The following is a 72,089-nucleotide window of genomic DNA, read 5'->3' on the forward strand; positions in this document are numbered from 1 at the left end:
GGATCTTCAAGACCAAGCAAGATGCACATGGGATTGTCATCCGCGACAAGACAAGATTGCTGACTCAAGGTTACTCCCAAGTGGAAGGTGTTGACTATGGTGAAACCTTTGCCCCTGTTACTCGCCTTGAATCTATTCGCATGTTGCTTGCATATGCATCTCATCACGATTTCAAGTTGCAACAAATGGATGTGAAGAGTGCATTTCTTAATGGTCCTATTCATGAATTGGTGTATGTCAAACAACCCCCGGGGTTCGAGGACCGTACGCCATTGTAGAGGCGATCAAAGACATTTTTTCGCATCCATAAGCACCAACGAAAATTTTCTATGAATAGGGCATTGGGGGAAAAGTAGTCATCCATCAGCGTCAAAATTGAGCACTCGATGACCCTTCATCGAGTGAAATTGAGAACGTACTCTTCCGCATGCTTCATGTCTGCAAGGACCGCCTGCATCATCACCATGTCATCCGCATAGTCCTCGTCAGGCAACTCAACGTAGTGCTCATATATGTACTCCATGTCCGATCCATTGCTTCAAAGAAGGGACAGAAATTTTAGCACATGCATTTCACCAAACACTTGCCGGACGTGGTGGCCCTCGTAAGGGCGGATGGTACCTGCGCGGCGGACATACGAGAGGTGTGGACCGGCGGTGGAGGATAAGCGGCATGGAGGCCGGGTATAGTGGTGGAGGTCGCAGAGTTCTGGGAAGGGCTTGCCGGGTTGGCGAGGTGGTAGAGTGGTGGCAGTGGCAGCAGCGACGAGAGAGAAAGCGGATGAAAGAGAGAGAAGGATGAAAACGCGGGTCCGATGGTCGGAGTCCTATGTGGATGTTGTCCGGAAAACGGACGTCTGAACTGGTCCGCGGACCAATGCGGGACGACGTTGAATGGCACACTGCGCCCGAACAGCTTGATCCAGACACTTGCGGAAGATTTGATGACCCACTTTGGAGATGCCCTAAACAACTTGTTGACTCACTCTATATGCAAAGTAGCACTGGCCATGTAGGGTCCAAGTTGTGAATCTTGGCGTCTGCTACCTAATGTCAATGGAGACAGTATATTGATGTCTTGATCTCTCCATTTTCCTGTGAGGCCATTGTTTGACGAATTAATTTGTAATAAATGGTGTGATAAGTGAGGCCATATGCATCTATAAGAGGCAGGGGTAATAGAAGCTTTTATTATCTTAGAAAAATACAAGGTGTAAAAAACTTTTAAGAGCTTTTGGCCGACAGGAGATACTACCTGCTTTCTGGTTTAAAAGGCTCACATGTACCCCTAGGTCAACAATTTAATCAAGATAACACGAGTTATATGTCATAAAAAATATATCATGGAAAACCTCAAATGTTATATTCTCTAATGGTATAAATTAGGTTATATTGATCAAACTGATAATCCAGAGACACATTGGGTCTTTTAAACCAAAAATGAGGAAGTACGTGACTGAAACTCGTTGAGTTGATTAGGGTAAGCGGTCCACACATAGTGAGATATACAAGTGAGAATGTCCTCCAATAAAAAAAGTATATATGGTTGCAAAAACGATACAAACAAAACACATGCCTATTTTTTTCCTAACATTTGCCAAATTGTTTATTACACCCGGCATTCTCCTGAGCCCTTCTGTATTTCCGGCATATGAGCCCTTATGACTGCCCAGATGCATGTGATTTCTTGGAGTGTCAAGAAACTCCAGGGCAAGTTCCCTACACCTTACAACCTACACTAGGGGTTGGGGCGCCACCTGGTGGCGCCTCTTGAGAGGAAGTTTGTATGGTGCCAGATTGACGAGCAACCTTTTCATCTCTTTTTTTCCAAATTGATGAACATGCACATATAAGCAAGGAACTTGCAATAGAATCTACACCTGATAACCAAACAAACAACCTTTGAACAAACAACAATATTTTAGAGACCTTGATCCCATTGGGTGGTGGATTATTCCCAACCATATTAAACACTATATCGTATGAATAACTACAGAAAATTGTGAAACCAATCTGGCATATAACTAACTGTACGCATAAGTGGCTAGCAGGTTTAAGCTCGGCCAAGAGTGGAAGTTTATGATGACGGAGCAGTTGTTGTCTTTGCTCCTCCTGTTCACTGACTCAAGCTCTGATAGCAGCGGATGTTTACAGCGACGCAAGAGATGTTGTCTTTGCTCCTCCTATTCACCAGTTGCTCCATCAGATGCTCCGCAGCTGCCTGTCCGCCCCTCTAGTGTCATTGATCTCATCAACAGCCTCTTGATTGGTCGTCACCTGAATTTTCATCATACTATAACAAAGCTTAATCGCACCAGAGCCAAAGAAGGGAAATATGAAAGCACTTCTAGATGCAGATAATTTGGTACGAAAAAAGAGCGAGCTAAAAATCCTCACCAAATCCACAAAAATAATAAAATACACTGCTACCTACCGTAGAGGTATAACTGGTATAGCTACAACAAGCAAACATCTTTCAAAACGCCCTATTGTCAGACTACTACTTGTAGACTTTCAGGCACGCAACGCTAACTTCAGTGGCTTTTTCCTAGAGCTTACAGAATGGATAGTAACAGAAAGAGCTACACAGATGTACTGAAGAGGCAACATTGTACTGCAATAAATCAATAGTTCTCATCAGAACAGCGCGTACTTTTCAACGATCATCTGGTCCTTCACATTGTTGGCCGACCGGCATGACAGCTGAGACTTCTGGCAGGCTGACGATCAGGAGAATCAACACGAGGCATATGGTATGCGGCTGCTTCGGGCACTGGAAGAAGAGGCCATTGTTGAGTGTCGATGAGGAGAGTGACTGCAATTAAAATCTGAATTGTATGATGCATGATTACCCAAATCGACATGAAGTAAATACAATAAGAAATATAAAATTACCGGAAAGAAATAGTTTGTGGAAAATCAAAATGAGAATTAAAAGCAGAAGATTTACACATGACGATGACCCATTTTAATTAAGTTGTATAAACAGCAACATTAACATCAGAGTAGGCTAGAAATATAAATTTATCATACATTGGCACAACTTCTGTTGCTTGAAATCAGTGCTGGAGAAACAGTCGTATGTGTCATAGAAAGACGCATTATCAAGGGCAACTTGGCGATGTATTCATCTTCTGAACCACAGCAAGAAGGTTTTCTAAAAAAATCATAGTAAGAAGGCAAGTCACTGTCACTGATTCTAAGTGGTAGTGAGCAAGCGAGTTGCATGGAAGGTGAAATGTTCAAGGCCAATAACCACGGATGTGCTTGTGATATGACTTCCAAGAGCGAATGAAAACACTACAACCTAACTATTAGTTTACAGCAAAGGGAAAGCATACATGATATAAGGAAGCCAAACATTACATATGTACCATTCTAAAATAAGCTGTATTTGATGCCATGAATGAGATATCGCCTATTATGGCAATATAAATTGATAGATTTTGCCTACTCGAAAGACTTACTTAAGTGTCACAGTAAGTAATAATTAACCAAAATGTTTTTAGTATCTCAACAATAAGAATATTATATAAGTATACTTCCGTCAAAAAACTATATGTTTACTTTCTCACAAAAATAACTATATGTTAACGAATATAGTCTACTAACTGAGACAACTTCGTGCAACAATCCATTTCTACAGATGTATAAGGTGAATTGTGTTTTTGTAGGCTGCTACAAATAGTATGTGCCCTTGCAAATTAATTGGTGGTGAAAAATTCTGATGCGAAGACATATCCGAGCCAAAGCAAAGAGCCAAAGAAGAGAGATATCTGAACGGAGTAAGATTCAGCCAACATACTGTATCTGAATCGAGTAAGAGTCAGCGAACATATTGCAAGAAGTTAAAATAACTGGAAAATACCTGAGCAGGTATTTGTGCATTTTGATCTTGCCTACACACATTAGGGTGGCTGGTAAGCAATGTGTTCGAGCAATCACTAAGAAAATTTAACTCACTATCAGTAACTTCAAGGCAAGAAAATATAATGACTAGCTTTGTGAGGCCACCACTTCCATCCAAGCATCCTTAACGCCAGGATACTCCCCCCAAACAAATGTTCTGATAGTGAAATACAACAAGCAGTTATCTTGTGAGGACAAAACTCTGTCTCAAAAGTATACAATATATTTTGCAAGTAAGATTTAGGTCTGAGAAGTTTCCTAGTCATTTAAATGTAGGGTTTCAGTCACAACGAAAACAAAAGGGTGTCAACCAAGAAAACATATGACACCCAATATACTATGACCAAATTGCTGCTTTTTTCTTGTGATGAAGTTCACCCAATTGAAGAGATGGCAACTGATCAATGACCAATCCACCCACTTTCTCCCACCGCGGCTCAACGCATGGCAAGAAGGTGAAATCCCCTGCACCCGGCCAAGAACAAGAGTGATTAGCCCACAACCAGCCAATAGAGAAGGATGACAGGGTGGTCACCTTTGATACTTTGGGGCTTAAAGTATCTGCCGAGATCTTCCCATGTAGCTTTAAGACTTTATAACAACAACCTATAGTGATATAAATGATTAAAAGCACAATTAAATTATTACCCAAAGACAGCACAAATTGATATGATGCTTTAGACTTGAGTATACACTCCCTGGTTTAACTTTTTCATGAACATTGGGTGAGCATGCTTGTAACCAAAAAGGGATCAAAGCGACAGTACAAAGAACTTCTTGAGATAGTAATTAATTGCAAGAATGTGGTTAGCATTAAATACTCGCAAAAATGGCATTCAAATGGGTTTAACCCATATGTTAGGATAATTTGCTCATAATTTGATAACTTGAACAGTTAATTTAGTAAAATCATGGATTTGTGGAGGTTAGAGAGCCACATAAGATCATCTGTTAGATGTCTATGGATGCCATGAATATATGCCCCAAAAATAGTTTAGTCCACATATATCTTCTTGGATGTGTAGGCTGTGTTTATAGACAGTACAAAACAGAGTTTTGGATCAGGCAATGGCATGTCCTTTATGCTGTGATATTATCTTGGGGCTAACAAAAGGCATCAGCAAGCATGCATTATGCAGCCTTTTCAATTTGACTACACTTCTAACATGAAAACTTTGCAAACTAATCCAAAATGGAGCTTTTTCAGTTCAGAAAGGAATCAATGCAAATACAATCATGAAACATACTACTTGCCTCAGTAACCATGGACACAGATATGCAGACAACCATGTTGAAAACCTGAATTTGGACATAGCAAAATAAAAACAGTAGAAAACATGAACTTCCTACAAGTGAACCTAAATATACATGGTAGGATCAATATGCAAAAGAAAGCATTGCCAATTTGGCTCTTGAACAGATAATGAGGATTAACATTATTAAGGAAACACTGAAACAATACTTAAATGCTCAGCTAACCAATCCCGGCCAAGCAAAAAATAAAATGGCAGATCATGAATATATGAATTCGTTTAGAAGTGGATCAGTCCTATCAACTGATCTGTTGTCGGCGTTTTGTTTGCTTCTTCTGCACTGTTTTGTTAGATAGAGCACCAGATGGTTTACTGACACTCATAAATATGTGTGACTACCAGCCAAGATCTTATCCTTAGTTGCAGCATTTGATGCGTTGAATACACATGTTTTATCACAATATAGTTGGTAAGTTACTCCAGTGAAAATTACATAAGTATATTCCCATATAGAAATAGTATCACTGTATTAGAGGCTCATTGTGCACCTGTAGAGCTGCTCTCTGAGTTCTATTAAAGCGACTTGGTGATTCAAACCAGTGAGGATAGCCTAATTGTTGCATCCCCAAGACTATACGGCCTACGAATACAAAATATCAGCAAGTATGTTCTCTCAAGGATTTTTTTCGAAGATGTTCTCCCAAGAAAATTTCAGCAACTTCAACTTGAGAACTCTATCTAAGTAATTGCCGACTAAAATATTTGATAAAACAAAGTTAGAGCATACCGTATTTTCAACATCCCCAATCAGATCAGCTATCTGCTCAGATATGACATCCTTCCTGTTTTTATCCAACACAACAACCCAATCATGCGCACTACCATCAGAACTATTAGACTACTAGAATCTAATGGATGAGTGAGCTATTTATTAGGCAAAGACAGGTAAGCGTTCAAACATACGAAATCTTCAGCTTTGAGCTGCTGCATCATAGACGAATCTTCTGTTTCAATTTGCACCTTCACATATCTGAAAAGTAAAAGAATATCACATGACGACATCAACAATCAAATTTATCATGAACAAGTTATGGTTTATTAATTTCAAATTCCGTAAGGCGATAGTATAAATCAGAAGAAACAGAATTAAGTGTATGGCAAGTGAACTTGGCACCTGATAAATTCTACAGGCCAATATATGACCACGGGACACAAATTTACATAAATGAACTTCACCTCTTGTGCAGGAAACCATCCCCGACCCCTATCCAACACATGAATATCCAAACTTGGTCCTATCTGAGCCATCTTCAGTTGAACTGAGAAACAGTAATATGATCCATCAGAACCAAATGCTTTAACATCGGCATTTTCCTGCACCAGATAAGTGGCACTGAATCAACAAAGCGTAGTGTTCATGCCTTAACGCAAACAGATTGAGTGTTAACTTCGCAAGATTCTGCTGTGTCGGAGACATCACCTGGATGACGCAGACCGACAAGGAAATTACCAAAGAGCAAACCTCATTATAATACCCAAATTAGTTCACCCGCATCACCAATATAGGAAATAGACAATGAATTTTTTTTCCCAAGAACATGAACTTGCAACACTGGAAAAAACTACAGACATGACCCAATCAAACTGTACCTGTGAGATTGATAATAACAAAAATGGTTTTGCTAAAGGCCTAAAGCACATCTGGATAATAAGATAGCACACAAATCTTGTAATATCTACAACATGGCAAACACATGGTTTAATTGATTGACAAGCAGTCAAGGTAATTCCGCAGCAATATGTATAAACCAACCTGAATAGTTGAATTAGGGGGCTCGGTCAATAGCCATGCTTGAATGCGTTTCAGCTCAAGAGAAAAGGGCATGCAATCCTGACCTTAAGATTAAGTTCCGGTATAAACTGCAGGTACCACAAACTCAATCCGATATGCCAGAATCATGTGGAGATGACGAGAGACGAAATAAAAGGGAACTCACAGTGCAGACCAGGGTGAGAGAGAGAGGGAGACGAACCTGTAGGTCGAGCCAACGCCTCAGAATCAGCAAAACCAAAGAGGAGGACGACCTCGTGTGGGGCAACAGCGGCCTGCACTCCTTTCTGACAAGCGAGAAGAGGGAAAGGCAGGTCGGGATGGAGGTCGTGGGGCTCAATCCGCGGGCAGATGTGGAGAAGGCGATGCCGCGCGGCAAGTCGGGCCCCTCGCCGGACAGCACGCCATCCGGTTTTGGCGGCGGCTACCGCACGCTAGCCGGTCGCCGCAGCTGGCGGCGGAGGGAAGTGGCGTCCCCAAGCATCGCGTGATGGGCCGCTTCACCGACCTCAACCATGGGTGGTGGGTGGGAGCATCGCCAAGGTGGCTGTGGCGGCGCTGGAGAGGGAGGAGGGGGCGCTGGAGGCGAAGAGAGGTGGAGGGTTTCGCTCGACAGCTTTTCCTTTCTTTCTTTTTTCCCTCTTATTTCCTGCCCAACCCACGCATTCGACGTGGCACGCGCCAGCAACCCCCTTGATGCACACCTTATTGTTTTGGATTGCCATGTGCTGCCTTTTTTAACAGCATGTGCAACAATTTTCAGAGCAGCAGCGGCACATAGAAATACTATGCATAACTCACAAGAGAACTGAACGCGGTAAAATGATACGCATTAGATTTAGTCAAACACTGCCTAGTTGCATTGTTAGTAGCATGTTAATCAGTCCATCAGCTAATCCCATACAAAACTAGAGGGAACAAGATTCATAAACAACTAGAACAGTTCAGCAGTTAATATGATGCCATGTGACCATCTTTGTAGACCACATTGTTAGATTGCTACAAGCCCATTCGTCTACTATGACACTGGGTGATACTGATCAAGCTGGCTGCCACTGGGCTGGCTCATTACCTCCGCCATCTCGTCGAATTTGCGTTTCTTCTTGTTGCGCTTCATGACCAATTTCTGCCGATTCTCTTCAGCTCTTCTTATCTTGTTCTCCACTGTTTCCAGAACATTCTTCTCTGCGTTCATCTTTTTTACTTTGGTGAACACATCCTCAGGGTCTTCCAGAATGTCAGGAGCATCAGGCATGACGGGAAATATGATCTCCGGGTCACTGTGAAATGATCAGATGATAAGTATGGACCGCATAGATGATGTCACAAAACATCAATGACAAAAATTAAGAGCGGATAATTCATGTTTTGGTACAAGTACAACTCATGGTGAAATATATTTATGAATGCCAAATCCAAACCAACTAATGTCGAAACAGTCGATAGTCAACCAACGAACTGAGTCTCATTTGACAACCTGATTAATAAATGGGCAACTTGGGAGAAAATCACCAGTTCATTCTGCCTTTGTTCAAAAAACGTAAAAATAACTGACCTGTAACCAAGCAGCAGCATACCATCACCCTTTATAATCCCACCATCCAAAGATATAGCCCCATTCCTCAAATGAGGCATTGCTTGCCGCATGTCATTCCGTGTTTCATAAACTTGAAGCTCTCCAAAGAGCCTATAAAATAAGGTTTCACGGAGACCATGTCCACTACTTGTGATTATCTCCAAGTTCTCTGCAGAAAGATTGATCAAGTTGACTGCAAACCCACGAAATCCCTTGGGCGTCTCCGCATGTGGAAAAGGCAGATTTAGCTTTTTTTGCCTTATGTTCCAAAAGACGTCTCCATTATATGGCCTGTCAAATAAACATTTATTAAAAATGCTGAGTTATCTATCTTGTATGGCCTGCCAAACAATTGAATTTATGCGATAGAATTGAATAGACAAATAATCACCTCATAGAAGAAATTGCACAAGATTTCGTTTCTCAAAATTTTGACAGAAAAATGTTCTATCACTATTTTTAACTAGAAACATTTATCAAAAATGCTGAGTTATCTATCTTGTATGGCCTGCCTAACAATTGAATCTATGTGAGAATTGAATAGAACAAATTATCATCTCATAGTAGAAACTGCACATAAAATTTATTCTCAAAATTTCAACAGTTTTATATATTAGTACTTTGTGTTAGATAAGATAGGTAAATCCACATTTTGTTGATGATACGAGTAGGATTATCACCATATGGCAATCAGCAAACTACGTTTGCAACTTTTACACATACACTTTTTCATATTAGTCATACACAAGCAACGGGGGTTGAAGGGCTTCTGCTTATGGCTATGAACAGGTTCAGGGTTCAGAAGACTGTAAACCAGGAATTTTTTAGTTTACTGATGCATTAGCAGCACTCCGGTTTCAAATTTTCTAACACCCAGAAATGCATCTACAGACCTGCTAAAATTAAGTAAATATAGATATTACCTTATTTCATCCAGGCATATGATAGGAAATCTCCTGCTTATTGGGACTCCTAGTTTAGCTGCTTCCTGATGAATACCAAAGCGAATATCCACATTTCCTTCAGTGTCATATTTTTCAAAGTAATTAGCAGCGTCCTGAGTCTTGCAAACCACTGCAAGCATGTTGTCTTCACCAAGATACACAGAAAGCATCCTACCAAATGAGAAGACAGAGATTCAGATGAATAAAATTATGCATCATGTTAGAATAGGTCTGACATAAATAATGTAGGAGTCTGCAAATTTACCTACTGAGCTCTCTGTTAGCAACAGTTCCGAGAAGAGCAACAATACCAACAACTTCATCCTTGAAAGATCGCCCTGGTGCATATGCTTTACGGTTGGAGAGATTACATAGAACAGCAGCAGCAGTACCAACATTCTCTTCAATTTTATGACGAGTTATCTCTTTTGCGCCAACTCTGTGGCCAATCTCATCTGCATACATGAAAATTAAATTATATAAAGCGACGAGCAGGGAAGACAAGTGCAGGTATAAGAGTAATGTAACAGAGCCCATTATAATGAGACCATGCAGATTAAGTCCATACTCAGCGGAAGACAAAAGCAATAAAAATTTTGCACGAGCACAGAAAATAACCTTTCAGACTGGCAATACGATTCTCCACAGATTTCTTTTGAGAATCAAGAAATTTAATCATTTCTTCTTCAGAGCGTATATTGGAATCAATTGATTCAATCTCATCAGAAACTTTCTGAAAAAAGTGACAAATTAAGGCACGGACAAGCTAATAATAATATTCTGCAGGTCAAAAAAATTGTAACCTCTAATCAAGCTATAACAACCTTTATTTAATGGTGTAAGTATCATAGATTTTGAATCAAAATACACATAATATTTTCAACTACCAAATAGTTATTAATTTTATGAATAATTTAATGATTTATTCTGTCAGAAGGTTTGTATTTTTCTTGATATGCACAGGAGAAGGAACCCCTCTAGCGTTATAATAAGCAACAATTCAACTCAGCTCTACTTCATCAACAATTTAATGATTGGATGGTTTCCATCAACATTGTATTTTGAGTTTTGCACAATATACATTAGACTAACCAGGATAACAGAGGATGCTGAAAAAACAAATCACTGCACTAAATGGGTATTAAGTTTCCATACCAACATCATAAAGACATGTATTGACCCACGGTGCATCATATGCAAATAGCGATAACCTTGGCGCTATTTTGTTTAAATCTGAGTTTGTAGTTTTCTTGAAAAAAGTTTGAGTTCAGAAAACGTTCTAGTTTGAATAATGTATTCCTTAGTAGTTTTTTAAGATCTAAATAAGCCAGAGGACTTCAGCAACACTAGAAATGTTAAATCAAGGTATTGAAGGCTTTTACCCTCAGAGCATCCTCAATGTATCTAACAGATTGACAAGAAGCAAGTTGACTTGGAGATAAAAGATCTTGACTTGATAGAGATGAAGTTGGGTAGCTGCATATAGGTTCAAAGTCGTTCTCCGAGTTTACTCGCACTAAATCAAGAGCATAAACATGAATCTGCCAAAGGAAAATCCAGGACTTCAGTCTGAAATAATTATAAATTGTGCAACAAGAGCTACCTTGTAAGATCAACCTGAATTATTGTTTCCAGGTCAGCAAAATGTGTATGATATGCCACAAAACTGACTGTTCCTGGTTCATTAGGAACCTGTGCACGAGGAAGAACACATCTTCCATGTTCAAATGCATATTGTGCTCCTTGCACATCTTTTAATTGATTCGACCTGATGCTAAGTGTATGTTGGAGTCCATGTATTGACTCGTCAATCACTCCATCACAGTCAGAAACTTCAAATATTATGTTCTCCAAGAAGGTCCCAGCAGGACAACTTTCCGGAACCTGACAAATAATAATAATCACGAGGCTTCCACCTTTTGAACAAAATTAAGCACCACGATGTCACTAATAAGAAATCAAATGAACGAATCAGTATTACTACCTTAACAGCTTTCAAATTCCTGATAGCAATTTGAAATGTTCTATTGAAAATCTTTTTCTTGTGATCAAAAATCGTCAAACAAACTGCACAAATATGCACATAATTATTAGAATGAAAATGTACCAGCAATATTGGAACCACTATGTAACTGACCTTCTGAACCAAATCCGCTAACAACTTTAAGCATTCCACGTAGGTCAACAAATCCTTTGCTGTTTACCTGCAAAATTAACAATATAGTTTATATGCCGACAGACTACAACTGTAAAATTGTCAAACAATTTAAGGGCTCCCAAGATGGCTTCATATGATGGAACCATAGATTTGGAAAAGAATAAGAGTGCAGGATATAAAAGGGTGCTGCATCATCCAATCAATTAGAACCATGTAATTAACAAGCTACTCTTAGTCCCTCATCAGTCATCATAATGTCAAAACAACGGGGTTCAGGTGGCATAGCTCTGGGTTTCGCTAATGCTTCTAGTCCGGTTGAGGGTAGGCCAAGTCAAGCATAGGTAGGAATTGGACCAGACCAGGCTTAGCCTCGTTGAGCCAGTCCATTTGTCAAAAATCTAATAATTCTCCAACCGCTCCCAAATTCAGAAGCAGCAAATCCCAAAGCATCGAAACTAGAGGGGTAAAGTCTTTAGTTTCCTGTTTCCCTGCATACATTTTGCCCCTGTTAAAATGTACTTACTTACTCCCTCAGTTTCTTTTTAGTCTGCATATAAGATTTGGTCAAAGTCAAACTTTGTAAAGTTTGACCAACTTTATAGAAAAAATATTAACATCTACAATACTAAAGCTATATGGTATGAAAGTTTATTTCATGATGCATCTAACAATATTGATTTCATATTGTGAATCTTAATATTTTTTTTCTATAAACTTAGTCAAAGCTAAGAAAGTTTGACTTTGACCAAATCTTATATGCAGACTAAAAAGAAACGGAGGGAGTACTTACTGAGCCTTTTGTCCCAAACAAGTTGGGGTAGGCTAGATATGAAACCCTTTCACGAGGACTTCCCAGGAGGTCACCCATCCTAGTACTACTATCGCCCAAATGGGTTTCATACCCAAAGGACTGGCTAGTTTTTACGTTGGCTCGCCAAGCCTATCACAACCCTTAGATATGAAACCCTTTCACGAGGACTTCCCAGGAGGTCAGCCATCCTAGTACTACTCTCGCTCAAATGGGTTTCATACCCATGGGATAGTTTTTACATTGGCTCGCCAAGCCTATCACAACCCTCCTCCTTTACCCGGGCATGGGGCCGGCTATGCCTAGAAGACATAGGCGGAGTTGCCCCTGTTAAAATGTAGCAGCTCAAATTTTTTCCACCTCATTGACAACTCTGACTGGAAGTCTATTTTTACGTTACTAAATTACATAGAAGAAAATAGCAAAATACAGCACGTGCAAAGAACGATATTTTTTTTAACAATCTCCACTGCAGGACTGTTACCGAGCGCACCACATCATTCTGGCTAATGTTAACCTGGTCAAAATATACATTTACTAGCATTGCAAAAATACAGTTTAAAACAAACGATTACCTTTCGAACAGGTCCGCATTTATCTACAAAGGAGAATCCAACAGTATTGACAATAAGTTCCGTCCCTTCTTCAACATGATTGCCACAATGATCGAGCACCTGCGAATGGTTGAAACAGTATATAGAGGGTAATTTTCGGAAACTGCATACGAGAAATTAGTAAAACAAGCCCCATCGCAAAAGGTAAAAAAATTATTAGATAGTAAACCTAATAAAAATGGTAGAAAAGTTATATATGTGCCATTACAAAAATCCATGTCTGAAAAATGCCACTACAACCTCTCATACTCACTCAGATGCGATTATCCATCTTTTCCCTCAATTTCAAGTCAATACAGGTGAGTATTTGACCTAGTATTTTTGTATGGACAATAATCCCCCTAACCTAATTGCTTTAGTCATCCATCTAGCGTATTTTTGTATTTTTGCAGCAGCGCACGACATGGCAGCATGCAGGAGGCAGGCTAGAGAGTATTGTGGGGTGAGATGAGGGTGAGAGATGGGGTAGGGCATGAGGGTTGTTGGGTGACATGTATGGACTATTTAATATTGTTCAACATAAGGATGTTGTTCTTGGAGTGGAGAACCCACAGGCTCACTTCTGACAGGCTCTCATTGGTCAGCATTTGGCAGACTAGAATGAGATCATCCTCAAGGTTGCCGAGGTGCAACTAACTCAAGAGCAAGATGGGCTTAAGTGGGGCCTTCATACTGGTGGGGCTTTTACAGTGCACTCCATGTATTCAGTTTAGATCTAAGCAATTTTTGGGTCTAAAAGTATCATCAAAGATCAAGGTTTTCCTATGGTTCATATGTCAAAAAGTCATCCTTATCAAGGAGAATTTCATTAAATGCAAGTGGCAGGGGATGCACGATGTAGCTTCTGTTATGAGCAGGAAACCATCCAACGTCTCTTTTTCGATTGTGTTTTGGCACGTATTGCGTGGCAAGTTTTATAATTAGCTTTTAATGAAGACGACTAGGCTCATGCCAACAGTACTTTTCAGAAATTTTACATATTTATATATACTGGGAAAAGGAGAGTACCATTTAGGCATGGTAACAGTACAACTATCTTTTGATGAAATACGTAGTTCTTTTAACTTCTAAAAGGTTCTCAAAAAAGGGGTAATTTTTTCTCAAAAGCAAGGCTCAACGAAGCAGGAGCAAGAAGTCCATCTGAGTAACAAAAACATCAAAATATTTTTTTCGAGAAAACGCAAAGGACTCTCTGCGTTTCATTTCATTGAAGAGATGAGAAAGTACAATCCTCCTAGGAGGTGGTGGTTATATGGATTAGCACCCTATCAGTGGACATCCCAGCTAGTGGGGAGGACTACCCTGAGACCCAAAGCGCCAGCTTGTGCCCAACATTTGGCTTCGGCCTTAATCCTATCTATGAGTGCGGTAGCCGAGGGCCGTGCATTCTTGAAGACGCACTCGTTGCGCTGTTTCCAGATCATCCAAGGAACGAGCATGGTGATGGATTGCAGACCTTTCCGTAGCGCCTGTGGGATCTGCCCTTTCGTTCGTTGCCACCAGTCCGTGAGGCTGGGTTCATTGCTTGGCGGTTGAGAAGGTATCCTCGCCCAAGCCAGCACGTCGTACCAAACCTGCCGCGTAAACGGGCACTCTAGGAGCAGGTGCCACATCGACTCAGGGGCCTGATCACAGAGGAGGCATCGTGGATGGTGCTGTAGGCCGCGACGGGCGAGTCTATCCGCTGTCCAGTGAAAGAAATGGACGCGCCGCGGTGCCCAGCTCTTCCAGGTAAGCTTCCAGGAGGGGCATTTCATAGATCCGTGGAAGGTTGCAGCGTAGCATGACCGTGCCGTATAGGTGCCACTAGCCGTCCATCTCCAGAGCATCTGGTCAGGCCGGTTTGGTAGGCTGATGTGCTGCACGGCATGCCAAAGTCTGAGATATTGGCCAATCTCATGAATCCCTATCGCTCCTTGGATGTCTGCGGCCACCGTTCTTGACTTGCGTCGCCGTTTGGGGATGCATTGGTAGAGTGCCGGTGCGAGTTCGCGCACGGACTGACCATTGAGCCATCGGTCATTCCAAAACAGTGCCGTCAGTCCATCACCGAGCACCATGGTCGTCGATGCGTAGAACAACGCGCGCTCCTCGCTGGAAAACTGGAGGTCGAGGCCTCGCCATGCGCGATCGTCGTCCGTGTGGGAGAGCCACATCCAGCGCAGGCGCAGCGCGAGGCCAGCGCGCTCCAGATCCTGGACCCCAAGCCCGCCGTACTCGAGCGGGCGGCATACACGTCGCCAGTTGACGTGGCAGTGTCCGCCATTAGCAACGGCGCGCCCGGCCCACAAGAAGCCGCGCTGGATCTTTTCGAGCTGTCTCAAGGTCTTCTTGGGCGGCGCAAACGCGAGCAGTTGATGTATCGGGATCGCGGCGAGCACCGATTTGACCAAAGCCAGCCGCCCGGTTTTGTTCATGAGCCATGCTTTCCATGTGGGGAGCCGAGCAGCCACCGAGTCGACGAGGGGTTGTAGTTGGGCAGCCGAGGGGCGGCGTAGCGTGAGAGGGATGCCAAGATAAGTAATGGGCAGCTCCGCCTTCGTGCATCCCACCTGGTCAATTGTTGCATCCGCCTCGGGGTCGCCATTGAGGGTAGTGGCGGAGCTTTTGGCATAGTTCACTCGGAGGCTGCTAGCTTCACTGAATATAGCCAGGATCGCACGTACGGCCTCCACGTTGCCATGCGTGGCGTGGCAGAATAGCATCACGTCGTCTGCGTACATTGATATGGCCGGAATGTCTCGTCGGGGGTGCAGCCGCTGCAATATGCCGGCGTCGTGGGCGCGGCTGATTAGGCGCCCAAGGATGTCCACGGCGAGCACGAAGAGCTGCGGAGATACGGGGTCTCCCTGGCGCAGCCCGCAGCGCCAAACTGGTGGTCCCGGTTCACCGTTGATCATGATCCGAGTGCTCGAGGATGATAGCAAGATCGCGAGCCACTCCCTGAAGCGAGGTCCGAATCCGTATTGGCCAAGAACCTCGAAAAGGAAGGGCCATGACAGGGAGTCGAAGGCGCGCGTCAAATCTAGCTTGAGCATCACTCTCGGAACCCAAGTTGGTGCAGCAGCTTCATCGATTGCTTGACGAGGACAAAGTTGTCGTGCAAGCTCCGTCCCGGAATGAAAGCGTTCTGGTGGCGGCTAACCATGTCTCCCAGTCTGGGCGCTAGGCGGAGCGATAGCACCTTCGCGAAGATCTTCGCCACAAGGTGGATGAGGCAGATTGGCCGGTAGTCGCGGAGTTGGCACGCGTCTGCTCGCTTTCGGAGTAATGTCAAGAGGGCCTGGTTGAGCTTGCTGAATCCGCGGCCGCGCAGCTCAAAGAGCTGCTGGAAGGTGTCGAGGAAGTCTTGCTTGATGATGCTCCAGCAGGCCCGCAAAAATTCCGCGGTGAATCCGTCCAGCCCCGGCGCTTTGCGAGCCGGGAGGCGCTTGACGGCGTCCCAAATCTCCTCCGAGCTGAATGGTGCCTCGAGGTCAGTCAGGTCATGGGGCTCGATGATCTGCGATAGATCCAGCGTGTGGTTGCGGGCGGCGGAGGAGCCAAGGAGCTCGTCAAAGTACGTGAAGGCCGCTTGAGCCATTCCCTCCTGATCAGTGATCACTTGTCCATCGGTCACAAGGCGGAATATGTGATTCTTCTGTCGGCGGAATGAACATTGCCGGTGGAAGAAGGCTGTGTTGGCATCGCCGTCCTTGAGCATGGTGATCCGCGCTCGTTGCCTCGCGATTGTGCGCTCGAGAGAAGCCAGCCCCAAGTATGAGATCTTGAGCTGTTTTCGCAGCCAATCTTCCGGGGGAGAGAGCGCGCGGTCTTCCTGGGCTTTGTCAAAACGCGATATGAGCTCGCGGGAGATGGCCATCTTGTCACGAATGCAACCCTTGGGCCTGGCGCTCCAACTTGTCAATGCGCGGGCCGTGCTCTTAAGGCGTAGCATGAGGCGCCGGAAAGGGTCCGGGTCATGCACCGATCCCCAAGCCGCGGCAACCGTGTCGTGGAATCCGTCAAGTCGCAGCCAGAAATCCTCAAAGTGGAACCTCCGGTGCGCGACGTGCGTGGGTGCGCAGTCAAGGAGGAGCGGGTAATGGTCGGACACGACGGAGGCGAGGCATCTCAAGTGACAGTCACCATGCGCGTCCTCCCAGTCCACGGTGCAAAACACGCGGTCTAGGTGCACCAGGGTGGGCGGGGTTTGCTCGTTGGACCACGTAAATCTTCTCCCATTGAGGTATACTTCCTTGAGCGCGAGATCGTTGACGAGGCGGCGGAATCTTCCCATCATGCGGCGATTTAGGTTGCCGTTATTCTTGTCTTCATCACGAAGGATCAAGTTGAAGTCACCGCATAGCATCCAAGGCCCGGGGCAGTCTGCGCGTATATCGCGAATCTCCTGCAGAAAGGCGATCTTTTCCGCGTCCTCTTGGGGGCCGTAAACGACGGACATCCACCAAGGCATGCCACTGGCCGTGGCCACTCTTGCGGTGACGGCATTTGTGGTGAACAGGTGGTCAGTGATCGACACGACCCTGCTCTTCCACGCGAGCAGGATGCCTCCCCTCGTGTCGTTCGCCGGAAGGTATGTGTAGTCGTCAAACTCCGAACCGAGGGCATCGAGGACAACAGACGAGCACATCAAGGCCATTTTAGTTTCTTGTAGGCATACAATGGAGGCTCCGGTGGTGTTGAGCAACGATCTAACGGCAAAGCGCCGGGCACGCGCGTTGAGGCCGCGCACATTCCATATAGCTATCTTGATGGCATGATCCATGGGTGCACATGATCGACGGGGCGGACGTTACGGTATCCCTATGGCGAGCCGGCCAACCGAGCAGTGGCCGTCGCAGCAGCCGCGGTAGAGAAGTCCGCGGGTAGCTCTCGGTCTACTAGGGCAGCGATGGCCGTGAGTACCGAGAGCGGGATGGGTACCGCAAACATGTCGTCGTACGCCTTCATCTCGGCCGCGGTGATCCTCTGGTTGGTCCCGACTATCCCGAGCGTGCGGAGGATCTGAACTTGCACGTGGCGCTCGGCGGTGGGTGGCGCAGCCGACAAGACGGCAGTGGTGACCGAACGGCCACGTCTGGGCGTGAAGTTCAACGGGCGGCGCGGTTTCTTCCCTGGGGTTGGCAAGGCCGCGGCAATGTGCTTCGTTGCTGCTGCGAGAAACTCGCCCAGAGTCCAAGTCTTCGACGTGCAGGGGCGTGCGCGAGATCGGCGCAACGTGATTGGCGCCGACGCGAACCTCCCCGGTGTCGGACGTGGAGAGCCATGCTGGGCCCCCATAGATATGGGAGCAACGGGGCCCACGATGTCCTCCTGCATGGTGGGCTGGGCATGGGCCTGTCCAGTCGTGACTCGTCCATCGGGGGTGCGGGATTGGGTGGTTGCGGGTCGGTCGGGGACAGCACGCTGGCCTCCACGTGGGGTCCGGTGGGCAGGTAGTCGCCGTCACTAGGGCCCGTCTCCCCAGTCGCTGGCGTGGGGGAGTTGTTGCTTTGCCCCGACCGAGCCGCAGAATGGCCCACAGGCGCTGGCGGCGTATCAGAAACCATGCAGGCGGCGTCCAGATCCCGACAACGCATGGGATCGGGAGAGCCGGACATGGCCCCCACGCGATCGTCCTCGGGCGCGCCGTTCCCAGCCGGGCTCGAGCCCCGCGCTAGTTCCAGTGAGTTCGCGGCCAACGAGAGTTCGCCATCTGGGGCCTGGCCCGCCACCACGCCCACCATCGGGGCCGCAGCAGCCAAAGTGTCGCCACCAACTGGCGCGGTCGTCGTGGTCGCGGGGACAACTGCGTCCCCGACAACCTTATCCACAGGGCCCGCCTGCAAAGTGCCCCTTTGTGATCCTCTGCCTCTTCCTTTTCTGGCGCGTCGACGAGGGGGATGGGTCCCCTGCTGACCAGGCCACGATGGCATGCAAAGATCCCGGCCCAGCACGGACGGTGGCGCGCCCTCGCCGGCGGGAGCAGGCCAAGCATGCGACATGGCGAGTCCGTCCGCGCGTCCCGGCCGGTTTTGTGCGCGCCACAGCACGTCGTCCATGGCCATGCCATCAGCGCGGCCGGGCGGCGCGGCGTCCGTACGCCGGCGCTTGCGGCCCCGGCGGCGCGCTCTGCCTTGGCCTGGTGCGCGGTTGCGGTCGTCGCGGGCGTCGTCGTGTGCATCATCCCCGCCCTGTCCCGTGCCATGCTGGCCACGGAGAACTGGAGCGCTAGCTGGCACGACGCGGGCCACAGCAATGGCGATGGGGTAAGTGAGGATCCTGATGGTGGGCTTGTCGGAACTCAGACGCGCAGGGATCTGCTCGACGATCTCCAGAACGGCGGCGCGGCGGATCTTGTCAGGGTGGTGAGTGCGCGCGGCCAGCTTGAACGTCGCAAGGTTGGCTCTGGAGCGTGTCCTGGGGTGAAGGCGCTCGATCCAGCAGCTCGTTCCCAGGACATGCTCTGCAGTGGACAGGTGCCAAGCCTGCGCCGGAATGTCGCGGAGCTATAGTTCGACGCACTACTCGAACTCGCCGGAACTAGCGTGTGCTAGTTGCTCCATGGCCTGAGGGAGAGCGAGAACCGCGGCGAGTTGATGAAGTGCTCTCCGTCGAGGCGGCGCTTGGTGGTGTGTGAGCCGAAGAGGATCAAGAAGTCCTCGGGGTGGTGCTCATGCACGGTGAAGTCGCCATCGGCCAGCTCGAACGTGTCGATGAGCACAGCGGAGATCTCAGCACCGGACACACGTGGTCGGTTGCCGGTGATGGAGGCGACCAAGGCGCGGCTAAGGACGTCCTCCGCCTCCTCCATCTTGACGGAGTGGGCCATGATTACCCGCACGGGCTCAGGCTCCGACGTGCGGAGGGAAGGCGCCACGACCAGGGCGGCCGTCTGCGGCAAGGGTGGCGGCGGAGGCGCGGCCCAGCGCGGCGGGGGGGTGCCATGGCGCGTGGCCGCATCCACGGCAGAGGGGGCGGAGGTGCGGGCCCGTCCGGCGGCGTCGCGGCACCTGTTGTCGCAGGAGCGCGAGTCGTGGCCGGACTCGAGGCATCGGCGGCAGCGTATGTCGTTGGTGCAGTCACGGACACGGTGGCGATGGTCGAGGCAGCGAAAGCAGAGCCCCGCGACCTCCTCCGGCGACGGGCTGCGACGGCGCAACGGCGGGGGACTCGGCCCAGTCGGGGAGCGCGGGCGGTTGCCGCGATGCCTGCGCCGCGGCTGCTGGAAGCCGTCCGCATCGACCTGAACTCCGCCGAAGACGCGGTGCACCTCAGAGCGGGGGCCGAGGCGTGTTGCAGCGGGCTGCCGGGAGGGCGCCGGGGCCGGCGGGGTCCGGGCGACGTCGCTGTAGGAACGCAGCGAGGACTCACTCTCCGAGTCGAACACGTTGCCACCAGAGGACACGCGGTCGCCGTCGGAGAGGGTCGCTCGGCGCCCAGCAGGGTCAGCACCGGAGGAAGCCATGGCGGGGGCCATGAGGGGAGGGGCTGGGGGAGGCTCGCGGTTGGGAGGAGGGCCGCCGGCGGGGATTCGACGGCAGCTGGCTAGAGGTGGGAGAGGGCTAGGCAGGGGTGGGAGCGGAGCGGAGCCATAAACATCAAAATATCATTGTTCTGGTTGCTGAGATACTGCAAATCGAGTTATAGAATCTACAACTGAAGTACCTGAAGCCACAACAATCTAGGATACTCTTTATCAGTAACAAAAACATAAGTTTATGAATTTGAAATATTGGATAGACAAACTAAAGGAAGATCTGATGTCACTATCAACCAAAAAGAAACAGAAATTTGTGCCATTCATCACTTCAGAAATTATGCGCAAAGAACTAAAGAGATATGGCTTTGTAATTGTAGATTTCATTAATATTAAGAATGAACCAAGAACGGAAGAAACACACCATGTTATCATACCAAAAAGGCAGAAACCATCAGCCAAACAAAAAAATAAAGACAACTTGGTGGTAGACTTTAGCAATGGTGCTATACTGGGATCTTACAAATCTTTCGTCAATTAATCAGGTGTGATAGTTGTGTTATCGGAACTGCATGAGAAAAATTGGAAGTGTGGAAAAAAATTGTGGCAGACGTACTTTGTATTGACTGGAAGAAATTGTGGTGAATTCTATGGTGTTTTAGTACCCAGATATTCAAATCGGCTCTCAAGAGTGTATGCTCCCAGGGTGAAACAAATGGTGTTCCTGAAGTCAAAAAATTCTGAAACAATCTACACATGTACATCTCCATGTTACTATATGTACATATATATTTACATGGGAAAAAGGCAAGTTTTGTGTCCTGTGCGAAAAAATAAATTTGGCGCTTCAAAAATTGTCGTTTCAGAGCACCAGGTTAGGTAGTTTTTTCCCACAGCACAATATATGCCATTTCTTCATGAAAATTTGCATGCCAATTGAAGATGCAAACATATATGACAGGGGACGCTTCCCTGAATATTCAAATCGGCTCCTGAGAGCACATATTCCTTGGGTGAGACAAACACTACCCAAGACAACAGAGTAACGACGTACCTCTAGAAGGGCATCATCAATAACTTCTCCAGGAGTTAAATTCTTCTCCCAAGCAAGGGACATATCCATATTAATTGTTGACGGAAGACCTGGCTTAACTGCGTGAAATATATGTGAACTCTTAATAATAGTGAGTAATCCACATGACGGCAAGAAAAATCTCTTATGAAAAGATCAGCTCAATAGGAAATATCCATCTTATTTCTGGGTATAGTTCACCCACATCTCATATACTACCATGTGTATAATAGCTTATCATTGTTAGTATGTTTTTATACCAATTTCTAACATACCCCAAAGCGAGATACATGAAAAAACTGCAGGTGCGGCCATGGTTTTGGCATATTCACTAAATTCCTTCATTTTTTAATAATCCCTTCAATTTCTACATAAAATAGTAGTATGTGAAAAAATTACACATGCTACCAGTAAATTATATGTATAGGTATGCTACCTAAGTGGTCTTATACACACAAATACTGCCACTACTGCACTACATACTCCTAGTTACGCTAGATACTCCCTAGACTGTACAAAATGCACATGGGTGTGACTACACTGGTAGTAGCAAAATGGCTTGCATTGCAATATATGAAATGTAACCGGAACATGCAGAACTAGTTTTTTCTAGAGAACATGCAAAAAACTTGTAGCAATTCTTTTCATTAAGATGGGAAGCATGATAAATATGAGTTTAGGAGCAGGCCAAACAAGTGTCCACACGCATACAATCTCATAAATGTAAAACAACATGAGAGCTTGTCATCTTACCTTTACATGGATGAGAGAGTTCACTATCAGATAAAGAAATCTTTAACATCGCTTCATAATTCGGCCTTACTCTGTCCAATTTGTTGGTTTTGAACAGAAAATCCTTCATGTGTAGCACAATAACATATATGATTAACATGGAAATGCAGTGGATTCACTAAACTTATGACCAGTTCTATACTTAAAGAGGTACATATGGCTCACCCTGATATACAGAGTCAATAAATCTGTTGAGAGATCCACTTTGATGTCCTTAACCTGAGCCAGAATATCATCACCACCAAGTATAGTTATGACGGCCTTATGTATATCAAGGAAAGGAATTCCGTTCCCATACAAATCATGGCTTCTAGCTGCAAGACATCTAACTGGCATTCCAAGCCTGCACACAATTTTATAAGTAGCTGCAGGTATATGAATGTACGAAAGAAATATAACAAATCAGACAACACAATTCCAGCATTCATGCCAGACTATGGAGTGAGAATTTCGAGGTATTAAACAAAATGAGGGTCGGGCAGTTTGATATCAACATTCTCAAAATCAGTACATATTAAGCGTCGGGCAGCTTGCTTGATCTATCAAAATGAAGATATTGAATAAATAAGGCACTACTGGAGTACTTTAATAGGAAGAATTAGAGAATGTAACATTACGGGGCAACGGACAATGCGTGCACATCATTTTTTTCAGATAGACAAGGCATGGACCCCTCCTTCAGTTGAAGACAAAGGTTGCTTATGATGCAGACTGCTTAATCCAGAAAATGATGGATGGCCAAATTCCAGGTGGTGCAGCTTTGGTGGAGGTAATAAATGTAATGATGCTAACATAAGACTTGACTGATCATTTGCACAGGAAAAAGACAAGGAATGAGAAAAGAAAGGAAAAGAGTACACTAAAGTGAAGCAAAGCTGACATAGTCCCACCAACTAACAGAATGTAACACATACTGCAGAAATATGACAAGTAATAAAGTTTCTATAAGTTGAAACAGGCCATTCTATCTTTTATCCTTTATCAGTTTGAACTTAGGACTATTCGCTAAGCTGCCGCTCGCAGTAAGAGAGTGGACCAGAACAACACCAAGTTTCACAGGCCAAAATGCAACTCATCTCCATCACCAGTGGACATGAAAAGCATTTGGAAATACGAAATTTTGAGTTAGTAGCTAACCTTATATCTACTACAGCATTGTCAGCAGACCAATCAGCATCGCAGGATAACTGCCAATGTCTAGTATTGGAGTTTGGACGAACTGTTATCCTCGTTTCATGCTTAATGACAATTGAATCTCTGCACCTCTACATTTCAACACTTGACATTAGGGTAAGAAAGCAAATATTTCTTGCTCGTTCAACTGGAAATGTTATCATACTTACAACTGAGAAAATAAAACTGTAAACACCAGATTTAGTAAACATGCTTGTCTCTTCGCTCAACTGAAAGATATACAGTCCATTTATGCTATTGCGCGATGAGGGTTTCTTGAGCTTTTTATAAATAAGCTTTGCATGAAGATGATCTTTGCTTCCAGGCAGATGATAAATCTCCATTGCCATCTCTAGATCATCATCCTTCACAATATATCTCTTGTCAAGGAGGCTGGTGGAGCAGGTAGTAGCATTTTGTGGCCGGATTACAGCTATTATTTCACGTGGAAGGTTATAACCAGCCGTTATAACTTTTTCAAACGGTACATCCTGTGACAGTAACAGATTAGATCAAAAATCAAACATAGTATGAACACAGAAAATTAAAGGCCAAAAATTTCAGTCCTGAAAATTTTGCAAAGATTTAACATAAAGATAAAAGTCTGTCGACTACTAACCCCATCTATAGCAAGATCATTGCCATGTAAATTCCGTAAGACCTCAATACACGCTGGAGCCTTTGCACTTTTCTTTCTAAGCATTTGACACCACGAATCCTCGTCCATGGTTTGACACTTCCATGTGTACAAAAAAACATAACTATAAGCATATAACATGCTCAAAGAAATTGCACCAGTAGTATGAACTATAGAGTACTTACCTTGTTATCATCTATCACGCTGATAGGGAAGGAGAAAGATTCCTTGATATTAAGGTGCACACTATCTTGACCTACCTCGAGTAAGCAACCTTGATCACCAGAGCACTCAATAGACCTTGAAAACGAATTCATTTAGCACTTGAAATTGAAACAAATTTCGTACACAGAAAAAATGAAGGCAAAAACCTGCATATAAGTCGAGCTTCACCTGCCACAAAAGAATAAGGTATTAGTGAGGAGATATCGGGCATGACGAATACTTCAGACCATGAAGTGAACTAACCACAGATATCTCCTCGAAGTCCTTCAACAACAACATATTCCAGTGTTCCATAGAAATTGCTTTTCGATGAGTAGAAATTGTTTTTCATTCGTGCAACTACTCCTGGTTGGATTTTCAGATGATCTCCTCTTCTCCATGTTTTTCCTTTTCTGCTAACCGAGGTGTGAACTCTAATAACTTCGACTGCATCATGGTAACGAAAGACAAGAAAAAAATTATATAGCAACAACAGCATGGTTTCTTAACTGAATAAATAGAAGAATAAAACTAAAAAAGTGAGCATAACAAATCACATGGTAATCCCTCACCATCTTTAGATATTCCAAGTCGCTCCTTGTTGCTTGGGTTGATAATAACAGTATGCTCGTCGTCCCCTCCGTCCATTTCCACATCATACTTTGCATGCATATTATTAATCCAGTCATGATACTGCTTCTCCAATTGCGTACGATTTAGTGATCTTTCACCTTTACGAGCATCAACACTAACCTCCTCAACTAGAAAAATAAACATAGAAGTACAACAAAGATTAGAATGATGGAGATTTATTCGTATAACTGACTAGTATATCAGCAAGTTTGAGAGGAAAAAAAACCTGAGCTGTGATTACGACAACTGCCATCAAAGCAGCGAAGTGCCTTAGTAAAAACATCGTGTTGTGCTAAATCAGTCTGCAGTTGAATACAGCTTTAACTGGTTAGACAATAAATACATACTGTGATACTGTAATAAAGAGAACTTGAGTTATGTGCAGGAGCACATAATTGCTACAGATGGGAACTCGGATTTTTCAATTTGATCAGACCGTACATGTTTGAAAATATGCATACGGCATTACAAAAGATTCGGGAAAAAAAATGATGATACGACAAAATAATAGAACTTCCAAAAGTAGAGAAACTAAATTGTGATAAAATCTTTAGGAAGCAGTAATATTGTTTAAATTACAAGTGGAGACGATTGTTCTGCTTACAGAGCTAAAGTCAGAGTGAGGGGAAGCAGCCACATAGGGTTAGGGTTTGATCAACTTTGAGCACGTCTGTTAGATGTGTATATATTGGTGCAGTGCATATACAGGGGTTCCATGCATACTTTGCTCACTTGTACCTCTATGTAGGCTTTTGGCCTTGGACTAATACAAGCCACATTCCTTGTAACATGGTATCGGGCCAGATTTAGGTTTTCTTTCTCACCCTCGATCGATTTCCACTGGTCTCCAATCTCTAATCCTAACCCCCGTCCCCCATCCCTATGTGGTTGGAGGGTACTCTTCTAATATTTCTAGATATTAAGAACACAAGCTTTGCCCACTCTCCCAAGCCTCCACTTGAACTAATCCTAGAGGGTGGGTGAGGGGATTTGAGAGGGGAGTGAGCACCACTTGAGCTTCAAATTTTCCCCCCTTTTGCAAGAGCATTTGAGCAAGTTATAAAAGCATCCTCATGCTTGTTTCTCCTGGGAGTTTGGGGACACCTAGATGGTTGGAGTCCACCGGGAGCATCTAAGTTGTGGATTTGCCAAGGGTGCAAGTGACGTCATGCATTATCTTCGATTTGGGGCTTCTTTGGTTTGCAACAATGGTCACCCCCTAGAAGCTCCAGTTCAAGTTGCATGTCAATCAAACTAGGAAGATCTCCTTAAGCTTGGGCCTCAAGCCAATTGGAGATAAGATCTATGATTTTTCTTACTTCGATCAAACTGTTAGCCCTCTATATAAAGAGGACCCAATGAGATAGAAAAAGCAAGCAAGAATTAGAAAATAACAACTCTTCTATCTTGCCCATGGTGGCGAGAGCCTACCCCCTACCCTCCCTAATCCAAGTATACAACAGTTCATACACCAAATCAACATAACACAGAAAACAAGGAAACATAAGGAAACAGCACGACATAAGCAGCACAAGACTAAACTCAAACAATTGTACCTTAGAAAGAGTTGGATTAAAACCCGCATCCGTTTCTGCAAACATAGAAATAACAATGAAGAAAGCACTAAAGCAACAAAGAATAGAGTTTTCTGATTCTTTCAGATATGAACTTAAAGTAATATTATGAAAACCTCACCAACAAAGCATTTCACTCTCTTGCAGCATCGCTTCAGGAGTTCAGCCTTTTGTCCTTTACTCTGTTTAGGTTCCATGAACGGAAGAGAACCCTGTGGCAAACAAAATATTGTCAGTTGATATCTCCAGCAGTAAAGATTAGCAAAATGTAAAAAAAAAAATGGAAGTGACGACATGGAGAAAGTTCTTTGTCAATGTCTGCAAAAGTACACAACCAACCACATAAGAGAACTTCGTTCTGAACGAAATTGAGCAACCGTTTCATAAAGCTAATTTTCTGTTTATAGGGCATAAGATGCAAATGTGGAGATTAGAGTAATAGAGAATCCTTGACACAAGTCCTCTGTTCATAGTACCAGTCAGAAGATAAGAACATCAACCTGTAGCTTTTTTAATCAAAAAGAAACTGAGGCAGAGATGATTTATGGACGAGTTTAGGACACGACCTGTTGATCTTTATGAACCCACAAATGCCTAGTGGTGTGAAACAGAAAGAAATACATGGACATGTATTTCATTAAGTAGCAAGTACAATATGACCAAATTATAAAACTTGTTAAAAGTCGTAAGTATAACAAAGAAAAGTTCATCTAATATCTGGGATTTTCCCTAGCATGAATCATCCACAGTATCTTACAGAAGTCGACCGCCTAGTTTCTAATCCCTCTGTCCCATAATATAAGCTGTTATTACATTTAATATACTCACATATTAGATGTAATAACGTCTTATATTATGGGACAGAGGGAGTACGTTGTAGACAAATATCACTGAGGTACTTATAGTAGCATGTAAAAGACAAAAGTTAACAACATGACCTAGTATTTGAGAAGCACCAAACTGAGAAACATAACTTAGTCCTGAACTAGACAGGTCTAGGAGGCTAAAGCAGAGTTTATAACCATTATGAGCAGCATCATTATTAGATGGTGAGAAATTCAAATGACACATAACATATTAAGCAAGAGCTTCTGTAGAGAACCAGCCAAAATTATCTCATGAAACGAGGTTCAGGTTGCTTAGGCCAAATTAGATAATGAAATGGTTCACTAATGAAACAATGTTTTAGTACTATTTCTGATAATAAAATGAAAGGACACGCAGACAGAATTATTAACAATTGGCACGCTTAATACTTCTAACAAGAAAAAATTGGCAAGGGTAGGTGAAAAGTTGAATATATTTATGGGAATATTAAGATGACATTCAATATAAATGAAGCTGCCCATGAATCAGCTTACCTAACACACACAGAAATAAAAGAAAATATAGTAGTAATACTGACAACGTGGAAAAGCACACAAATTGATCAGATTAGAAAAAACAATCATTGAAGTACATAGGAAAATGCTGGGAAGATTACAAAGACGGAGAGGAAAAGATAAGCTGTAGAAAAAACCCAGTATGGCAGACATCAGAATAGCCTTATGCAGGCACCAAAGATACACTTGCTCACTTGCTATGTGCAATCATAATCAAAAGAAATGTCTAAGAAGGAAACATCTTATTGGGGTGGGTTTTCGAGTACGAATAGCGTACCCATCTTGCATCAGGGAGTAACCGGCCAAGTCGGCGGACTGACACATGTGAAAAATTGTCAAAGTTTTCTTTCACCCCCAAGGCATTTTCGCTTAACTTTTCTAAAATAGAATCGATAGATTCTTTTCCCTGTGAAAAGAAATTGTTGTCATGGTAGGAAATTATAAGCTAGCTGTTTAATAGTTATTCCATTATACCTTGACAATTGGAAAGTATACACACTTGATCCGAGCATGTGCTTGGCGACTAGCTGTGATTCATCATGAGTATAAATTAGGGAAAGACATGCAGTAAAAATATATGTTTATAATTTTAAGTTAAAATAATTTGTTACCTGCATTTGTTGAAGTACAAGCAAATTTTAGATGCAGATGAAAATCAGGACCATTAGAAGAGTGCAGATTAGTAAGTGTCACTTCACTTTCCTGTATTTCTGCTAAATCTACACCATTCACCTGAAGATAAAACAGATCCAGAAAACACAGCTATAAAAACAAAATATACATAAGGCCCCTGAACATAGCAGAGCTATAGTCAGTATTTGATCATAAAGTAGACAAATCTAAGACAAGTAATTCGGGATGGAGGGAGTATGTCCATATTACATAAATATAGTAAGGCAGATCGTAACACAAGCTTGCTTGATTTCCTGGAGAACTCCGTTCATATTACTCCCCTGCCCCCACCCCCTTTCTAATTTTCAGAAGTCCAAATTACACCATAAGATATAAACTGCTCATGCCTTTTAACCAAGTGCAAATTTCATCCACTTGGACGATGACTACTCCTTAGTTGAAAGGAACATAGTGCAAACCAAAAATTCATTGGAAACAACACCACATGGGTTGCTGAAATCAGTATCCCGTATATGTGTTGTTATGTTTTGTGGGTGAAGCCCAGGGACAGCCCCATAAGATGCATGGTGTCTAAGGCTAGGGGTTTTCAAATTTGTCCAGTCAATTAACTCATCTCCCAAAGATAAGACTAGATTTCTCTTCCCAAGTATGTTAGACAACTGCAGCGACTTCCGCGGCCGGGCCTTCGTCCCGTCTGTTGAAGGAGACGACCAGGTCATGGAAGCCATGGCCAGGTTCGATGAGGGACTGCCGCTCATCCAAAACGCCCCTCCGTCCCCGCTGGCGGTCGAAGCCAGCAACGATCTTCTGGTCACGCCTCCTGCGGCCACAATCTCCGACGTCCAGCTGCCTCCTCCCGCAGCTTCCCCGACCATCTTCAACACCCGCCGGAGCGCTCGCATCTCCAAGTCTGAAGAGCCAACCTGTCTCTCAATGCTGGAGAAGGCCAAGCTGCGCAAGAGGATGAAGCTGGAGGGCAAGAAAGCGGTGAGAGGGCCGGATCTGCTGCTCCCGGAGGTGGAGCTCCTTGAGATCGCCGGGGAGGGGAGCCACCTATCCCGCGCGATGACGCATTGTGCTGGGAAGGTGCTGCTCCCGGAGGTGGATGTCAGACCCGAGTTGTCTGACGGACTAAATTCAGAAAACGCACTCAGAATTCAGAGAATATCAATAGCACAGCTTGATTTCAGAGGGAAGTTCTGCTAGGGTTTTGGTTACAAAAAGACCAACCGGGAACACCAGCGGCTAGGGTTTACCCCAAGGGAGAATAATCATGAGCACGCAGGCTCTCAAAACCTGGCTATATAGCCTTACAAGACTCTAGAAGGTGCGAGAAGCGCACATGGAGGAGAGGGGAGTGGTTGAGCTTTCCAGAGAGATCAACAGCGACGCCTTGACCACCCAGAGCCGTCCGATGAAAGATTAACGCACCACGTCTTCTGTAGCTTGCCGAAGCGGTACGAAGCCACCAGGAGCGTTGGATGGAAGATGGATGGTTCCCACAGCTTCACGCCCATGGTTAGAAGTCTGAATTCAACTGAATCACGAAAACAGAGAGAACACTGCAACTAGGTCCTGACAATTCCTCCGTGCGAGACCAGACCTGTCCTCAAGGCTGAAAGGAAGGAAACACCTTCTGAATGAACTGAGCATCCTCCCAGGTGGCGTCCTGCAATGGCAAGTTGACCCACTTGATCTTCCAGCGTACTACTGGTATGTCGATGTCCCCCTGAGTTCGAGGAACCAATTTCCTTTCCAGAAGCATTTCTGGTTCCAGTAGGATTGTGCCATCTGGGTTGATCAATGGAAGTTTGGGATTGGGAACAGCAGTAGGGCCGATGTGTTTCTTTAACTGGCTGATGTGGAATGTGTGGTGAAGCTTGCAATCCTCTGGTAACAGCAGCTTGTAAGCGACCTTGCCTATTTTTTGTAGGACTTTGAAGGGGCCATAGAATTTTGAATGAAGCTTCAGGCACCTGTGAATGCTGAGTGTGGTATGTCTATACGGTTGCAATTTTAAGTAGACCATGTCTCCCACTTCCAAAGACCGTTCACTTCTCTTTTTGTCTGCATAATGTTTCATTCTTTCCTGTGCTCTGAGTAGGTTGCCCTTGATCTGATTGGCCGTCTGTTCAGCAGTGAGCACAGACGGTAATGTGTCAGTGCTGTCCTCAGGATATAAAGCAGCTTCAGCTAGCATTTGAGGTTTCCTGTTGTACAAGGCCTGAAATGGTGTGATTTGGAGAGCTGTGTGAAAGCTTGTATTGTACCACCACTCAGCCAGGGAAAGCCACTGGTGCCACTTAGTTGGTTTGAGGAAAGCCATGCATCTTAAATAATTCTCCATGCACTGATTAACCCTCTCGGTTTGACCGTCTGATTGGGGGTGATAGGAGGTACTAAGGTGGAGTTTAATTCCCAGCTTCTTGAAAAGTTCCTGCCACAAGTTGCTAGTGAAGATCTTGTCCCTGTCAGTTACTATCACGGATGGAAGACCATGGAGCTTAAAAATATTATCCACAAAAGCCCGTGCTACAGAGCTGACAGTGATAGGGTGTTTCATAGCAATAAAATGGCTGTACTTGGTGAACCTGTCCACAACCACTAGGATTAAATCCTTGTTGTTGGATGTAGGCAGCCCTTCCACGAAATCCATGCTAATATGGCACCAAGCAAAGTCAGGGACCGGCAGTGGCTGTAACAGGCCAGGATATCTGCAATGCTCTGCTTTGTTGATTTGGCAAACAGGACACTGTTTGATATAGTCCACTATTGCTTGTTTCATGCCAGGCCAATGGAATAGTAGCTTGATTCTCTGATATGAAGCTCTGTGGCCTGAGTGACCCCCCAATTCAGAGCTGTGTAAAGCAGCAATTAATTTGTTTTGAAGGGGTTTGCTGTTTCCAATCACAACTCTGTCTCTGTATCTGAGAATACCATTCTGGAAAGTGTAGTTGGGCAAGCCTGCAGGATTAATGGATAATTGGGTGATCAAGTCTTTGCACTTGCTGTCAGATTTGTAAGTATCAGTAACCTCTCCTATCCAAGCAGGTTTGGCTATACTAACAAACAAACTATGGAGTTTGTGTTGCACTCTTGAAAGTGCATCAGCAACTCGGTTGGTATTTCCCTTCTTGTACTCAATTGTGTAATTGTATCCCAACAGTTTAACCAAGAGTTTATGCTGAATGCCTTCAGTAAGTTTCTGGTCTTGGATGTACCTTAGACTTTGTTGGTCAGTTCTTATTATCAGAGAAGAAGCTGAAAAGTAATGTTTCCACTGTTTGAGTGCTTCTATAATGGCCAAAGCTTCCTTGTCATAACTGGACCAAGCAATAGCTCTAGGTCCAATTGCTTTGCTGAAGTAAGCAATTGGCCTTCCACCCTGCATGAGAACAGCACCAATTCCATAAGCACAAGCATCAGCTTCTAGCACAAATGGTTTTGTGAAGTCAGGTAGAGCAAGGACAGGAGCTTGGGTCATCTTATGTTTTAGGGTGTTGAATGCCTCTTGCTGCTCATTTGACCACTGGAAATTGTCCTTCTTAAGGGCATTGAAAAGGGGTTTGCAGATATATCCATAATTTTGCACAAATCTTCTGTAATACCCTGTGAGGCCCAAAAAACTTCTCAATTGTGAAACATTTTCAGGGGCAGGCCATTGAGTAATTGCTTCAATCTTCACAGGGTCTGTGGCAACCCCATCTCCCCTAATAATGTGGCCCAGGTACTCCACCTGAGGTTGAGCAAAAATACATTTGCTTAAGTTGACCACCAGTTGGTTTTCCTGTAGGGTTTTAAAAACCTCCTCCAAGTGTGCCAAATGATCCTCCAATGTTTCACTGAATATCAGTATGTCGTCAAAGAAAACCAAAACAAATTTTCTGAGATATTTCTTGAGGATTTTGTTCATTAGCATTTGAAAAGTGGCAGGAGCATTGGTTAGGCCGAAAGGCATGACCAAATATTCATAATGCCCACAATGAGTAGTGAAAGCCATCTTTTCAATGTCTTCCTCCTTCATTCTTATTTGGTGATAACCACTCTTCAAATCCAATTTGGTAAACACAGTAGCCCCATGAAGCTCATCCAGCAAATCCTCAATAACTGGAATAGGGTATTTGTTCTTGATAGTTTGGGAATTTACTTTTCTGAAATCATTGCACAGCCTCCAAGACAGATCCTTCTTTCTAATCAGAATAGCTGGAGAAGAATAAGGGCTAGAGCTGTCCCTAATTATTTGCTTATTGACCATGTCCTGGATGATTGTCTCCATAGCATTCTTCTGATGATGTGGCAGTCGATAAGGTCTTTGATTGACTACTTTGGCCCCGGGCATAAAAGGAATTGCATGGTCACAAGCCCTAGCAGGGGGCAGCATAGTAGGACTAGAGAAGACCTTTTTGTATTTTCCCATCATGGCCTTAATTTGAGGATGCGCAGGGGCCTTTGGTGTAGCTTCAGGTTGTAGCTTGTTTACAACAATGACTGCCCCACAGACTGATTGCTCCAATATATGCTTATCCATGCTAGATTCAGTGACAGGACCAGATGGCAAGCTCTCATCCGAGAAAGTGACCAACTTTTGTTTGTCCTTTGTAATCTGGAATTCCATGAGGTCAAAATCTAACTTCACAGGGTTGTGGGTGGACATCCAATCAGCTCCCAAGATAATGTCATAGCCCTGAAGTTTTAGAATTCAAAAATCTGAAACAAATTCCTCTCCCTGAATGATATATGGACAGTTTGGGGCCATGAATTCAGTCCATAAAGTGCCTCCATTGGCCACGTCCTGCTTACAGTGTATATTGATCAATGGGAAAACAATGCAAGTGTAACTAGGTGTGTGTGTGTGTGTGTGTGTGTGTGTGTGCGTGCGTGTGCTTTCAGCTAAAATAACCTATTACTATTTTGTGCTTGACATTTGAAAAGAAGCCAATGTTGGCAGGTTCATTCTAGCCCCTTTTAGCAATCATCTAGCATCATTGATATAGCTAAAACTGGATACAGATGGCCATACCATTCAAGTAGGCCAACTTTTGGCTAGCAGAAGATCTTGCACTGCACAATTATCTAGATATTACAAAGATAAACATGTAAAATAAATAGCTCAGCATTTGATGAATAAGATGCCACTAAAAGAACAAGCTGAAAAGATCCACTCAACAATCAAAGGGGCAAGAAATAAAGGAGAAAAATCCCGTGTTTCCAGTAGTAACTATATGACAATAGTCTTATTATTCAAGCCTACAGTAGTGATAGGAAATTCTGGACAGACCTCAAATTGAACTGGCCTCCTTGTACTCGCAGATCCATTATCCTCGTCATACTGGAAGAATTGACAAGGTATTTCAGTTAGCATAATTTGTTGAGGTAGGTAACTGCACCAGTATGAATTTTAAGAACTTTGCACACAAAATAATTTTAATTCACTTGAGCTGAAAAATACTGAGTTGTAAACCTGTAGAGAGCTCCCAAAATGGCACTGGTTCAACAAGTTATTTGAGATTAGCTCAGACTTGACTTGCCTCAAAGCACAGAATTCGTAAATTCAAGCTGTGCTTCACTCATCATCAATTCAGATCAGCTTGGACTAGATTTTTTTTACGCGTGCTTGAACTAGATTAAGTACATATACATACTATATTATTACAAACAAGAGGGCAGAATTGAGCTAATCTTGAGCCACATATGTTTCTACTTTGATCTTCTAATACTCCCTCCGATCTATATTAATTTCGCTGATTTAGTACAAAGTTGTACTAAATCAGACAATTAATATGGATCGGAGGGAGTGTTATTCTTTTAGTTTGAACCAATTTCTTAGTTCGTTTTGAGCTTGAGATATTATTTCAAGTGAAAGCATGAACTTTAGTGGGCTTGGTCGAGTTCAGCTTGTTTGAAACCCCAGTACGATGGATAATTGAGACTAAATCAAACAATATGACAATTGTACGAAACAAAATACATCTGACAGCTGCACTGTATCATTGCACTGTACATTCCAACCACATCAGTGAATTGGCCAAGACAAGGAACGAGCATCGTGACATAAATTCTAAAGCAATGTCATATTGCTAGTAAAATCATATGTTTTTCTCCAACATCCACAGAACTGCAAAGTATTCAGCATGTATGTTCGTTTATTTGTACTTCCATCTCATTCAATCAATGCTTCAATAAATGATTATGGATTTGTTCAGAAAGGAACCTGTATATATGGAAAATATATGTCCTTCAGAAATCCTCGAAGTTTAGCTGGCTCCAAGTGCCTATTCAAGCCGTGGATTTCCACCTGTAAATGTTGACAGAAGCATGTGCGTGGACACGCATAAGTGTCGCATTAATGAATTTAACAAGACTAGCAAAAAAAAATTATCATCACAAGAAATCCATGAATCTGGAGAACATAGGTTCCTGAATGCCAAGAACCAGTACTGTTTTGGGTCTAGTATTTGAGTTTGATAAGTCAGCAAAAGCTAGATCTCTAAATTCCATAAATCATCTCAGCTTTAATCGTAAGATATAATTAACCGGTGCATGACTCTCAACAGAAAAATAGCAAGTTACAAAATCAGAAGTAATGTGTACTAGATATTTTTAAGTGTTGCATAATCCTAGATAGTAGAGCTAATTTTGTTTCCTTAACCGTGGGTATATACAAATGATAAAGCTTTCACATCGACAAGGATAAACATGCCACATCAAACCATAGCTGATGCGGAGCATCCCAAGGTCATCCCCATGGACCTACCATCGTCTCACCAAGTGACTAGCGGACCAATGACACAAGCACGTGCAAGAGCCCTCGAAACTAAGGTGAACTCACTCCTCTCCGAACTACCACTTACCATACATGAGAATTGGCTACTACCTCAAGCGGAAACCCTATGTGTGATCAGGTGTTTGGAGGAAGGCCACGGACCAACTACATTCAACGGACAAGACGGTGAGGACGCCAAGTTCACGGGACAAGAAGAACTGCTCGAAGTCCCCAGGCTCCGGACGACCGACGAACCCCGGACGTCCGACGACCTCCAGGCTCCGGACGTCCGGCCCTCTCCGGACGACCGACACTTCCATACCCGAGCCAAAACTACGGATTTCCAAAGCGCTACGGACGACCGACGACCTCCAGGCTCCGGACGTCCGACCCCGACCGGACGTCCGACCGAAGTCCACCCGAGCCGAATCTACGGACGTCCGACAGGCACCAGACGTCCGGACCCTCGCAAGCCTCCGGACGACCGGTGACTCCCGCACGTCCGGCGCCTGTGCGCTGCCATGTGTTGGGGCGCAGCCCATGTACCCCCCCCCCCTTTCGCCCCCTTTTACACTAAGACTATATATAGACCTCTCCCTCCTCCTTTCTAGGGTTAGCAAAGGATTAGCTCATATTTCGTGTGAGAGCTTTGTTCATCCACTTGGATACCTTCTCCTCGGAGATTCGAGCCTCCACCGGAGAAGATCCCCCAAGCGGATTCAAGACCCCTTTTTAGGGAAGAACTCAAGACCTCCTCACGGAGAAGACCGGCTACCCTTGTATCGTCCTTAGTTGTCCGTGGATCGTGTATCTTTCCTTATGTACTCAAGGATCTAGCACATGTGTGACTTATTCGTGGTGGTTTAGTGTTTCCTCTTGTGTTTCTCCTTGTGTTTTCCCTCGTTTTCCCCCTTGTGTTCCTCGTGTTCTTCGCGGGGTCCGCTCCTTTCATGAAAGATCGGGCGATTAGGGTTCTACCCTACATCAATAGCCCTCATGCCAAACCTCATACAAATGGGTGGTAAGGAATATTTCTGCATAAGACATCAAAGAAACTTCAATATACCATTGTCTTTAGTGAAAATTCACTTTGTGTTACTGTGATTTATTGGTTTTCTTAAATGAGTATTTCCTCCAAAAATGGAATGGGCATACACAGGAGAAACAATGTATTTGATTTAGGGAGGATTGATTCTTCAAGTACATACTTGAACCAATGGACTCACGCAGAGCTAAAAACAGAAAGCTTTCCCTAAAAAAAATCCTTGTTCTGGTACTGAAGCACGAAAAACAATACAGACCACAACATTCTGAAATAAGATTTGACGTCCTGAATTTTATCCACACATCAAGAAACAAAAAAGGCATATTATGCTTGAATAATTGCTTCACCTTATTGTTTTTTTCTAATTTGACTTTGTACTACCACTCACACCATTGCTTGTTCTTTTTTGTTCCTCAATGTCTACGTCGCAATTAGACTTCAAAATTTGCATCGTGATATATTTATTTCGAGCCAATGTTATGTTGTTCATCAAATACAGAATTTGTCGTGAAGACTTGAATTACCTTTTGTAGTTTGGTACAAGAAATACTACAAGGTTTTACAATTTCAGATCCTATGTTTGAAGATGTCTAAGAGATCCACCCAGAGAAAGTGCCCAGTTAGGCAATGATCAATTGCAATTGGCCTAGTTATCTTGGTTTTCGGCCAGAACAGGTCTTTTGACAGTTTTCTGAATCCAGACCTCAACTACTGAATCATTGAGATTTTCGGTTCTATAAAGTAAAATATGATGATAAATCCTAGTGAAAGAACATATGCCTGTTAAGATTTTATCAGTATTGAAAGAAAATTTAAATTAAAGAAACGGTGAAGTAACAAATACTCCAATAACCAGGAAATAGGTATCAGTAAATATGGAGATTTCATACTTATGACCGTTACTTGACATGAATTGGTATCTTGGTATTCTATACCAAACATATGAAACATGCAATCACAACTCAGATATCAATTTAGCATTGCTGATGGGCTGATATTGCAGGGCATCAGAACATCTAAAAGACAGTCAAGATAACTGGATCACCTGTGTAAAACTTCGATGTGGCGACAGTGCCAACTCTTCTTCAGATGGATCTCTAACTCCTCCAGCAGTCTGCAATTCAATCGTGCTGATGTCTGCTACTTTGCCAAGGTACAGGAATATAATTAGAAAAACAAGGGGTTGGCAGAACACCTTCCAGCTGAGTTTAGATGAAGACTTCTCCAACAGAGCCTCCCTCGAAAGATGCAAGGTAAACACTTTCCTTGATTCCTTAGTTTTAGAAGAAACTATGGCAGTTCTATTGTAAAAGAAAGAACATGGCAATCAATTAAACTGAAAAACTTCAATCTTTGATATAGATTAGCTGGTAAATTCATACCTTCCAAGATGCATCGATGCAATAGTTCCACCATAGCCAAACATGCCAAAGAAAGGCTGTAGATATTCGATAGAGTAACAAATCAAGTACTCCACATATGAATTGTCGTCTATGAATATTTCATTTTAGTGAAGTACAGTGTATTTTCACGTGAAAAAATATATAGACGGAGAAGCAATGTAAAATACAGGACCAAGCAACTTCTAAAATCATAGTTTGTTATCTTCAAGAATTGCATAAAACTGTCCCTCAGTTGGCCTGATAAGCCAAATAATCGAAATGGCATACACCTCTTTATTTTGCCAACTATGGAAAATAACTGATACAGTAAGTGATATAGCAATCATAACATGCCCAGCTATACTTTAAAAGGTAGCATAATGAATTAAAAAAAATTGAGGAAGCCATACAATCACAATGGTAATAAATGATGTATATGAAAAAATCGTGCTTCTTTCTCCTTTAATTCTGTTAATCCCATCCAACAGAAGCTGAAACTCATTTGTACTCTCTCCTTTGAATAGGCATAGACATACTGCTAAAGTACATGATCTGTTTTACGGTACATCATTTAGAAAGTTTCAGCTGCAAAGGTAAATTCAAGAAAAATGAAGAGACTCCCATAACATCCAATGGTTACTTACAGAACATGTCCAAATGGAAATCATATATTAATGCAACTTAGATAAATGTCACTGAAGGATTGTTGATAAGGCAAACAAATTGCAAGAAATGGAATAAGTACGATCCATATGTTTGTGATATATAATTGCTCACCACTAAGTATGGCGCTTTCCCGCCGATACCTTGTTTCCGAAATACTCTGTGGTTAGAAGAACCCATTGTACCCCTAAATAAATAAGACTAAATGAGATCCAAACTATGTTGCATTAGGGCTTAAGTAGGATGGTTGTGCAATCGAACTCTGCATATGGAAACTATGAAGAAACATAATAAAAAAACAAAGTACAAGTACCCTCCATATAAACAATATTAATATCAAAAGGGCATTCAAAATGTTCATAAATTAAATAGTAATAACCATTTTTCCTCTTTATATCGTTACTGCTCTTTGAAAACGAAACACTAAATTACCCCCACCCCCCTTTTATGTTTCTCTTGTGCACTCCAACCTCCAATTTCCCCTAACACATTCGACAGAGTGAATACTTAAACTTCATGTGGTAAAACTTCAACTAAAGAGCGTTACCATTTAGAGATAGAATTATCTTCTGAACCGTCCATCCCCCTACCAGTATCAAAGACCACAATCTTTTCTCCATCAACAGTTATCCTACAACATGATCCAACACTCGTGTGAAAGTGATTCTGAGAAGTAATGAATCAAAGATAATAACGTTTGTCAGGAAAGAAAAGGGGAGAAGAAAACAGAGTAGATTGATGTAATGGTATAAAAGAAAAAACTGAAACCCAAAGATTCCATGCAATGAGCAGCTTTCCTTTTCTTGGTATATTTATCATTATGTTTGCGATGAGATCCTACTTGGAGGGTAATTTATACATGATTACATCTACTTAAAGCCAATTCTACAGCTAAGTATCTAGTGCTGCAATGGAAAAAAGACAAAACTGAAACTACAACCTGGAGCATAGCCCAGTGCATTATGAAAACTGCCTTTGTGCTTCAGCTGATAGTAACTAAGCTTTGATAATATATCATATTCTCTCCTGTATTTGTGACTAACATGATATTACTTGTGTAACCAGTTCGCTTTGCATTATGTGCAATGCATAGAGCATTTAATTCAGCAGGGAGTTATGAGGGAAACAGAGACATAGACAGGTCCAAAGTGGAATTGAAAGGGAAACAACCCAGCAAGGATAGCTACCGTCTGATACCATAATTGTCAATTGGGATGGCGATAAATGGGAACTAACCTGATTAACTTTATTTCTTTGCTACCATTTGACCACAAAGCCTGTAATGAGTTGTCCTGATGACAGGAAAAGACAACGAAGGTCAGATCTTCACAGGTGGTCACCTATGAAACTGAGGAGGCAAAATACTCGGACAAGAAAACTAACAACAAGGTCTGCAAGAGCACTCTCAGTGCTATATTCTGCCGGAAGCTCTTGAAGCAGTTCAGTCGGAGGTGTAAGGTCCCACATATTCTGAAGACAAGCAAGTAAACACATAAGCACAACGAATGTAAGGATTCATCTACATCATTTTCTTGTACATGTTAACTGCACCACGGCTTGGGTTTGGCACAATTACACCAATCGTTTATGAATAGTGAATGACACCGCAAAGATTATAGGATCCTCAAGGGATACTAAATTAGGAAATGTATCTTAGCATGATAGAATGAAAAATTCTCAGTGCTACATGACACAGATATGGAGTAAGATTAGTTCAAATACTGACCTCATATGTCCTGACAAATTCTTCACCATCCTAGCAAAGCAAATGGATAGAAAGAAAATGTGTTAGATGGTCTGCAGTCATTTCGTGAATCAGAACATGAATGAGTTGGGGCTTACCTGAAGTCTTAATATGTTAGTACCCTTAGTGACAAAATCACTGAACTGCACTTTCTTGTCTATCTTTCTGTCCAGCAGGTCCTCTAGATAAACATCGCCATCCCATTCAATTCCCCGCTTTTGACCACAATGTGAGGAGGCATCGCCCAACTCTTCCCGAATACGATGTAAGAAATCAGGAAGCGGCATCTCTTCTCCAGGATCGCGCAGCTTAAGGCTGGTGCTTGTGCCATTTGGCAACAGGATCTGAAACTGGTAGACTTTGGTTGCAGGACCGTGGTGTCCGTATTGCACCACGGCCCACTTCTCGGATGCGCTGCTCGCCATCTTCACATCAGCCAACGGGACCTGCTCAACACCGACTACAGGTTACATGATTTCCATATATAGAACGGGAAAGAAAACCCTCAAAAATCATAAAAGGGGAAAACAAGAACAGAGGAAAAACAGGGCAAGAACCCCAAAAGCCCAGAGGAGGGGGAGAAATTCCAAAATAAAATCGCGCATTCCATATAGAACGGAGACGGCTTCCCTCAATAACTAAAAAAAAAAAAAGAACAGAGACGAGACGCCGCAAACCAAAACCCCAGGAGGAAAAAGGTCGATCCGACGAAGAGAAGACAGAAAGCATTGATTGTTCCAGGGCAAGAAGCCTAGCAAAGCAAAATCAAGGAACCCTCGGCAGAAAAACGCCAAAAGAAACGCAAAATCAAGAAACCGCCGGCAAAAAAAATCCCAAAAGAAATGCGAAATCAAGAAACCGTCGGCAGAAAAAACCCCAAAGAAATGCGAAATCAAGAAACCGTCGGCAGAAAAAAAAACAAAAGAAATGCGAAATAAAGAAACCGTCAGCAGAAAAAACCCAAAACAAGGGTAAAAAGGAGACCGGAAGGGCAGAGGGGGCGCAATGACGAAGAAGCAGGAAGAGGAAACGGGTCTGATGCCGCGATGAACTCTGTCGGAGCCAAGAGAGAAACCCTATCGTACCAGGGCAAGAAACCGGTGAGCGAAATCCACCCCCAAAAAAATGCGATTTCTCTCGCGCGGCACAATCGAAAAGGGGGAGCGGGGTGGGAAGGGGAAGGGAATCCAAAACGCACGCACCAATGAGAAAACCCCAAAGGGAAGCACGTTTGGTGAGGAGGAGGAGGCGATGGAAAAGCCCTTGGCGCAGGCAGCAGCTGGGAGTTTTGAATGCTGGGAAGGGAAAAGATGGGGTGGTGGGAAGACAAAGGGGCGTCAGTCTCAGCCGTCACTCGGTCCGGTCAGGTCAGGTCAGGTCAGAGCAAGTATAATAAGCCTAGTCAGCTGGCTATAAGGTTTTACATGTCAGCAAAAATCCTTACTGGAGGAGTGAGAAACGAAGAGAGAGAAGAGCCGGCGCTCCGTGTATCGCCCGGCTGCAGCTCAATCTTCGATGCAATACAGCCAGCATGCAGCCGGCGTGAGTGCTAAACGCAAGAGCTCCGTCTTTCCTGCCAATCATGTGAGCCTATTTGACCTTCTTTACATGCAAACATTGAATAGTATAGTCCATCTAATAGCCAGCCTACAGCCAGCCTATTATACTAGTAGTCTTTTATCAAGCCTTTGGATGATGTGGCACCCATATACAGCCAGCAGTAGGCTCTTCTATTAGCCATGCTCTCAGGGACCAACGCGGAAGCTATCCTCGAGTCCTCCGTTGGCCGCGCTAGGCACAAATCTCTAAGGCCTTCTCTGTTCATAGGATAGGATAGGAATTTTATAGGAATAGGAAAATCATAGTAAGTGAGATAACATGCATGTCAATTTTTATAGAGAAAGAGATGTCATTTGATGCATAGGAAAGGATTTTTTCCTTTGAGTGCTAATGTATTTTTTCCTCCAAAACATGAAAGATTGATTCCTATCCTACATAGGAATAGGAATCCATTCCTACAAACCAAAGGGCTTCAAAAGAATTTTTCCTTTGCAAATCCTATCCTATAGAATTCCTACAAAAATCCTACAAACCAAAGGGGGCCGAATCAAACGTCGTCATGGTTCGACCTCCTATGATGGTTCGACCTCCTATGATGGTTCGACCTTCATGATCGCCTCGCTCCCCTCCACCCCACCCTCCTACGATTCCTGAAAAATCGGACTGCCTCCCCGCCACTCCACTCACGAGATAAAGAAAAAAGAAAAACAACGCACGTCCCCCACGTCCTCGTATCCCACCTCCCACTCCCTTCCCCAAATCCCTCGCTCTCGATTCCCTTCTCTCTAGAGAGGAATCACCGCCGCCGACCTCCTCCCGCCTACAGCGACGGAGGCGGACGCCGGGTTGGGTCGGACGCCCACGTGGAAGGAGCGGGAGAACAACAAGCGGTGCGAGCGCCGGCGTCGGGCCATCGCCGCCAAGATCTTCACCGACCTCCGCGCTCTCGGTGGCTACAAGCTCCCCAAGCACTGCGACAACAACGAGGTGCTCAAGGAGCTCTGCCGCGAGGCCGAATGGGTCGTGGTGGACGATGGCACCACCTACCGCAAGGTGAAGCCTCGCTTCTTGGTCTCGGGATCGAGATCGCCCCCCCCCCCATCCCATGTTTCTTCTCTCCTTCCGTTTCCTGGATCTAGCCAGCCTTGCTTGGATGTGTAGATCTGATTGTTTGGTTCGATTCATGGCAGGGATACAAGCCGCCGTCGTCCGGGCCGTTTGGTGGGGTCTCGTCGATGGGCATGAGCTCCTGCTCGTCCTCGCAGCTGCTCAGTGCGCCGTCGTCGTCGTTCCCGAGCCCGGTGCCTTCCTACCACCCCAGCCCGACGTCATCCAGCTTCCCGAGCCCCATGCGCCTCGACAACCCCAGCCCCGCCTACCTCCTCCCATTCCTCCGTGGCCTCCCCAACCCGCCCCTGCTCCGGGTCTCCAACAGCAGGGGGTGAAGCAAACACTTATTGGGAGGTACTCAAAATTTGATCACTTTGTTGTAGAATCACGGTGCTGATCAACTAATCCTTGACTGATTTTGAATCTCTGCTAATAGTTCAACATCTTTTTTTAATCACAAGGTCTGAAAGGTATCATTCAAAATCTGCAGATGATCAGTAGTGTCAAACCCACATCCTCTCTGCCATCTTCTACATGAACTGCTTTGTAAAAAGTGAAAAATTGTTGCTCGTAATGTTGATGTGCAGACTACCAAATTGGGAATTTTTTTATCATGGTGAAACTACACTGTAAAAAGTGAATCATGTTAGTAATGTCTCCCAACTCTCAAACTGTTGCTCGTTATATTAATCTGCATAGTACCAAATTGGAAGATTTTCAATCATGATATGATTCTGAGAATGGATGCATGATTGCAGATGGCTACCAAACCGTAAAATTTCAACATTCAAAAGATGTATTTTGTACTGGCAGTTTTGATGCATGATTGCAGCTGCATGTAGGTTTCGGTTTGTCCAAGAACTGTCTATGTATACTGATAATGATTACTCCATCCGTCCCAAAATAAGTTCATTTTGTTTAGTACAGTTTATACTATATCAAAGATACTAAATCAAAGATACTTACTTTGGGACTGGGGGAGTACTCTGTTTTCAAATGGCGCATGGTGTACGCATGACAACTGTGGGTGTATAAATTAGTATCATGTTGCCTGCACGTTGAACTTATAATTCTTTTTCTGAATAATGTGTCATATTTTGATTGCTGTCAAAATGACAATTGCTATTTGCTTTCTAGACATCTTGTATGTGGCCTGTGGTGATAACAATTTTTATTTTTCTCAGGATTTGATTATGATCGTGAAGGGTACATTATGATTTACGAGCATTTAATCTTCTCTGATAATCAAAGCGCCGCATAGTCTTATGTGCATTCATCAGAGCTATTCCACAATTTTGTCCCCACTTATGCCTTTTTACACTTTTATATGTGTAGCTTTTAATTTTTTTAAGACATTCATTCTTTTTTTTCTAAGTCTTCATGTGTGCAGAATTACTTCTGCAGTGAGCCGGAGTGTGACGTCTTCTCACGGGCTACTGTCATCAATCAAGGTGGTCATTGGTCTATATCAAGCTTGACGAGTACTTCCTGAAGGCTGATTTCTGCTCCTGCCGTGTTGCTGACCGAGGCCCCATCTACGTGGGAGACTGCTATTTTTTGATAGATTGGTAGTGAGATGCTCGGATAGGAGAAAAGTGAATCGGAAGAGCATGAGAGATAGATATTGAGAACCTAAATAATGCACACACATTTACATATTTCATGTGATGGTAGTATGTCGTCGTAGTTTTTGTGTTGGTTGTCCTACTGAATGTTCCTGTCAGTCCTAACTCATCACATCACTCTCAATTTTCAGTCATTCTTGGAGCTTTTATCTCTAACTCTACAAAATCAGAAAGCATGTCTAAAGCTCAAGGTAATGTTGAAACTTGGAGGCGATCAAACCATATGCTTTTTGGGATGTAAGAGTTTAAACTAACTATTGCTTTTTGGGTTGTACGAGTTTGAACTAACTATCGCTAACATCCTGGCTTTGAATTTTTAGTTTGTATTTTTTTGCAAAAGTTTGTATTTGTCCATGGTCAAGATAGGGGGCACATAGAGCTTGGTTTGTTAAGCTTCTTTATATTCTCAAGGAGGTCAGGAGTTCCTCTTGAAAAGAAAGAGGACAGCCTTTAACTCAACCTACGCCTTCAAAGAGAACTGCTTGAACTCAAGATGCCCCTCCCAGTCATTTGATCGATGCAGAAATAACCTTTTATGAGAGTGACCTAAAAGTCAGATGTTTTACATTAAGCATACTTCTCTTGTAGGTCTATTTAACTTTGGGTTTGGGAGTATTATATGTTGTTTGAGAGGGTCTATTTTTTTAGAAAATATGATTTTGTTCTTTGTTTCTATACTTATCGAAGTTCATGTTTCTTTCCAGTTAGTTGTGAGAGGACTTCGTAAGTTTCCATTCAAAAAGGAGATCAAATAATATTTTGAATGATGACATAATAGATGAAAATAGAAGATTTTGAATAGGGCTTGCCCACACGACACTGTGGAAAAAGGTGAAGGGAAAGGAAGGGTGAGGAGAATAAAATGATGCAAGGGGAAGTTTTTAAAGACATACGACGATTGCCTAGGAAGAAATAAGAGGGAGAGAATCAATTTGTCCAGGAATTGAAACCAGTCCTATCATATCCGACACGCATTTTTTAATTCGAAAAATTATTTGATCATAATGCGTTTTTTGACCCGTGGCAACGTACGGGCATTCAGCTAGTCTAAATAAAGAGCGTTCACTTACGAGTCTTAAGAGCATCTTCAACAGCCGCGCTAAACAAGCGCGGCGCCGCAAATTTGGCCATTTTAGCGCGCGTAACCCACGGGGTGTCTCCAGCGGGCGCGCAATAACCGAGTGCGCGGTATAAGGAGTTGGGCGCGCTGTCCGATTCACTATCTCGCGTGGTGTATTTAGGGCGCCCGCTTCCGCACGCGGCACACTCGAGCGCTCGCGCCGCACTCTCTCCTCTCCGCCTCCTACGCCCCGCGCGCGCCGAGCCGGCGAACTGCACCCCATGGATGCACGCGTCGGCACCCCGCTCACCCCATCCTATAGTCGCGACCCATCCACCGCCACCGCCGCCCCTAGCGCGGGGGGTGTTGCCCTCGCCTCCGCCGGAGCTCCTCTGACCATCGGCCTCGCGCGCGGCCTCTTCATGCCGCCGCGAATGACCTCGGCGGCGGGTGGCGTCGTGTCGGCGCCGCCCTGAGACCCCCCCTCGAAGCTCCCCAATGCGGCGCGACCGAAGAAGGGCAAGGCATCGGCGAAGAAGAACAAGGCGGCGGACGGCTCCGGTACCTCGAAGGCGAGGAGGAAGAAGCTTGCAGGGCGTGGGGCGGGCGCGGCGGCTACCGAAGCGCCGGCGAGCTCACTCGTTGAGCCGGCGGCCGACGCGCACAACGTGTTCGACGAAATGCCCCTAAGGTAAAAAATCAATGTTTCTTTTCTTGTTATTTTTTGAATGCATTCATATAGATGGCTTATTCGCATTTTTCAAAAAACTTTGTAGTCTCAACGACGATGCATACATGTCAACTATGGGTGTTGGCTCCAACAATTCGCATTGGTCTCAAACCAATGACATGCATTTTGAAGACCATGAGTTCGAGGTGGACAAGAAGGGTGAGGGCATTGTCGACGCATCGAAAGGAAGAGCAGGCAATTACACCAACGCGGATGACATCTTACTATGCAATACTTGGTTGCAAGTGTCGAGGGATCCATCCGTTGGAGGTGATCAAAGTAGAGATGCTTATTGGGGCGGATGAAAGAACACTATGATGTTCACAACGTGAGTGGAATTGACCGCTCCGAGAGATCACTCCGGTCCCGGTGGTCGACAATCAACTCAGATTGTCAAAAGTGGGCGGCTTGTCAAAAGGCGGTTGACAAATTGAACCCAAGTGGCACAAATGAGGACGATAGAGTAAGTGGCATTTCCATACATGTTCATCAGACTTGTTGTTGGTGTTCGAAGTGCTAACTTGCTTTGTTTTCATGTAGTATCACATTGCACAAAACTTGTTCAAAGAAGAGGACAGGAAAACCAAGAAGGGGAAGATCAAGAAAGGAAGGGTCTTTACCTTGCCTCATTGCTATAACGTGTTGAAGGGTGATGAGAAATGGAAGAAGCGTGAAGATTTGGATGATTTGAATTTGAGCAAAAAACGCAAGCGAACAATTGAGTTGAATGATGATGGTGATGAGGAGGAGGAGGATGATGCATCAAGTGACGGCAAGAGAAGCCCCGCACCCAACTCGGTTTCATACTCGAAGCCAAAATGACCGGATGGGTGCAAGAAAGACGCAAAAGAAAAGAAGAAGAGGAAAGGATATGATGAGCTCAAAAATGCTATGGAATCTATTGTGAAGGTAAGAAAAGAAGCCAACGAGGTGAGGAAAATGGTAAGGAACCAAGATGTCGCGGACGAGGAGAGGAGGTTGGCGTCCGAGGAGAGGAGGGTGGCGGTCGAGGAGAGAATGGTGGCTTTGGAGGAGAGGAAGGTGAGCAATGAGGAGCGAACTAGATTGTTGGAATGGGAGAAGCACTTGTTCTTCTTGGACACATCCATCCTCAATGAGGTGCAAAAGGAGTATGTCAATCTTACCCGTGAAGAAGTCTTGATCCAAAAAGGAGCCATGATTCGCGCAATGGGTGGTGGTGGCCTTGGCGCCATGGGTGGCGGCGGCCTCGGCGCCATGGGTGGCGGTGGTCTCGGCGCCATGGGTGGCATGGGTGGCTTCGGAGGTTCCATGGGCGGTTTAGGTGCCATGGGAGGCATGGGTGGCTTTGGAGCACCCCCCGACGCTATGGCCGCAATGGGTGGCATGAGTTTTGCTTCTCTCATGGGAGGCATGGGTGCACCTCCGGCCTCCATGGGCAGAATGTTTTTCGATGTGCCTCCTCACACACATTCCCATGAAGGTGCCGTTGAAGATCTTACCAACACCGTCGGAGCTTCACGTGATGCGGTGCGCGATGGGGAGAGGGAGGAAGAATCATCTTCGGAGGAGGCAAAATCGTCTTCCGAAGATGAGGACAAAGACGAGGAGGAGGATTGATGTGTCTTTCGTTTGTGTCTTGAACTTGGTTTGCATTTTGAACTTGGTTGGATGAACTTGTGGGCATGATTTTAAACTTGTGGGCATGAATTTTTATTTATCAACTTGTTTGTGTGAAAATTTATATGTCATGTTCATTGAATTTTGAATGTTTTCAAATCCATTTTGTGTCCAAAATGCCATATATGCAATGCCCCGGCGAGTCGCGCGCGCTGCATTTTTTGTGCGCTGCTGGAGCGGCGCGCGCACTGCATTTTAGCGCGGCTGTTGGAGCCAGCGCTGGCTGCCGCGCAAAACCAGGCGAACGGCACGCGGCAAACTAGTTTTTAGCGCGCGGCGCGTAGCGCGGCTGTTGGAGATGCTCTAACATATGGACCATTTATCTGCCGTCCGATCTTTCACAAAGCCTGCATTTGAGGATCTCCTCACCGGGACTTCTCTCCTTTCCAGCCAAAAACAACCGCTAAGGGCTAGTTTGGTTCCACGGGATCCCCTCGGGATCCTCGCCATTTCCCCGGGCGAGAGACCCGCCTCGTATCTTCACCATGGTTTTTTCAGCGGCCTATTTGGTGTCATCGGGAAAAGGGATTTCTCAGCCTGATCCCCCCCCCCCCGAAATCCCTGGGCTGCTCACCCTACCTCCGCACACTAGGAGATTTATTTCTCCTTGTCTCTCACGACGCAATGACAGGAGCTCCTCTGCCTCCACCTTTGCTCCTCTACCTTGTCCTACCCCACCTCTTTCTGGTGACCTCAGATGCCTTGGCACACGGGACCTACTCCACATCTGGATGCCCTCGACGGCCTACGTCCTCCGTCAATCTAACTCCCACCGGCATCCACCCCTCTCCTCAAGCTACAACAAATGGTTGCTTCTGTTCCACTTGGTGAGAATCCCCTCCTCGATTCCGTCCTTGTCTTTCTCCACTCCCTCCCTTCCTCTACTCCCATGGTTTCCTAAGATTCCCTTAGATTTGGGCTACGAGGTTTCACATTCCGAGGAAAAGGGTAGAGGTGACGGCTGCTGGTCATGAGGAATGGTGTAACATGGATATAAAGAAAGAGCTTGTAGGGAGACAACCCAATAGTTATCTTTATTTTTCTTTTCTGTTTTGTGGGTCAACATGGTTATTTCTTCTGTAGTGATTATGTTTGTGTCTTTTAATTTTTGTGCCAAGTAAAGGCTTTGGATGATATAAATGATAGTAAAATTGATGTTGTGCAAAAACAGAAACTTTCGCCCCAAGTGCTAGAATTTTATTTCTGTACTGGAACGTGATAAAATCCTGATATTTTTGCATTGTATTGGGTTACAAAATTATTTGTGTTGTCCTATTTTTCAAAATTTACAGAAGTATGGATAAATATTCTATCATTACGTATTGTCCTGTTTTACACATGTTTTAATTGCATAATGTGCTTATTTTAATGATGTTATGGATAATATCGGGGGGTATAAGTCATGGAGAAGTTAGAATAGAGTAGATATTATGTAAGGGCAATTATGAATTTATTTATAATAGTACCTAAAGTGGGTGATTGATTTATTATACTAACGGATCTGACGAAGTTTCTGTTGAGTTTTGTGTGCTGAAATTTTCATGTTTTGGGTGAGATCACGATGGATGAAGGAATAACAACATCTCTAGCATACTCCTTATTTCGTGGGCCTTTAAAACCATGATAAGGGTCACAAAAACGTGTTTCAAGGGTTGATTTTACCTCCCGCGGAACAGATCCTGCAAACGGCACTGTAAAAACGAATATTCCTCTCAGAGATGCTCCATGTCGTCCTCCTCAGCCTCCCCTCCTCATTCCCTGCCGTCCTCCAAAGGCCCTTGACGGTGGTCAATCACATCCGCAAGGTGGCTCTCATCCTGGCCGCCTCACCCCACCCTTCTCCGGCCCCAAATCGAACCGGCGGCGGCCGATTCCGGCAGGTGGCGGCAGATTCCGGTGGGCAGCGGCTGATTCCAGTGAGGTATGCGATGGAATTGCGGCGGCGTGTCCTTCCCGACAAGGTTTGGACGGTATAAGGGTCACACTCAGTTTGGCCTTCAAGCCTTCAAATATATGGGTCTCGGGTGTGGGTTTTCGGTGCCCTTTAAAATATTTAAGGGTCGGACCGCTTTTACAGAATCTGTTATGGACACTTTTTTCGACCAAAACCTTAAAACCTGAAAATTATAATGGTTTGGCCACTTTTTAAGGAGTCTACTAGAGATGCTTTAAGGAGAGGGAAGACCATGAGCTTAGGGATGCCCAATGCACCCCAAGGTAATATTCAAGGAAGACCCAAGAGTCTAAGCTCGGGGGTGCCCCAGAAGGCATCCCCTCTTTCGTCTCTAATCTATCGGTAATATTACTCGAAGCTATATTTTTATTCGTCACATGATATGTGCTTTGCTTGGAGAATCGTGTGTTATAGTTTTATTTTGTTTGCTTGATTGCCACAATCATTGTTTGCTAGACGCACCTATTGAGAGAGACATACATTCATCATGACTTGTTAGAATGCTCTTTATACCTCACTTATATCTTTTGAGTTAAGGCAACTTGCTCATGTGCTTCACTTACATCTTTAGAGCACGACGATACTTATATTTTAGAAATCAATTGGACTCTCATGCTTCACTTATATATACTTGAGAGTTAAATAGGAAGTGGTAATTTGCACGGGCTATATGTTTAGTCTAAAAATGACAGGTATACCAAAGTGATATAATAAAAACTTTCATGTAGATCATTGAATGTGAATCGTATGATCAACGATATTGAAGTTATAATATGGAAGTTTACTAGTAGATAAGCATTAGTTAGTAAAAATATAGATGTTAAGGTTTGTGATTCACTATTTCATTAAAGTGTTAGTCATGACATAATGGGGAAGTTTGAGCACAATGTATCCTGTATTTATATCCTTTGTGTTGTCCGGGCCGGGGGTGTGTGATGGTTAACTCCTCCCAACCTCCTCCCCAGGAAGCATGCGAATAGTACTTTGCTTCGAGGGCTAATAGAACTTTCACAATAAGTATTTGAGTTCTTTATGACTAATGTGAGTTTTAGGACTAATGTCATTTTGCTTTGCGTGATCATAGATAGCTGGCATGATATTTGTGGCAAAGCCACTGTTCATCATTGTTATACGTGTTATGCTAGATCACTGCACATCATAGTACACTGCCAGAGGCATTCATATGTAGTCATATCATTTGGTTTATTGATAACCCACAAGTATAGGGGATCACAACAGTTTTCGAGGGTAGAGTATTCAACCCAAATTTATTGATTCGACACAAGGGGAGCCAAAGAATATTTGTAAGTATTAGCAACTGAGTTGTCAATTCATTCACACCTGGAGATTAATTATTTGCAAAAAAGTGATCAGTAGCATGGTAATATGATAGTTTTGATAGTAGCAGCAATAGCAATAGCAACGGTAACAGTGATAACAGTAATTTTGTAGCAAGTGCAACAGTAACAATAGTAGTGGTAACTTAGTAAGAACAATATAAGAGAAATTCGCAGGCATTGGATCGATGATTTGTTGGATGATATTCATCATGTGACGGTTATAACCTAGGGCGATACAGCACTAGCTCTAGTTCATAAATATAATGTAGGCATGTATTCCATAAATTGTCATATGTGCTTATGGAAAGAACTTGCATGACATCTTTTGTCCTACCCTCCCGTGGCAGCAGCGTCCATATGGAAACTAAGGGATATTAAAGCCTCCTTTTAATAGAGAACTGGAACAAAGCATTAGCACATAGTGAATACATGAACTCCTCAAACTACGGTCATCACCGGAAAGTATCCCGACTACTGTCACTTCGGGGTTTATGGATCATAACACGTAATAGGTGACTACAACTTGCAAGATCGGATCTAGAACATAGATATAATGGTGATAACATAAATGGTTCAGATCTGAAATCATGGCAGCCGGGCCCAAAGTGACAAGCATTAAGCATGGAAAAGTCATAACAACATCAATCTCAGAACATAATGGATACTAGGGATCAAGCCCTAACAAAACTAACTCGATTAAATGATGAATCTCATCCAACTCCTCACCGACCAGCGAGCCTACGAAGGAATTACTCACTCCCGGTGGGGAGCATCATAAAATTGGCGATGGAGAAGGGTTGGTGATGATGAAGATCGGAGATCACCCTCTCCGGGGCCCCAAAACGGACTCCAGATCTGGCCTCCCGATGAAGAACAGGAGGCGGCGGCGGCTTCATCTCGTGAAACACGATAATTCTTTCTCCCATAATTTTTTCTCCGAAAATAGGATTTTATAGAGTTGGAATCAGGGTCTGCGGGCCCACCAGGTCTGGGCGCGCTAGGAGGGGGCGCATCCTGGTGGGTTGTGCTCACCCAGGGCCCCCCTCCGGTGGTTCTTGGCTCCAGTATTTTTCTTTTATTCCATAAAAAATCTCCAAAAAGTTTTGTGCCATTCCGAGAACTTTTATTTCTGCACAAAAACAACACCATGGTAGTTCTGTTGAAAACTCCGGGTTAGTTTCATCCAAATCATGCAAATTAGAGTCCAAAACAAGAGGAAAAGTGTTAGGAAAAGTAGATACGATTGAGATGTATCATTTATCAAGTTGTAAGTAAATAGAAGTGAGCATTGTCCCGGTGTGGAAAAGAATGATGGATACTAATGAGTCCTCAAAAAAGTGGGGATGGGGTTCATGATATTGTTCTAAAAGGAAATGAGAAAAGAAAAAAAAGTGAAAAGGAATGAGAGAAAAAGAGAGAAGGGGAAATGCTAATATCCTTTTACCACACTAGTGCTTCAAAGTAGCACCATGTTCTTCATATAGAGAGTCTCCATGATTTGTCACTTTCATATACTAGTGAGAATTTTTACATTATGAGAATTTGACTTGCATATTCCGATGACGGGCTTCCTCAAATGCCCGAGGTCTTCATGAGCAAGTAAGCTGGATGCATACCCACTTAATTTCAGTAGTGGGCTTTCATACACTTATATCTCTAGTACATCCGTTGCATGGAAAATCCTATTCCTTGCATCGATATTGATTGAAAGGCCTCTCCATTGCCTAATGATCTGCCGAGTTGATGCGAGAGTTTCTCAGTTTTTGTCTTCCCATATAAACCACTACTATCATTCTCTTTGCCATCCAAAGTGCTAAGTCCATGGCTCACACTCAAATATCGTGTGGAGTTGAAAATGCTGAAGCGAGAAAAAGTATGATACAATTGCTTGGTTTGGTACCGTGGTGTTCATAATTTATACTTTGTGCTAGGAAGGCCGAGTTATGCCATGCTTACATGATTAAATGAGTAGGAATAACATTCTTTAACATGGATATTTTGAAAAGTAATGATTATTTTCTTGCATTCTTTTATATTATCATTTTGATATCAATTAAGTCATCGTTTCTCAACATTCATACCTAAAAAAATACATGATTAAGACATGTTAGGTAGCATTCAACATCAAAAAAATTATTTTTATCATTTACCTACTCGAGAACGATTAGGAATTAAGTTTGGGGATGCTGATATGTCTCAAATGTATCTGTAATTCTTTATTGTTTCATGCTATTATATCATCAATCTTGTATGCTTTATACGGAATTTTATAACATCTTTGGGAACTAACCTATTAACTCAATGCCCAGTGTCAGTTCTTGTTTTTGCCTATTTCTTTGTTTCACAGAAAAACCATACCAAACAAAATCCAAACATGATGAAACTTTACAGTGATTTCTTCTAGACCAGGAGAGACCCTAGAAGCTTCGGTGGGAGGCCATAAGATATACGAGAGATCCACAAGCTCACACGGCGCCCCCCAGGGGGCGCGCCACCTAAGCTAGTGGGCCCCTCGTAGCTTGGATTAACCTAATTCCAAGCATATAAATCCCCTAAAATCTAGAAACCACCAGAGTGAGACCAAACTCAATTTTATCACTACCGCAAGTCTTTGTTCTTCAGGGATCCCATCTGGAGGCCTTCGTCGGTACTCTGCCAGAGGGGGTATTAATCACGGAGGCCATCTTCATCAACCTTGCTGCCTCCGTGATGATAGATGAGTAGTTCCCACAGGACCTACGGGTCCATAGCAGTAGCTAGATCTCTCTCTCTCTCTCTCTCTCTGATCTTCAATACAATGTTCTCTTCGGAGATTGATTCGATGTAATTCTTTTGTGGTGCATTCCTTGGGGTCTGATGAATTGTGGGTTTATGATCAGATTATTCATTGAAAGTAATTGAGTCTTTTTAAAAGTTTTATTTTGTGTGATTTTATATGTATGATTTATCTTCGATCTACCCGTCTAGTTTGCCCAATTAGATTGATTTATCTTCAGTGGGGGAGGTTCATGGTAGTAGGTTCAATCTTGCGGTGTCCTCACTCTATGACAGGAGTAGTAGTGAGGCACGTATTTGTATTGTTGCTACTAATGGTAAAACTATGGGGTTCGAACATACTATTTGGTCTTACTTTGTCTACATTATGTCATCATGCTCCAAGCATTACTCTGTTTGTTATGAACTTAATACCTTAAGATGCATGCTGGATATCAGTCGAGAGGAGGAGTAATAGTAGTAGATGCAGATACATGTCAGTCTAATTGTCTCGGACATAATGCCTATATATTGATCATGCCATGAATAACGTCATAATTATGCGCTTTTATGTCAATTGCCTAATAGTAATTTTATCCACCATTCCTACACTCATGAGAGAGATGCCTCTAGTGAAAGCTATGGACCACGAGTCCATTCACTTCATATTACTAAAACCATAAATATCTTGCTGCAATTTATTATCATTTATTTTGGTTTACAATTTATCTATCTATCATTACCAGAATTAATCCTTGCAATTAACGAGTACAAGGGGATTGACAACCCTCTTGACCGTGTTGGCTACAAGTATTTGTTTTGTGTGTGTGGAGGTACTGCTTACACTAGAGGATACCCCGCGTGTTGCTGCGGAAATTGGTTGATAAAAATTTGGATTCATAGCATAAGAACCTAATAAAAATACATATGACTTGTTATATTTGATTATGCATAGTTGTGATAATATTTATTGAATATAAATATAATAATTAAATGGAAAATATTTTCCAATATATGATGATGCTAGTCTGACAAAGAGTTCAAAGGAGAATGGCACGTTATAAACAAAAGAAGTAAAAAAAATATGGAGAAGATGGTGCATAGTATAATGTAACTTTGAAATCTGGTTTCTCAGCATCCTCAAATCTTAGCATCTTATTGAATGATCAAATTATTTAATTTATCTCAATGGAAAGAAAAAAAAAGCAATGCAACTTGATGTGCTGCTAACACAAAAATATTAGCAAATAATTTGTCTAAATATGTATACATACTAATCGGAGAAGGGAAAGAAAGACCACAACATGACTATCAAAGCAACATATGGGATGTATATGCAAAAAATACTATTTCGATACAAATTGCTTTTCTGCACCTTGAATGAATTCCTAGCTTTAATCTTTCTTGTGCACGTAACTTCACTAAACGTATATAGTGCCACGTACGAATATCTAGTATCCAGGTTACACAAAAAAGTTGTGACGTTTTGTGCTGAAAGCAGTACAAAGGAATCGGCAATCTAACATCGTAGGCTTTTTCTCCCCACAACAACTGGATCTGCAACATGCCTGGATCGGAATCAACATACACTGACATGTGGAGTAGATGTTGCATGCAGGCTTAGGCCAACTAGACGTCCTAGCAGCTGTGACACAACGTGGTGATCTGCTTGTGTATGGGATCAAAATCAGACAGATGTGTACTGGAAACACATCAAGAGATGAGAGAGATGCGTGAGCGACTTGTTGTTGTGTTGCATGATTCTTTGGTAGAAGGCGAATCAGATAGCCCAGACCAAGCGCTTCGTGGCGTTGCCCCACGCTGTCACGGAGCTCGACATCGGCATCATCCTTAGCAGTAGTGGCAGTATCTCGCCCTCTCGCTCATCTCTCCGTCCCCATTATCTATAGCCTTCATGGAGAAACCAAGCCTCGACAATGAGGCCATTGCTATTTAGGAACACATCATCGTATGAGAAGGATTGGAACGACGGGCGTGCAATGTTTGCTCTAGTGGGGTATTTAAAGGCGCCAATGGCTCAACTCCTCCTATGTTGCTCCTAGATTTATTACATGGAGAAGTTGAAGGGCCATGAGACAGTGGTAATGTGAAGAAACATTCGTTCCTTTTTTCATGGAGAAGTTGAAGGCCATGCGTTAGTCGGCATATGAGAACCATTAGTTTATTTAGCATTTTCTGCGTGAAGGGTATCCTGGCACAAACTGAACACTGAAGTCAAGGAACCTGAGACGCTGAGTGGAAGGCTGCATGTCCCACGATTGCAAATGGAGCGCATGACATGGTGGAGAAATGATGACGTGGCTACGTGATGATGTGGACAGGCTGCATGTTGAAAGAATTGGTAGTAGTGGGGATCAACTTCTTAATAATGTAAGATTTGTTTGCGTGAGTCTCCTACTGGTTTGATAAATATTGGTTCTTAACTGGGGGAATACTATCCAGCTGAACTGGTTTGATACATCACCCTTACTCTTCAGGTAAATCCCAATGTCTATCACAAGTAGCAATTGGCGAGCATAGTGGGGTTGGCGTAACGACCCCATTTGCCAGTTATGCTTTAGGGCCATGAGAACCACGCTTTGCTTGTGTGAGAAACCGTCACATTTTCAGTGGCACCAAAATGACTCACATTGAAGTGGCACACCTTGCATTAGAGGACATCATTCAAATGGCCATGGCATTTGGGCCTAGAGTAAAATTATAATGAGGAGTGGTTAGTGTGCGGTGTTGTTTTTTTGGGTGGGGGTGATGTCTACTATGCAACTTTATTCTTGTAGACACGTGTCAGGCCTCCGAGCGCAGAGTTTTGTAGGACAGTAGCAATTTTTCCTCAAGTGGATGACCTAAGATTTATCAATCCATGAGAGGTGTAGGGTGAAGATGGTCTCTCTCAAACAACCCTGCAATCAAATACAAGAAATCTCTTGTGTCCCCAACACACCTAATACAATGGCAATTTATATAGGTGCACTAGTTCGGTGAAGAGATGGTGATAAAAGTGTAATATGGATGATAGAAATATATTTTTATAATGCAAATAAATAAAAACAACAAGATAGCAAATAGTAAACGGGCACAAAAACAGTATTGCAATGCTTGAAAATGAGGCCTAGGGTTCGTACTTTCGCTAGTGCAATTTCTCAACAGTGCTAATATAATTGAATCATATAACCATCCCTCAACGTGCAACGAAGAATCACTCCAAAGTTCCTATATGGCGAAGAACATACGAATAAATTGTTTGTAGGGTACGAAACCACCTCAAAGCTATTCATTCCGTTTGATCTATTCAAGAGTTCGTACTAAAATAGCACAAAGCTATTCTTTCCGTTCGATCTATCCTAGAGTTTGTGCTAAAATAACACCAAAGAAAATTTATATTCATAATACTCAATCCAACGCAAAGAACTTCAAAGAGTACCCCAAGATTTCTACAGGAGAAACAAAGACAAGAACGTGCATCAACCCCCATGCATAGATTACCCCAATATCACCTTGGGAATCCGCGAGTTGAGTGTCAAAACATATATCAAGTGAATCAATATGATACCCCATTGTCACCATGAGTATTCAATTGCAAGACATATATCAAGTGTTCTCAAAACCATAAAAGTATTCAATCCGATAACAACGAAATCTCAAAGGGAAAAACTCAATTCATCACAAAAAGACAGAGAGGGGAAAACACCATATGATCCGACTATATTAACAAAGCCCGCGATACATCAAGATCATGACATCTCAAGAACACGAGAGAGAGAGAGAGATTAAACACATAACTACTGGTAAAAACCCTCTGCCCCGAGGGTGGACTACTCCCTCCTCATCGTGGTGGCCACCGGGATGATGAAGATGGCCACCGGAGATGATTCCCCCCTCTGGCTGGGTGCCGGAACAGGGTCTAGATTGGTTTTCGGTGGCTACGGAGTCTTGCGGCGGCGGAACTTCTGATCTAGGTTAACCCGGAGGGTTTCTGGAATTTTTGGGAATCTATAGGGTAAAGAGGGGGTGCGGGAGGCCACCGAGGTGGGCACAACCCACCTGGGCGTGCCTGGGGGCCTAGGCACGCCCTGGTGGGTTGTGCCCCCCTTGGGGCACCCCTAGGTGCTGCTTTGGCCCATCTTGGGTGTTCTGGTCCATAAAAAAATCTCCAAAAAGTTTCGCGGTGTTTGGACTCCGTTTGATATTGATTTCCCGCGATGTAAAAAACAAGCAAAAAACAGCAACTGGCACTGGGCACTGGGTCAATAGGTTAGTCCCAAAAAATGATATAAAGTTGCTATAAAATGATTGTAAAACATCCAAGAATGATAATGTATTGGCATGAATACTTCATAAATTATAGATACGTTGGAGACGTATCAGCATCCCCAAGCTTAATTCCTACTCGTCCTCGAGTAGGTAAATGATAAAAGAAATAATTTATGAAGTGTGAATGGTAGCAAAGTGCACAAGTTTGATTAATGAAAAATTCAATCACTTTTCCCAGCATCATAACAACAATTCTTTCTTATAGAACTTCTCATGTTCTAGTAGCAACCAATTCACATGTTAAGGTTCAAACAATCAATTCTCTTGAAACTCAACAATCTATGTTCTTAGTCACCAAGCAATTGCAATTCAACTTATTCAACGGAGTTTAAGTAAGAGCTCCACATACTCAACCATCATATAGTCTTCTATGATTGCTAACACTCGTCGCATACACATGAGCAAAACGTTTCAACCGGACACATAGAAAGATAGGGACTTATGATTTTGCCTCCCAACGTATTCACCTCAAGGGTGATGTCAACAATAATAACTCATACTACCCATATCCAACTGGATATATGTGCCTAGATCTTTCCTCACCACATGATGCTTGCCAAAAGAGAAAAATAAAAAGGAATAGAGAGAATAACTTTGACTCTTTGCATAAAAGTAAATACATAAAAGTAAAAGATAGGCCCTTCGCAGAGGGAAATAGAGGTTGCCATGCGCTTATTTGTTTGTATGCTCAACCCCTTATTGCAAAAGAACGCCACATTATATTGCCCCTTATGATAGCAACCTTTATTATGCAGTCTGTCGCTTTTATTCTTTGCCATCACAAGTTCGTACAACGCTTAATTTTCTCTTACACTAAATGATCTAACACTTTTAGAAGAAATTTGTATTGCCTTTTTGCATCGATGACAACTTACTTGAAGGATCTTGCTCAATCCTTAGGTAGGTATGGTGGACTCTTGAAAATAAGATTTGGGTTTAAGATTTTTGGATGCACAAGTAGTATCTCTACTTGGTGCGGAATTTTTGGCTGGCAAAGATGGGGGGCAAGCACCACATGTTGAAGGATCTATGAAAATATAACTTCTATGTGAATATTAACAAACATAAATCATTACTTTGTCTTCCTTGTCTACTTGGTGCGAAATTTTTGGCTAGCAAAGATGGGGGAAAGCACCACATGTTGAAGGATCTATGAAAATATAACTTATATGTGAATATGAACAAACATAAATCATTACATTGTCTTCCTTGTCCAACGTCAACAATTTTGGCATATAATATTTTGATGGGGGCTCACAATCACAAAAGATTTCCAAGATAGTGTATTTGCATGTGAAGGTTCTCTTCCTTACACTAATTATTCGTGAATTGCTTGTATGACCAATATTGTGATTGTCAAGAATCAAAAGATTTCACTTTCTAAACCCAATGTGAAGCTACCACTAGGCATGATATGATTTCAACTTCTTGACATTCAATTTATTCAATAATTTACTCATAGGATATAAGTGAAGCACAAGATTAAATGACAAGCTACTCCAAAAAGATATAAATGAAGATCACGAGCATAATATTTCTTTCTCTCAAAATAATTTAATTGAAGCAAGAGAGAATTTATTCAAAAATACTAAAGCACATTGTGCTCAAAAATATATAAGTGAAGCACTAGAGTAATTCCATAGAAAAGGGCTTCATTGACGGGATGTGAATGCCGCTTACCTAGCCTCCCTGGTAACTATTTAAGGACTCTATTTTATTTAAAAACTTTCATATCTAAGTCCTTTATTAAAATAGCAAGCAAAAACAAAATAAAATGACATTCTAAGAATAGCACAACTCATGTGAAGAAGCAAAAACTTAGGCTCAACCGATACTAACCGATAATTGTTGAAGAGGAAAGGTGGGATGCCTATCGGGGCATCCCCAAGCTTAGATGCTTGAGACTTCTTAAAATATTATCTTGGGGTGCCTTGGGCATCCCCAAGCTTAAATACTTGAGACTTCTTAAAATATTATCTTGGGGTGCCTTGGGCATCCCCAAGCTTGAGCTTTTGTGTCTCCTTAATTCTTCTCATATACGGTTTCCCTAAATCTCAAAAGCTTCATCCACACAAAACTCAACAAGAACTCATGAGATAAGTTAGTATAACCAATGCAAAACCTTATCATTCTCTACTGTAGAAAATCACTAAAATTATTATTAAACATTGGATACTAAATGCCTCTGCATATTTAATACTCCCATCCTCAAATATCTACCCTAATAATAAAAGGGCTATTGCTTCTGCCCGTACGTCATATAATTTACCCCTAAAGTTGCTACAAATTACCGAGTATGCCACCTATAAGTCAAGAAAATCGTTTCGTTTTTTCCATCGCAGGTCGCCGCGCTAAATTTGGTTTATCAGCTAGCGAACCTCCCTTAACATCAGTAAAGATGTTGTAGCCTGGTGGCTAGAGTGCCACACATCTACCTAGGAGGTGCGGGTTCGAATCCAGTCCGTCATCCTTTTCAATTTTAATTTCCTTTTTTTTAATTTAGTTTTAGAAATTAAGAGAAACCACAAGGAGTACAAGACCTCTATATGAGGTAAACACGTTCCCTTTTTGCCAGTCATTATGTACCCTTGGCCTTTTAATGTGGGAGCTCATGTACAAAGTTTTCTTTACCAATTACTACACCCATGGTGCCAGGGCATGTTTTCTATGTGCCACACTTCAACTAAAAGTCATCTCAAGTCAGAAAAGAATTTCTTTATTTCCGTACCTGAACTCGCGAATCATGATTTATTTGGAAAAAAAATCATGCAACCTTGCAACCACAAAATATGAAGTTTTCCGTTTGTACTATCAAATATAAAAAAGTTCTATGTTTATTGTAATCCTCAAGAGAAAAAGTTACTGCCTGAGTGCACTTCTCTACTACAGATTTGAGTTTATTTTCTTAAAGTTCTATTAGTGTAACTCTTATTTTTCAACCTATTTTTGTCACTCACTTAGAATTTTAGTTCATATTAAAGATATGCAATCTTTGTTCCCACATATCTCGGTAAAGATTAAATTCAGCTTGACTGCAAATGCATTTTGCAGATACAATCGTCTCTCCCATTGCAACGCACGGGTCTTTTTGCTAGTAATCATTAAACAAGCAAACATATGCAAACAATGCATACATAACATCAATCTGCCAAAATAGTACAGTCTGTAAAGAATGCAAGAGTATAAATACTTACCTAACTCCAAAAGTTATGAAAATTTACCACATTGTAGAAAATTTATCAGAGCTTATTTTGCAAAAAGTTTCAACATTTTATCACATCCTTTCTTTTCTAGGGATTTTTTTCAACATCGATAAACTTTCTGTTTTGAAACAACAACTCATATACTTGCAAGATAAGCATGGCAAAGGTTATACTTGAATTTTTTTATTGAAATAGAAGATGCAAAACATTATTCTAAATAACAGAAAGCAAATTCTAACAAAATAAATTGATGCTCCAAGCAAAACATATATCATGTGATGAATGAAAACATAGCTCCAAGTGAGGTTACCGATAATGTTGGAGACGAAAGAGGGAATGCCTTCCGGGGCATCCCCAAGCTTAGTTACTTGGATATTCCTTGAATATTACCTTGGGGTGCCTTGGGAATCCCCAATATTAGGGTCTTGTCACTCCTTATTCTCCTCATATCGACATCTCACCCAAAACTTGAAAACTTCAATCACACAAAACTTAACGGAACTTCGTGAGATAGGTTAGTATGTTAAAGAGCAAACCATTTCACTTTGGTACCGTCAAAGACAAGATTCATAATTGTTTCCACACAATGCCTACTGTAGCATATAATTTTCACAATTTATATTGAGCAATATAAGCCATAGAAACTAGAAAACAAGCAAACTATGCACTGAAGACAGAATCTGTCAAAAACAGAACAGTATGTAGTAATCTGTACTCCAACCATATTTATGCTATTCCAAAAATTCTGAAAAATTAGGAAAACCTGGGTAATTTGTCTATTAATCTTATTCAAAAAGAGTCAGTATTTTATCACGCTTCTGTTAAAAATGAGAATTGTTTTCCTGAGCACAAAAGTTTCTGTTTTTCAGCAAGGTCAAATCAACTATCACCCAACATGATCCCAAAGGCTTTACTTGGCACTTTATTGAAACAAAAGCAATAAAACATGATTACTACAGTAGCATAATCATGTGAACACACAAAAATAGTAGGTAAAAGTGTTGGGTTGTCTCCCAACAAGCACTTTTCTTTAATGGCTTTTAGCTAGGCATGATGATTTCAATGATGCTCACATAAAAGATAAGAATTGAAACACAAAGAGAGCATCATGAATCACATGGCAAGCACATTTAAGTCCACCCCACTTCCTATGCATAGGGATTTTGTGAGCAAACAACTTATGGGAACAAGAATCAACTAGCATAGGAAGGCAAACACAAGCATAACTTCAAAACTTTCAACACATAGAGAGGAAACTTGACATTATTGCAATTCCTACAAGCATAAGTTCCTCCCTCATAATAATTTTCAGTAGAATCATGAAGAAATTCAACAATATAACCATCACATAAAGCATTCTTTTCATGACACAAAAGCATAGAAATTTTACTACTCTCCACATAAGCAAATTTATTCTCATGAATAGTAGTGGGAGCAAACTCAACAAAATAACTATCATGGGATTGAAAATTAAAATCATGATGACAAGTTTCATGGTTATAATTATTCAATATAGCATACATGTCATCACCATAATCATCATAGATAGCAACTTTGTCGTCATGATCAATTGCAACCTCTTCCAAAATAGTGGATTCATCATTAAATAAAGTCATGACCTCTTCAAATCCACTTTCATCATTATAATCACCATAAATAGGAGGCATGCAATCATTATAACAAATTTGCACATCAAATCTTGGGGGACTAAAAATATCATCTTCATCAAACATAGCATCCCCAAGCTTATGGCTTTGCATATCATTAGAATCATGGACATTCAAAGAATTCATACTAACAACATTGCAATCATGCTCATCATTCAAATATTTTGTGACAAACATTTCATTAACTTCTTCTTATAACAATTGAGCACAATTTTCCGAACCATCATTTTCAAGAAAGATATTATAAAGATGATCAATAATATGATGCAACCTCAATTCCATTTTTTATGGTTTTCTTTTACGAGCCAAACTAGTGATAAAACAAGAGACTAAAAGATTCAATTGCAAGATCTAAAGATATACCTTCAAGCACTCACCTCCCCAGCAACGGCGCCAGAAAAGAGCTTGATGTCTACTATGCAACTTTATTCTTGTAGACACGTGTTGGGCCTCCAAGAGTATAGTTTTGTAGGACAGTAGCAATTTTCCCTCAAGTGGATGAACTAAGGTTTATCAATCCATGAGAGGTGTAGGATGAAGATGGTCTCTCTCAAACAACCCTGCAATCAAATACAAGAAATCTCTTGTGTCCCCAACACACCTAATACAATGGCAATTTATATAGGTGCACTAGTTAGGCGAAGAGATGGTGATAAAAGTGTAATATGGATGGTAGAAATATATTTTTATAATGCAAATAAATAAAAACAACAAGGTAGCAAATAGTAAACGGGCACAAAAACGGTATTGCAATGCTTGAAAATGAGGCCTGGGGTTCGCACTTTCGCTAGTGCAATTTCTCAATAGTGCTAATATAATTGGATCATATAACCATCCCTCAACGTGCAATGAAGAATCACTCCAAAGTTCCTATCTGGCGGAGAACATACGAATAAATTATTTGTAGGGTACAAAACCACCTCAAAGCTATTTTTTCCGTTTGATCTATTCAAGTGAAAGTGCAACTATCCCTGGGTGGTTTTGGTAATTCCTAACAACATATAGCTCATTGAGCTAATGCTATTCCAAGATGAATATTTCAGGAAAGCTCAATGGTTGGCATGGCATGGATTAGAAAGTGGACCCTTCAAAATGGTAAGGATAAAAGATTGGCTCAAGCTCAAAGCACAAGACTCTACATTTTCTATTTTAGTGATCCAAGATCACATTGAGTCTATAGGAAAAGCCAATAGTATTAAGAAGGGATGAGGTGTTGTCTAATGAGGTGCTTGCTCAAAATGCTTAGTGATATGCTCCAAAACCCTCCACTACTTTCTCATATCCACATATGTCCCACACCATATATCCAACTCGGCCCCACCGATTCTTTCTATCCGGCGCCACCGAGTTTAGTTAACATAGCCACTGCCAGAAACCCTAGTCTTTTCGGTCTCACCGATAGGGATCTTGGTCTCACCGAGATGGGACTGTAATCTCTTTGTTTCCCTTAATAATGTTTCGGTCCAACCGAGATGAGCGATCGGTCCCACCGAGATTGCAATGTAAACTCTCTGTTTCCCTTTCGTAACACTTCGGTCCAACCGAGATGAGCAAATCGGTCCCACCGAGTTTGCCTGACCAACTCTCTGTTAGTCCATTACCAAAATCGGTCTCACCGAGATTACGTTATGCCCTAACCCTAACGAAATCGGTCTCACTGAGTTGACATGTCGGTCCCACCGAGAATCCTAACGTTCACATTTTGAACTAAATCAGTCTGACCAAGTTTCATGATTCGGTCCCACCGAGTTTGGTGATTTGTGTGTAACGGTTAGATTTTGTGTGGAGGCTATACATACCCCTCCACCCACTCTTCATTCGTGGAGAGAGCCACCAGAACATGCCTACACTTTCAATACACATTTTCTGAGAGAGAACCACCTACACTTGTGTTAAGGTCAAGATATTCCATTCCAACCACATCAATCTTGATCTCTAGCCTTCCCCAAGTTGCTTTCCACTCAAATCTTCTTTCTACCAAATCCAATCCTATGAGAGAGAGAGAGTTGAGTGTTGGGGAGACTATCATTTGAAACACAAGAGCAAGGAGTTCATCATCAACACACCGTTTGTTACTTCTTGGAGAGTGGTGTCTCCTAGATTGGCTAGGTGTCACTTGGGAGCCTCCAACAAGATTGTGGAGTTGAACCAAGGAGTCTTTAAGGGCAAGGAGATCGCCTACTTCGTGAAGATCTATCCGAGTGAGGCAAGTCCTTCATGGGCGACGACCATGGTGGGATAGACAAGGTTGCTTATTCGTGGACCCTTCGTGGGTGGAGCCCTCCGTGGACTCGCGCAACCGTTACCGTTCGTGGGTTGAGGTCTCCATCAACGTGGATGTACGATAGCACCACCTATCGGAACCATGCCAAAAATCTCCGTGTCAACATTGCATTTGCTCCCTCAAACTCCTCCCTTTACCTTCATATGCAATTGTATTACATTCTGCTGCTATACTCTTTGAATTGCATGTGTAGGTTGATTACTTGTTTGTGCTAAGTTGCTAAAATCTGCCAAGAACTAAAATTGGGAAATGGCTAGATTTTTATCTGGTCAAGTAGTCTAATCACCCCCCCTCTATACATACTTTCGATCCTACAAGTGGCATCACAGCTTTGGTCTCCATTTGCTTTGATTTCCATAGCTTTTGGTGGTCATAGCCTTGGTTTCACAACCTAGGAGAGTATGGCATCTAGCGAGGGAAATTACCACCGTAGAGGTCCTTACTTTGATGGTACAAATTTTGCTAGTTCGAAGCATAAGATGAAAATGCATATTCTTGGATATAACCCCGCCGTTTGGGCTATTGTGTGTGTTGGCTTGCAAGGTGAATCCTTCGATGGGAGAGAACCAAACCGTGAAGCTACCGCGGAAGAGTTGAAGATGCTATAATAGAATGCTCAAGCTTGTGATATTCTCTTCAACGGATTGTGCCCCGAAGAATTCAACAAAATCAGCCGTCTTGAGAATGCAAAGGAAATTTGGGATACTTTGATTGATATGCACGAAGGTACCAACTCCGTCAAGGAATCCAAATTGGATGTGCTTCAAAGTCAACTTGACAAGTTCAAAATGAAGGATGGTGAAGGTGTCGCCGAAATGTATTCTAGGCCTTCTCCCATCACAAATGAGATTGCCGGCTTAGGAAGTGAAGAGATGACCAACAAATTCATCATCAAGAAGATCCTAAGAGCCTTGGATGAAAAAAATATGATACCGTGTGCACATTGATCCAAATGATCCCAATTACAAAGATCTCAAGCCAACGAAAGTCATTGGAAGAATTGTTGCTCATGAGATTGAAGGAAATATGCCCTAGAGGCAATAATAAAGTTATTATTTATTTCCTTGTATCATGATAAATGTTTATTATTCATGCTAGTGTGCACATTGATCCAAATGATCCCAATTACAAAGATCTCAAGCCAACGGAAGTCATTGGAAGAATTGTTGCTCATGAGATTGAAGGAAATATGCCCTAGAGGCAATAATAAAGTTATTATTTATTTCCTTGTATCATGATAAATGTTTATTATTCATGCTAGTGTGCACATTGATCCAAATGATCCCAATTACAAAGATCTCAAGCCAACGGAAGTCATTGGAAGAATTGTTGCTCATGAGATTGAAGGAAATATGCCCTAGAGGCAATAATAAAGTTATTATTTATTTCCTTGTATCATGATAAATGTTTATTATTCATGCTAGAATTGTATTAACCGGAAACATAACACATGTGTGAATACATAGACAAACAAAGTGTCACTAGTATGCCTCTACTTGACTAGCTCGTTGATCAAAGATGGTTATGTTTCCTAACCATAGACATGAGTTGTCATTTGATTAACGGGATCACATCATTAGGAGAATGATGTGATTGACTTGACCCATTCCGTTAGCATAGCACTTGATCGTTTAGTTTGTTGCTATTGCTTTCTTCATGACTTATACATGTTCCTATGACTATGAGATTATGCAACTCCCATTTACCGTAGGAACACTTTGTGTGATACCAAACGTCACAACGTAACTAGGTGATTATAAAGGTGCTCTACAGGTGTCTCCGAAGGTACTTGTTGGGTTGGCGTATTTCGAGATTAGGATTTGTCACTCCGATTGTCGGAGAGGTATCTCTGGGCCCTCTCGGTAATGCACATCACTTAAAGCCTTGCAAGCATTGCAGCTAATGAGTTAGTTGCGGGATGATGTATTACAAAACGAGTAAAGAGACTTGCCGGTAACGAGATTGAACTAGGTATTAAGATACCGACGATCGAATCTCGGGCAAGCAACATACCGATGAGCGATGACGAAGGGAACAACGTATGTTGTTATGCGGTCTGACCGATAAAGATCTTCGTAGAATATGTAGGAGCCAATATGAGCATCCAGGTTCCGCTATTGGTTATTGACCGGAGACGTGTCTCGGTCATGTCTACATTGTTCTCGAACCCGTAGGGTCCGCACGCTTAACGTTACGATGACAGTTTCATTATGAGTTTATATGTTTTGATGTACCGAAGGTTGTTTGGAGTCCCGGATGTGATCACGGACATGACGAGGAATCTCGAAATGGTCGAGATATAAAGATTGATATATTGGAAGCCTATGTTTGGACATCATAAGTGTTCCAGGTGAAATCGGCATTTTACCGGAGTACTGGAACCCCCCGGTAACCTAATGGGCCTTAATGAGCCTAGTGGAGGAAGTGGAGAGGAGGCCAAGGCGCAGCCGCGCGCCCCTCCCCGCCAAGTCCGAATTGGACAAGGAGGGGGGGGGCGCCCCCCTTTCCTTTCCCCTCTTTCTCTCCTCCCCCCCAAGTCCTAGTCCAACATGGAAGGGGGGGGAGTCCTACTCCCGGTGGGAGTAGGACTCCTCTTGGCGCGCCCCTTGCCTGGCCGCACCTCCTCCCCCTTGCTCCTTTATATACGGGGGCAGGGGGCACCCCATAGACACAACAATTGATCATTGATCTCTTAGTCGTGTGCGGTGCCCCCCTCCACCACAATCCTCGATAATATTGTAGCGGTGCTTAGGCGAAGCCCTGCGACGGTAGAACATCAAGATCGCCACCACGCCGTTGTGCTGACGGAACTCTTCCCCGACATTCTGCTGGATCGGAGTCCGGGGATCATCATCGAGCTGAACGTGTGCTAGAACTCGGAGGTGACGTAGTTTCGGTGCTTGATCGGTCGGGCCATGAAGACGCACGACTACATCAACCGCGTTGTGCTAACGCTTCCGCTTTCGGTCTACGAGGGTACGTAGACAACACTCTCATCTCTCGTTGCTATGCATCACCATGATCTTGCGTGTGTGTAGGATTTTTTTGAAATTACTACATTCCCCAACAGAGATGTCACTCAAGGATAAGGAAGAGCTTCACAACAAGTCAAGTGGTGCTTACAAAGCCTCATGTGATGCTCCCACATCATCAAGCGAGAAACAAACCTTCAATGAAGAATTGAGCCTAATGGTAAAGAACTTCAACAAGTTCTACAAGAGTAGCAGCAAAGAAAGAAGTTCCAAGTCAAGGTCCTACAATGAAAAAGGATCTTCTAGTCGTGAGCGCAATTGCTACAATTGTGGAAGACCCAGACACTACTCCAATGAGTGTACGACTCCCTATAAAAGAAGAGAATATTATCCCAAAAGAAGAAGTAGAAGAGAAGAATCACCACCAAGAGAAAGGAGGAGTAGATATGATCGTTATGAATGAAAACCCTCTCGGAGAAGCAAGGATTCGGAAAGAAAAGAAAAGTCGTCAAGGAGCTACACAAAAAGAAGACATCAAGCTCATGTTGGTGAATGGGTATCCGTCTCTGACTCCGACAATCACTCCGAATGAAGTTATCACTCCGACTCCGAATATACTCAAGATGAAGGTGTTGCCGGTCTAGCACTTGTGTCAACCAACTCCTACGACATATTTGACTCACCAAATGAAGGAATTGGAAGGTGCTTCATGGCCAAAGGTCCAAAGGTAACACATCCCGAGTATGTTGATTTCAATAGTGATGAAGATGATTTGCTAGGTGATGATGATTTACTTGTTGACAACTCTAGTGATGAATACTATGATGAAACGTCAATTAATCATGCTAATCAGATAAAACAAATGATGATGATAAGAAGGAGATTGAGCGTCTAACTCAAGAACTAAACTCTCTTAAGTTAGCTCATGAAACTATCTTGGAAAATCATCGAGAACTTTTAAAGACTCATGATAAGCTACGCTTTGAAAAGCTCAACCTCAAGCAAGAGCATGAGTTTTTAAAGGCAATCAATGATGATCTTCGCAAGAAAAGTTCTTCTTACATTGCCAAGCGTTTACTCTTGTCTACTTACATGCCACAAGTTAAATCTAGCAACAAGAGCAAGAAAGATTCTTCATCTAGTGGTAACAACAATCTTGCTAATTCCAAAATTGTTGCTTCTAGTAGTTCTCTTGATTCCACTAATGATTCTCTTAGCGAAGTTACACTTGAGCAAGAAAATAGCTTATTGAAGGGAATTATTGAGAAAGGTGTTTACAAGAGCCTTGCCGGGAGTAAGCAATTTGAGGAAATTGTACGCAAGCAAGGAAGACACCGGAAGAATCAAGGTGTTGGTTTTGAACGAAAGTTCAATGCCAATGGAGTTGAGTGGGAAGAAGATCAATACCCCAAGACGAAGTTTGTTCCTCAACAAGAGAAGTATGATCCTACTTCTTTCAAGGGGACACAAGCTCAAGATGATCTTCCACCACAAGACCACAAGCAAAAAGGCAAGGACAAGCTTCAAGAGGAAATTGATGCATTTGAAGAAGCACCCAAGGCCTTGGTCAAGTGGGTTCCCAAGACCACATCAAGTTCTACTTCATCAAGTACAACTACAACTACAAGGGTTCCCATCAAGATGGTGTGGATCCAGAAGAAGAAGAACTAGAGAGTTCTTGAGGGTGACTCCGCCAACATACTTCACTACTATCATTTTGGCGAGGACAAGTGCAAACAACTTCCATACCTTGCACTAGTTCAAGGAGTCACAAACTCTCTTGTTGGTAAGACAAGGGACAAGGTAACCTAATGCTTTCATGGACATCATCTTGTGTATGCATCACTCTATGTCTATGGATATCCTTGTTTTTTCCTTGTGGGACTAACCCGTGTAGGTATTGAAAGTGCAACTCACTCCAAAGGATTGCTCCAAATGATCTACGTCAAACATTGAGCATCTACATCTTCAACACCTACATGAAGTCATCATCGACAAAACCCAAGGTTAGTTCATCCCTCTTAGGGGGGATATCACATCTAGGGGGAGCTTTGCTCAAACCAATTGAGCTAAAGCAACTCTAATGGTGTGAACACAATAATGCTTTATGTAAAAGTGGTAACCCCACTTGTGCTTAAACGACGAGTATGACCTATGATCAAATGTTCTCATTTGACTCCTAAGTCAATATACTCATATATAGATGACCTAGTCATCGCCAAATTGCTTGATAGATGCTAGAGTGTTTGTGCATGCTCTGTCACATATTTCATTTGTCATTTTATTGTGTGAGCATGTTGGTTGCATATTTTACTCATTTGAGGACATCCATTTGTTGTTTTGATTGTTTGGCTCTTTCTCTTTTGCCAAATGGATGGACAAGAATGCCGAAGAACTCCCTCGAGCTATCTATGCTTTTCTCGTCTCAAACTCTATTAATGCTACATCACAAAGTCTGATCAAGTCAGATTTGAACCACTCTGTGTGAGGAGCACTCGGAGTTCCCGATTCGTCATAGACTTAAACCTCCAAAACCTCTTTGTGCATCTCGGTCTGACCGATTCATCCTTTTCGGTCCTACCGAGTCACTAAGTTGATCTACAATTTTTCAATCTCGGTGCAACCGATTAGAACCTTTCGGTCACACTGAGTTGCAGTAACTGCCTGTAGTTTTGCATCTCGGTGCCACCGAGTCGTTCCACTTGGTCACACCGACAGGGTCAGGTTATATATACCGATGGGCCAAAATTTGGAAAAAATTTCCGAACCTCCTCGCCCGCGCATAACCTACTCTGCCTCCTCGGGTCTCCGGATCGTCCTCTCATCGCTAGCGACCTCCCACCGCTGGTCTCCGCCGCTGTCAACGGAAATCTTCACCGCCGTTGCCGCCGTAGCAAGTTCGTCGCCGAACTAGGGTACGAACTTGATCATTGTGCTAATCCTTAACTCCGATTCTTAGCACATTGCTTTGCCATGATTCTTGCCACGAATGAAATCATCCTGTCCAGCAAAAACATCCCATAGATTAGTTTTGATTTCAAAATTTAGGGTTAGGTCTCCGCCGAATTCATCTCGGACCGATCGAGTTGTAGAACTCGGTCTCACCGATTTTGGCTTAGACCAGAGCACACGCGTTTTCGGTCTGACCGAAAATTGCAAATTAGTGTGACCGAGTTCAATTCTCTGTGAAACCCTAGCAGTCTCGGTGCCACCGAACTGTGACTCGGTCTGACTGAGTTCACCAGTTCAGGTTCAAAAACTGCTTCGGTATCACCGAGTTTACAAATCGGTAGATCCGAAATGCTTTCTGTGAAGAACTAAAACTAAGTTTTTGAGTCAATCTTTTTGCAAAACTCCTGTACTTTGTCATGCTCATCTACTCTACCTCATCTATAATCAATTCACAGGGTCTGCTGACAGTTTTCCTGCACGATGTCTGACCAAAGTGATAGCCAGAACAAGTCTGAGGAGCAGGTTCAACTGAGTGAGGGCACTAGTCCCTCTAGTTCATCTGATGATGGCAGCAGGAGCACCCCAAGTAACTTGCCAAAGGAAGCCACCAGAACAAGAAAGAAGAAGACCTCAGAT

At 43.0% G+C, this 72,089-nt stretch overlaps 1 protein-coding gene and 1 long non-coding RNA gene across 21 annotated transcripts; both read right to left on the minus strand.

Annotated features, from left to right (window-relative positions):
- Positions 1-1,596: 1,596 nt before the first annotated feature.
- LOC125523789 lies at positions 1,597-7,645 on the minus strand. 17 transcript variants are annotated; one of them, XR_007290392.1, is made up of 9 exons: positions 7,195-7,644; positions 6,975-7,081; positions 6,398-6,897; positions 6,125-6,191; positions 5,949-6,003; positions 4,444-5,801; positions 3,033-4,373; positions 2,653-2,814; positions 1,598-2,292 (listed from the first exon to the last, which is right to left on the minus strand). It is a non-coding gene; the product is annotated as an uncharacterized LOC125523789 (long non-coding RNA). The 17 variants fall into 17 exon arrangements; XR_007290390.1 differs by having other exon boundaries at positions 1,600-2,292; positions 6,398-6,535; positions 7,195-7,643; XR_007290386.1 differs by having other exon boundaries at positions 6,398-7,081.
- Positions 7,646-7,801: 156 nt separating this feature from the next.
- On the minus strand, positions 7,802-41,592 carry LOC125519756 (structural maintenance of chromosomes flexible hinge domain-containing protein GMI1). 4 transcript variants are annotated; one of them, XM_048684512.1, is made up of 38 exons: positions 41,454-41,592; positions 40,350-40,697; positions 40,234-40,263; positions 39,891-39,977; positions 39,744-39,799; positions 39,055-39,138; positions 38,622-38,694; positions 37,845-37,900; positions 37,658-37,763; positions 37,508-37,576; positions 34,866-34,949; positions 33,933-33,983; positions 28,633-28,753; positions 28,496-28,548; positions 28,299-28,427; positions 26,761-26,851; positions 26,622-26,656; positions 25,292-25,367; positions 25,005-25,193; positions 24,697-24,879; positions 24,600-24,621; positions 24,414-24,528; positions 24,211-24,327; positions 23,762-24,082; positions 23,556-23,683; positions 22,584-22,761; positions 22,380-22,482; positions 21,609-21,706; positions 13,054-13,152; positions 11,650-11,716; positions 11,497-11,579; positions 11,130-11,396; positions 10,895-11,053; positions 10,131-10,245; positions 9,778-9,967; positions 9,492-9,683; positions 8,548-8,859; positions 7,802-8,272 (listed from the first exon to the last, which is right to left on the minus strand). In XM_048684512.1, exons 2-38 carry the CDS (start codon positions 40,674-40,676, stop codon positions 8,011-8,013), a joined length of 4,728 nt encoding a protein of 1,575 aa, XP_048540469.1. In that variant the 5' UTR covers positions 40,677-40,697; positions 41,454-41,592; the 3' UTR covers positions 7,802-8,010. The 4 variants fall into 4 exon arrangements, with proteins under 4 accessions (XP_048540469.1, XP_048540472.1, XP_048540470.1 ...); XM_048684515.1 differs by having other exon boundaries at positions 41,337-41,544; XM_048684513.1 differs by lacking the exon at positions 41,454-41,592 and adding an exon at positions 41,236-41,355.
- Between the last annotated feature and the right edge of the window lie 30,497 nt (positions 41,593-72,089).

Source organism: Triticum urartu, chromosome 7, assembly GCF_003073215.2.
Source record: "Triticum urartu cultivar G1812 chromosome 7, Tu2.1, whole genome shotgun sequence".
Classification (NCBI taxonomy): domain Eukaryota; kingdom Viridiplantae; phylum Streptophyta; class Magnoliopsida; order Poales; family Poaceae; genus Triticum; species Triticum urartu.

What these genes read in the sequence shown, in the direction of transcription:
- LOC125519756 (XM_048684512.1), bottom strand. Translation starts at nt 40,676, where the DNA reads ATGGCGAGCAGCGCATCCGAGAAGTGGGCCGTGGTGCAATACGGACAC. An exon ending in ACAGTTTTATTTTCTCAGTT is followed by an intron (nt 23,684 to 23,761) that starts GTAAGTATGATA and finishes GTTGAAATGTAG; the next exon opens with AGGTGCAGAGATTCAATTGT. An exon ending in ATATGCCTGGATGAAATAAG is followed by an intron (nt 8,860 to 9,491) that starts GTAATATCTATA and finishes TTTATTTGACAG; the next exon opens with GCCATATAATGGAGACGTCT.